The sequence below is a fragment of the Dermacentor andersoni genome, chromosome 3, assembly GCF_023375885.2.
Source record: "Dermacentor andersoni chromosome 3, qqDerAnde1_hic_scaffold, whole genome shotgun sequence".
NCBI classification, from domain to species: domain Eukaryota; kingdom Metazoa; phylum Arthropoda; class Arachnida; order Ixodida; family Ixodidae; genus Dermacentor; species Dermacentor andersoni.
Window position 1 is genome coordinate 173,392,729 of NC_092816.1, and position 70,587 is coordinate 173,463,315.

General features: G+C 46.3%; 1 protein-coding gene across 1 annotated transcript; it reads right to left on the reverse strand.

Annotated features, from left to right (window-relative positions):
- Positions 1-23,218: 23,218 nt before the first annotated feature.
- LOC126524450 (uncharacterized) lies at positions 23,219-60,445 on the reverse strand. The gene is made up of 5 exons (XM_050172761.3): positions 60,021-60,445; positions 56,349-56,637; positions 54,523-54,666; positions 38,946-40,388; positions 23,219-23,901 (listed from the first exon to the last, which is right to left on the reverse strand). The coding sequence occupies exons 1-5, from the start codon at positions 60,138-60,140 to the stop codon at positions 23,699-23,701; spliced, it is 2,199 nt and encodes a 732-aa protein (XP_050028718.1). The 5' UTR covers positions 60,141-60,445; the 3' UTR covers positions 23,219-23,698.
- Between the last annotated feature and the right edge of the window lie 10,142 nt (positions 60,446-70,587).

Sequence of the window (70,587 nt, forward strand, 5' to 3'; positions counted from 1 at the left end):
CTTGACTGCTGTACTGCGGCCACTCATTGATGACTTAAAGGAAATGTATGATGAAGGGTTCAGGTAGAATGTGGGGGGGGGGGGCGTGAAACAGGGCCAAGTGCTTGTATTCAGCTTCTGTGGCGACAATCTCTCAATGAATCGTCTTGGGGCTTTTCATGTTGATTCTCAAGCGGCCGAATTTGTCGATTCTGCATGGTCTCGGCAAAACAGTTAGCAGACTTGACAAGTGAAGTAATGTGCACTGCCAGTCAGTGAAGTACCAGTGAAGTAATGTGCACACTGCCAGTCGACACCAGTCGCATCTTCAAGCAGTTTCTGTAAACAGCCTTGTTAACAGACGTATTTATGGAGTAAATGAGGTATCAGCCCTGCTTCAACTCCCGTATTTTGATGTAACTCGCCAGCTACCACCAGACATCATGCGCGACATTTTGGAAGGTGGATCAGAATGTGCTGTGCCAGGTACTTCGATCAGTTTTGTCTAATGGCTTTGTCTCTAAGCAAGACCTTGAGGAAATATCCTCATTCCAGTATGGTCCTAGAAATTCGAAAAACAAGCCAGTGCAGATAAACATCTCGTTTATCACCTGCAATGCCACAGTGAAGGGCACAGCATCGAACAAGTGGTGCTTGCTAAGATTTCTTCCTTTAATTCTAGGTGGCTAAATTCCTGAGAACAATGATGACGGGGAAATACTTCTAAAGTATCGGGAAGTGATGGACATAGTATTTTCTCCACATATACTTCCCAGTCAGCTCGCATACTTGGATGTGCTTGTACAGACATTGTCATTGTCATTGTCACCTTGAACAGTCATTGTCACCTTGAACACATGAGCTGTGGTCTGAAGAGTAAAGTTAAGTGTGTGAAATCAACACAGTGCGTGGGCTTTAGTCTCTGAATCAATAGGTGCGTAAGCCAAAGTTGAACCAGTCAGAGTTAGAATCAGTGAGCCCAAGAGTCTGAGGGGCATTGCGCCCAGTGATTTTCTACCTCCGAGTAAGGTCAGCGTCTTTCAGCAATGGTAAGTTTTGGTGTGAGTAAACCTGATATTGAAAATATATTTTGTGACTAAGCATGGCTGTGCTTCGTTCATTTTGCCAAACAATGACTTTTTTTCCAGCCTTAATCAAGTATAAGACAAAATGCATGCACAACATTTGTCTATTTGATTCATGCGGCAAATAAGTTACTTCAATGGTTTTGTTTAGCCAAGACGAAAGCAATAGGCTGCACCCTTCCAAGGTTAAAGCACCAAATAACAAAACACAGGCTTTCGTATCACTGCACTTCAGGATTAGCCAATAATGAGAAGGTACAGTAAAAGAGTAAAGTACAAACACAGGTGAGCGCGTTAGACATACATAGGCATATATAATACAAATTTCACTACACGATAACAAAGCGAAACAATGCAACATAACTAAAAGTACACTACACAATACTGCAGCTTCAACGCTTATTATACTGGCATATACAAGGATATAATGTCATCAGTATCGCAAAACAGTACAGAACAATGCAGTCACACGATATTATAGACATTTAAATTATGCATGTTCATTAGGCATTTCAAAAAAGTGTAGTTCAGGTACATATGGATAAGAAAAAATTGTGACAAGGTACAAACTAATGCACAAACTAGTTCAACGGTGAATAAATGCTGTGGTACCATTACAATTTGCTCACCAGGTCTCCCATTTAGGAACAATGTTGCCATCGCCATAAACGTCGAGGAGATGGTACTGAAACTTATCTGCAGGAGTGTGCATCGTAAGCTCATTAGAGCTTTTGACACAGTAGCAAAACCTGTGTCGATCAAAGCCCTCTATTATTAAATCTCTCGCTAAAACATGAAGGCTTCCTTTTGCAACAAAGAGCTTAAATTTCGTGGAACTTAGGGGCATCACCACCTTTCTCTACGAGTACGGCTCCACCACTGTAGCTGCAATCGTCAATTACAGTCAACCACAAAGGTTTACACATTACAAGATCGCGTAAAAAATTGCATTCCTGAGCAGCCTTTAAAAGTAAAAGTAGCCAGTCAAATCACTCCAGGTTTCTGCCCCATATGTTTGCGCCGCTAGAATGCACTAATTGTACACCTTTCTTTTTAATGATAATGGTAAGCTTCCAGTAAGGATCTGAGAGTGTCTGCCGTATGCGCTACAGCCCAATTTTATTCCGTAAGTTTCCTTCTCATGATCAGGGTCCTCTGTGAGTAATTGTCCTAGGTATAAATGTATTCCTTTGCATACACTCAGCCCCAACCCAATTTTATTCTTCTGTAAATTTTCTTCTCATGCTCAGGGGCCTCTGTGAGTAATTTCGCATACAGTCAGCCTCTAGAGTATGCAAAGGAATGTCTACCTAGGACAATTACTTACAGGGGACCCTGATCACGAGAAGGAACATTACAGAAGAATAAAATTGGGTTGGAGTGCATACAACAGACACACTCAGATCCTTACTGGAAGCTTACCATTATATCACTAAAGAGAAAGGTGGACAATCAGTGCATTCTAACGGTGTTAACACATGGGGCAGAAACGTGGAGGCTGAAAAAGAAGCTAGAAAACAAGTTAACGACCGTACGAAGAATGATAGGCGCAACGTTACGAGACAAGAAGAGAGTGGTGTGGATTAGAGAGCAGCCGGCTTAGCTGATATTCTAATCAACATTAAGAGAAAGTAATGGAGCTGGGCAGGTTATATAATGCGTAGATTAGATAACCGGCGGACCATTAGAGGCGCCAAGAGAAGGAAAATGGAGTCGAGAATGGCAGAAGACAATGGGGGGGGGGGAGGGCTGATGAAATTAAGAAATTCCCAGGTGCAAGCTGGAATCGGTTGGCGTAGCACAGGGTAATTGGAGTTTGGAGGGAGAGGCCTTCGTCCTACTAGGATGAAGATGATGATGGTGATGATGATGCTGAAACTAGACATCACTTTGTTCCTCGCATATACTAGCGGCAGCTGGAAACGCAAACACTAGGCTCTGTTGTGAGGATGCCGATATATTGCAGGCTTCTCACGATGTGAGGATGCCGATATATTGCAGGCTTCTCACGACGACATGACTGCTGGTCACCTTGGTTTCCAGAAAACCTATGACCGCATCAAAGGTCGCTTCTACTGGCCTGGCTTGTCCGACAGCGTAGCGAGGTCTGTTACTTCCTGCGGCCTATATCTGCGTCGAAAGCTCCCTACATGAGCTCCAAGCGGACAACTGCAACCGGTTCCGTGTCCGTCGCAACCACTTGAAGTCGTTGGCATTGACCTGTATGGTCATCTTCCTGTGACTCTCACCGGTAAACGATGGATTGTAGCAGCCGTTGACTACTTGACACGCTACGCCGAAATAGCTTGTATGAGTTCTGCCTCAGCGTCTGAAGTTGCTGCATTCATACTTCAAGCCTTAATGATGCGCCACGGTGCTCCTCGCGTCCTCCTGAGTGACGGTGGAAAAGCATTCCTCTCGCAACTAGTAGACGAGTACTCAAAGCCTCCGGAACCACTCACAAGACTACCTCCAGTTACCATCCGCAAACCACTGGCCTAACAGAGTGATTTCATCGCACGCTGTCAGACATGCTAGCTATGTACATCGAACCAGATCACAGAAACTGGGACGCAATTTTGCCATTCGTGATTTTGCGTACAATACCGCCGTTCAACGCACGACCGGTTACTCGCCATTTTACCTCGTCTATGGTCGTTCGCCCTCTTCTTACCTTGACGTCTCTTTCTTCGCGCCAACTGTCGATCGATGTCCATCCTCCTGGGACGAATATGTGTACCGCATTCTGCGTTGTCGCCAGCTCGCCCGCATCAACACCGAAGCACGGCAACAGGACCGCAAGCAGCATTACGACGACTCTCACCGCGCCGTGTGCTTCCGCCCTGGCGAAGAAGTGCTACTCCGCACTCGCTCGTGTGTGTGTCTGCACTCGCGCGTTTGCTTTGGGCGTGGTCGGTTCACCGCATCTCCGACGCGTAATAAACGTCGTGATAACTGCTGCATCACAAGTGGTGGAGTGTGCTTTTCGGTCCTCCGTCCTCTCACTCCCCGCTCAACCTCCTGGAGTTTCGATAAGGTCGCCGATTGTGCCAGCTGTCCGTCAGCATGCCGCAGGACGAGCCAACGGGCACTTCTACCTGAACCATCTCGGCCTCGGCTACCCCAGTCTCTCCATATTGGATTGTCAGTGGGCATCAGCGTGATCCCCATCTGTTTGCTGGACTTCGCGGTGAAGACGTCGAGGATTGGCTGGACGACTACGACCGAGTGAGTTCGGCTAACCGTTGGGACGATGCGTCCAAGCTACGTCACGTCGCCTTTCATCTCACAGGACTAGCGAAGACTCGGTTTTTCAACCATGAGGTTGATTTCACGAACTGGAGTGCTTTCAAACAGCAGCTCCGTCAAATCTTCGGCACACCGGCTGTTCGTTCCGCCCTCGCAAAATAGACGCTCGACACTCGCAAGCAACAAATCGGGAAATCTTATACGTCGTACATCGAGGGTGTGCTTGCTCTTTGTCGACGCGTGAATGCGGCCATGACCGAATCAGGCAGGGTTCGCCATATCCTCAAAGGCATCGGAGCTGTCGCTTTCAATGTCTTAGCCATCAAGAACCTCGCTACCGTCGCTGATATTGTCGCTACTTGCTAGCGCCCCGACGAATTCGAATCAGTACGGTTGCAGCCAGACACCACTGCAACCACTACGATCGACGACCCCACGTTACGAGCAATGATCCGCGCAATAATTCGTGAAGAGCTACAGTATCTTGGCTTCGCCGCAGGGCCTACGCCTTCTCATGCATCGGATGCCAATCTGCGAGACGTTGTCAAGGAGGAATTGGCGTCCATGGCTGGTGCAGCATACACGGACCCTGTAACCCCTCGGGCCACACCAACGTACGCACAAGTAGCCGCAGTTATTCCAGTCATCTTTCCACCGATGCCTCAAAAACGAACGCCGGCCCACATGGCTTCCATGACTACCAGCGCACTTACCCAAACCAGCTATCCGCAGTGGCGTCCTCTTCGTCCCATCTGCTACTACTGCGGCTATCGTGGCCACATAGCACGTTTTTGCCACAAGCGCCAGCAAGACGAGCGTCACGGATATGACGCATACGAATGGGATGACTTTTCGCCCGGAGCTACATTCCAACGTCTAAGGAGCCTGCATGACCAACGCCGTCCTTATGCTCCACCGCGCGGCCGCTCTCCATCACCTACTGTAGCATCCGAGACGGTTCCGACGTATCGTCCTGCTAGACGCCACTCGCCGTCACCCCTTCGCCGCTCTACATCCCTACTTCAACCTGCTTCTCAATTCGCCGAGCGTCGTCCGGAAAACTGAATTATGCAGCTTTTGGAGAAAAAGCTGCACTGAACGACAGGACAGAAATTCCTCCATCACTTCCGTGCAATATGATATTCGTTGTAGTAGAAGGTGCACAAGTCGAAGCTTTGATAGACACTGGTGCTAGTGTTTCAGTTATGCACCGTGCATTGTGTTCGCGACTCCGGAAAGTTACAACCCCCTACGATGGGCCTACGTTACTCGCTGCTCAAGGGGCCGCCATTCGACCTATCGCAATGTGCACTGCTCGTATTTCCATCGACGGACTTCTGCATTACGTGCAATTTGCAGTGTTAAGTTCCTGTGCCAAGCAGCCCATATTGGGATGGGATTTTCTTTCTACGGCCTCCGCCTCCATCTGCTGCAGGCAACGCGTTCTCCACATGACCGACACAACCAATTCACTTCATGCAGATGACGCACCACTTCACTTGCTTGCTGCAGAAGATACCGCGCTACCACCTCACCATCACCATCAAAGCATTGTTACTATCACGTCTGATGTCATTGACTGCGGCGACGTGCTCGTATTCCCATCTGCACGCTGTCTCGCAAGAGGGATAGCCTTTCCATCAGGGCTGGTTCGGTTTGATAATGGCTCTGCACTACAAACCCGACATCCGAAAAGATTCTCATCCCTAAAGGCACTACATTGGCGTGCGCCACTGAATCGGAGTCTCTCTCTGTTGTTTCCTTTAAAGCAGCTTCCTCTGAAGTTCGTTGTACTGGACAGGTCGCATCTCCTTCAGCTCTTGCAGCTGCCATCAGTTCCGACCTGACACCTTCGCAGTCACAACAGTTGCTTGCTTTGCTCCAAAAACATGAAGTGTAGGCACTTATAATCTATACTTTTTCATCTGTACACGATCATCATGATGTGCGGCTCTTATGGCGTTCTTCTTCACCATCGCTTGTGGGGCTCGCCGGTATGTGATCCGTGCTTTGGTCGTGGTCGGTTCACCACATCTCCGAGGCGTAATAAACGTCCTGATAAATGCTGCATCACAATACTAAGTTTTTTTCTCAGATTCAGTGATCCATACAATTTTGTGGGCAACTGTGCATGTCACAAACACTGCAACCACTTATGTCAAAGAAAATATCTTGTTGGAGCAAAACCATGTTACATGGAGCTGTAGGTGTTGCATGGTGTGTTCTCGCAAACAGACATAGCCTGGCAGGTGTCTTCTAGCTTTGAGTAGCCTTAAAGTCTACATAGGTTGCAGTACACAGGCTATAATTACTACCATTATGCGAAGAGTTAACAAAAACACCTATAGGAGCAAATGGCGTGTCACTCACAAAGTCGGCACTGCATGAAGCACTTCACGTGCCCAGCAATTTGTATTTTTAATTACAGGTTAAGCAATGGAAAGAAAATGAGGCACACATCCTGTCGTGATTTATGCAGCTAAAAGGCATTTAGCAAATCCACACATCAGGCAGTCCAGCACAGCTAGGCAGTATGGAAAGTAGCAAAGCCTCGCTCTGGTACTCATTGATAAAGTTTATTACAATCATGCATAGCCTTCTCTTGTCTGAAATCGATGTTTCTGTCAAACTTGAGTTTAACAATGAAGACATTTTACTTTTATAAAACACACTTTTTCACTTGCTACATTGGGCTCTTTATTTATGCCAAATTTCTATATTTGCAGCTTTCATATGTGAAATCTGTAGTGAGAATTTTCGTTACTGAATTAACACACTTGAGCAAGCACATCTCTTTGTTATGAGTTGTACATGTCCGATTTGGCCAGTCTCCTGCTGAAGCATTGTGCACTGCTATGCCGGAGTGTGTGAGATCAAATCGTAGCCACGGTGGCCAGATTTAGGTGGGGGTGAAATACAACAATGGACATGTACCGGGCATTGGGTGCACGTTAAAGAATGACAGGTAGTCAATATAATCCAACATCCCCCACTACAATGTGCCTCGTAACCATATGGTGGTTTTGGAATGTAAGATCCCACAATAGTACAACAAAGTTTGCATTGTCAATATTCCAGTTGTGCACTGCTGTTGGTAAATACTGGTGTTCTACAGAGATCAGCTGATCAGCTGCTTAGGTAAATTATGAATGTACTTGAGCTGAAAAGGCTGGGAAATTTTGTGACAATATGCCCTCTATTATGCTAGAAGGATGTGTGCTTCCTGTCTGTATCCGTTATGTATGCGCTGCAGGCTTGTTTTCCTTCGTACTTGTGCTGATGTGCATCTTCTGTGTATTCTTTCTAACTGGCCTTTATTCTGTGTGATCAAACTATAAATGCACAGTTGTTAGTGTACATGGTGATCGTTTGTCGCTCGCTATTCTGGTCACTCATATATTTTGGCCTAATTTCTTGCAATAATGAACCAAATATAGCCCAACAATATGTTTTTGACCTTAGGTGGGTGCTTCACTCACAGCTGTCCTACATGATTTCATGCAACATACCTTAGCGGTATACCTAAGCAGTATTGCAGTATACCTAAGCTTTCTTCGCCTTTATTTCTGTATACTGAGGGAATAAAACCTAGTGCACTGCCTCTGTCACTTTTTCACCAACACCTTTCCAATAGCTGTATTAGTAAGGCTTCTGTCTTTCCTTTTTTTTTTGCAATTTTAAAGAACTTTCACAAAAAAAATTTATTGATGCTCTGGCATCTGCTGTTGTCAGTTTTTTAGTACGTGCAATATGTTGTTTCTGCTCTATTCAGCAGAATACTTGATTATCAGTAGGCTTGAATGCAGTTGGTAAAGAAATGAGTAATGAATGAATTTATTAAAAATGACTTTCAAAGAGTAATATAGATAAATTGCCTATATACATTACAGTGAGAAATACAAGCGCCACCAGAAGACGAAGAGGAAGGAGATGGCTGTTGTTGGTGGTGCTCGCCCCGCTCGGCCGTTGTCTCTTTCTGTGCATTCATATAAAACGCCGAGCTCATTTAACCTTAAACGCGTACTATCAATATATATAAATTGAAGTTTGTGAGTCTTGGAGAAACATTTAGCTGATAATGAATGTCTGCAAAAATTAGCCGGCTGTTGTATTGCTTGGATAACTTTTTTTTACATTTTTAATGAGACTCACACAAAATACAAGTATTTATGAACTTTAGTTTACTTCAAATGAACTGCTATAGCAAATCAGGACAGCAATACTTGTAACAAATTATTTGCTGTAGCAAATAATTTGCCACCTGACTAACTGATTGCAATATTTCATTAGCAAGGGGCGACTTAAGCTCCGTCCACACAGCCTGCATTTCAAATGTGTGTGAGTGCACAAAAAACTGCCCATGCCTCACACAGGGGAAGTTTTCTACACGCATGTGGAAGGCATGTAGAAGTCACTCCTAATTCTAAAGAGACACAAGTAGCCACTCCCAGTAATGTAAATGTATTCCCTCTCATCTAGCTGAATCAATGTTTCTTTAAACTTAAAAAAGATGTTTTGTTGCGTGAAACCAAATTTTTATCATAAGGGAGTTGTTATCTTGGGGTTACATTTTTTAAAGAATAGAATTATGTTTCTAATATAAACAGATTGACAGCGCACTTAAAAGAAGAGGACAAAGAAAGTGACAGGCTGTGTGCTTTCTTTGTCATGTTCTTTTAAGTGCGCTCTTAATCTTTTTAATATCATATACCAACTAGCCCAAACCAACATTGTGTCCCTGAAGTCCATCTTAGCTGGATAGGTACTATTATAGATGGCCATTCAACAGTCCTCTAGACTGGAGTGGTGGTTGCTACAGACACTCCACTCCCCAATATTAGGTCCTTCTCCTCTCTTTACTTTTTGCATTTACAGAGTGCTTCTAGTACCCTTCACTGAGAAAAAAAAGTGAAGGTAGTTGAAAGGCTGGCACCTCATTCTATTATTCAAGGTGTCACTACCTTTTAGAATTTCATGTCGCAGTGTTGAGCAGCACAATTGAAAATGTGGGCACTGAGCCCCATTATTCATGCCTTATTCATTATGCATTATTCATGCCATTATTCATGCATTATTCATGCCTGAAGACAGAGTAGGAGAGACAATCTTACAAGTGCAGGGAGGTTACGAATGACAAGGTGTGACCTTATGATGCTGAGATGTAACTCCATCGCAACTGCAACTCCATCGCAGGTGACGCTGCAGAATCCCAAGATCCCAGAAAGTTTCCATGGCGACGCTTTTGAAGATGTCCAAGATTGGCTGGACCTATTTGAGGCTGTCGCCAGTTATAATGACTGGGGCTCCCAGCAAAAGTTGTCTAATGTCTATTTTGCGCTTCAAGACAGTGCGCATACGTGGTTTGTGAACCGGGAGAGAAATTTGACCACGTGGGATGCCTTCCGCACCCAGCTGCTAGACACATTCGCTAGTAGCGACAGAAGAGACAACGCGCAGCGCCTTCAAGAATCCCGTATTCAAAAACCGAACGAGAGCATTGCCATGTTTGCAGAAGAATGGCCCGCCTTTCCGCAGAGCAGACCCTGAGATGGCCGAAGAAAAGAAGTTGCGCTATCTCTTGCGCGGAGTGAAGGAGGAACTGTTTGCCGGGCTCGTGAGGAACCCACCGACGACAGTGGCCGAATTTACCAAGGCGGCTACCGCTATAGAACGGGCACTACAACAACGGTACCGCCAAATGACCGCAAGGGCTCGCCTGTGAATGCTTCAATTCTACCTGAGAGCTGCAGCATGTCTCTGCTTGAAGTGATCCAAGAGATTGTGCGAGAGGAGGTCCGGCAGCTCGGGATCTCTCCCATGGTACCAGCGGCGGCTTCTGTCGCTGATATCGTTCGGGAGGAAGTTCGAGAGGCCTTTTCGTCGCCCGACTGGCAGGCGGTGCCGCGACGATTGACCTACGCGGAAGCTGTCTGCCGTCCACCTCCTGCCACTTCGATGCTGCTGACACCGTCGACCACTACGACGCAGCCATCACCGCCACCCCCGACGCCCTATTTTCGACAGTCACAGACGCCGCCAACTATGCCGTATCGCCGCCAGTCGATCGCTGCGCCTCGTTTCTACAGTGAATCCTCTGCCGGCTATATACCCGCTTCGAAAGACCGATTTGTGGCGCATCGCTGACTGCCGGCCGCTATGCTTTCATTGCGGTGAAGCAGGACATGTTTACCGCGCGTGCCACTACCGCGTGGCTGGGTATCCAAGATTTCCCAACTGCAATTACCCTTTTTCTGATGCTGCACGTAGCTACGACGGAAATTCTACAAACTTTCGGCCAGAAGGCTCAACGACGCCTCGATCGCGTTGCCGTTCTCCGGCTCGTCACACCCCACCGACCCGTCGCGATTTTTCTGACGCCTCTAAGGGCAGGTCCCCTAGCCCGCGCCGGGTAAACTAGACGCAGCGACCTCCGGGGGTGAGGTTGCAAACCGGCTAGATATCCAAGAGCCCCCATCTCCGATGATCGACGACTCTACAACTCCAACGACTCCAACCACACCCCCTGTAACCGCCGCCGTCAGTGCCGATCTTGTCGTTTGCATTGACGGCCACCAAGTGGCAGCTCTCGTCGATACTGGTTCGCATTTTCCGATAATAAGTAAAAAGCTGGCCGATAGGCTGAGAAAAGTCAAGACGCCATGGACCGGGCCCGGCATCAGAACTGCCGGCGGCCAGTTGATGACGCCGATTGGAAAATGCACAGCCAGGATAGTAATCGCCGGTGCAACCTTTGTCGCCACCCTCGTCATTCTCTTTGAGTGTTGTAAGGAACTTATATTGGAAATGGATTTCTTGAGAGAGGACGATGCAGTGATTAATGTCCGTGACCTCGTCGTCACATTTTCTACGAGCTCAGACGACGTCGACCCCGCGGAACACCAGCGACCCCGCTTACGTATCGCCGACGACGACGTCCCGCTTCCGCCGCGAAGCTGTTCCCTCGTACCTGTAATCTGCGGCAACTTGAACACCGGGACTGGTGTCGCTGAACACATCGAGGCACTGGTACTGAGTCAAGGGGTTTCCATCGCCAGGGCCGTAATTAACGTACACGACGGACATGCTGAACTCCTGCTGACGAATTTTACCAGGGAACGTCGACACATTGTTAGACACGGCTGTTGCTTACTTTGACGAATTTACTTCAATACAGGACTAGGTGATATAGGTGTTTTGCTAACCTTCCGCGGTGGGCGCAGTACGTCTATAACCGCAGCGTCCTGCGCTCTACACGGTTATACGGGACTGGCGGCCACGCATTTTTACTCAACTTCCCAAATAACAATACGAGTCGGTTGAGGCACTTGGTAGAGCAGGTAACAAGGGATCCAAAAAAACTGTGATTTTTCCGCAAAATGTATATTTCTCTATAATTCTTCCAGAGCTAATTCAAAAAACGCTACTATAGTCGGATACAACTCAAGTCTGCAGTCATGCCCCACACACGCCCTCATAACCACCAGCCACTGTTCCTCCGCGAGGCTGCAAATAATTCGCACTTCAAACTTTTCTTGTTACCCAAATCAGGCGGTAGCCACAACAATAAAATTATTAGCGCGTAAATTTATACATTTTTCTCTCGCCTATTATAGTGGAATGGCGAATGCCTAATTCTTTAGTCAACTGAAATAAAATGTTTGCTTCGCTGCAACTATGCAGTATATTCATAGTGAAATATTTAGCGCGCACAACTGACAAGGACAGAGTGAAGGGGGACACACGAGCGCTTCACTCTGTCCCTGTCAATTGTGCGCGCTAAATATTTTACTATGAATTCGTACCAACTAACCCAACTATCAGTTCTGCTGCTAAGCAGTATATTGTCAAGTTGCGCTTCAGTTGGCAGTGAAGTTTCATGAGTAAGACAAGCTCTGGTGAAATGAACTCTACCGCAGACTTTTGAAGATTTAAATAATTAATTATGCAGCTATACGTGCCGAGACCATTAAGCATGCCGTAGTGGTGTACTCCGGACCATCTGGGGTTCTTTAACGTGCACCTAAATTTAAGTACATGGGTGTTTTCGCATTTCGCCCCAATCGAAAATGCGGCCGCTGTGGCCGGGATTCGATCCCGCGACCTCGTGCTTCGCAGCCCAACATCATAGCCGCTAAGCAACCATGGCAGGTAGATTTTTGAAGAGTGAAATGCTCAGACTCCATACACTTTGTCCATGCCTGTTGCACACCTCATTCTTTCCGTCGATGAAAAGACTCTTCAAGAACAGCAGACGCTCCGGAGGTATACAGTACGACGCCATTTTGAAAAGACCGCATGACGACAATTTTGTTTGCTTCTGTGATTGGCTGTCGAAGTAACACAACCCCGCGTGAGCCTGGCGCCTTGGTTGTCAACTGCTGTCTCTAAGTTGTATACTACCATAGAAATCTTGATTTTACACTTTCGCTTTTTTAATTGTTCTTGGCAGTGTCCTTCCTGCGCTTCTTTCCTGCACGAGTCCATTTGATGCGGTTCCTTGTTTGCCAAGTAAAGGAGAGGTGCATCTCACAGACGTACCTGTAAGATACACCTTATTTCATTCCTCTTTTGCGAGTTTAGGCGTCTTTATGGCGAATGGCGGTCGTTATCAACATTTGTACTTGTAAAGTACCCCCCCCCCCCCATTTGCACAGAAAAGTTACCTTGAATTGCCCCCCCCCCCCCCCCCCGCCGAAAAAAAAAAAAATCCCGGGTACGTGCCTGCGTCTGGCCCTGGAAAATCAGAACCGCTTGTACTGCGCAGAAGAAGAAGAGGTCGGCCACCGCCTTAAGCGCCCGACTCTGACACTGAACTTAGTGGCACCATCATCCCATCGCTTGAAAATATGCGCGTGCTGGGGCTAGTTCTCCAGAATGACGGAGCGGAATCGGCCACCCTACAGAAGTTTCAAAGTACTGTCACGCAAGTAACCCGCCTGGTGAAACGAGTGGCGAGCAAACGACACGGGCTCAAAGAAGAAAACGCCGTAAACCTAACACAAGCCCTAGCTACCAGCCGGTCATCTGCGCCACTCCAATTGAAGATCGCAGAAAAGAAGTTTAACATTTCCATCCGCCAAGCGCATGATGATGATGATGATGTCTGGTGTTTTGTGGCGCAAGGGCCAGGTTTGGCCAAAGAGCGCCATGACAAGTGGTAATGTTAATGTATTATGGAAGATGTGACTTGACTGTAAAGTGGCCTAAAAATGGTCGCAGTAAAGTGCGTAAAATCTACGTGCTATAAAATTATGGCGATGACTAATGACGAATACTATGAACACTAGACTGCATTGGGAAAAATGATGCAATGTACAAAATATGTGAGATGCTAAAATTTTCTAAGAGCACTACTGCCTCGCCAGAGCCCTTGAACCCACGGGACGAGAGGCATGCGCTTGCGAAACAACCATCACAGCGCTATCCTCTATAGAGAGGAGGCGCTACGAACGTATGGACTAATTACATGTAATACAACATCTTTCAGGAAACCTAAGACTGCGCTGCTATCAAAGAGCTGTTCTGCACCGAGTAACATAACAGGATGAAGGGGGATGTGCTGCCGGTATGCTATGGGAAAATGTTTCTTTCTGTCATATTCGGCTTCCCGACACTCCAGGAGGACGTGGAGGACGGTCAGCCTCTCCCCGCATCTACCACAGGTTGGAGGCTCATTTCCAGTGAGTAAAAAGTTATCCGTGCCAAAAGTGTGTCCTATTCTTAGACGACAGAATAGGACATCTGTCCGGCGTGATTTTGTTACAGGAGGCCAGAAACCTAATTGTGGCTTTATTACATGCAGCTTATTATTTGTTTCCAGGTCCCGCAAGCGTTGCCAGTAGTTTCGCAGTTTCCTTCTTAAGAAAGGTTTCAGGTCTGTGACAGGGGCTGCAGCGGTAGAATTAACAGTGTGTGATGCAATTGATATGGCCCTCTGGTCCGCTAGAACGTTACCGTGGATGCCCCTATGGCCAGGCACCCAGCATATAATCACATGCTGGTTAGATACATATGCTTTACATAAGACGGAATAGAGTTCAATTATTATAGGATTTTTGTGCTTACAGAACGACATCAAAGATTTCACAACGCTTAGGGAGTCCGTATATATAACTGATTTTTTGAGTTTTGATTTCCTTATATGCTTCACGGTCGACAATATTGCGTAGGCCACAGCCGTGAGGATACTAGTTTCCGGATGCAGTAAATCGGATTCCGAGAAGGATGGACCGACGGCTGCATAGGACACCCCGTCGTGTGACTTCGATGCGTCTGTGTAAAACTCCGTGCAGGAGTGTTTGTATTGAAGTTCCCGGAAATGCATCTGGATTTCAATCTCTGGAGCGTGTTTTGTAACCTGCATGAAAGATATATCGCATTTTATCATCAGCCACTCCCAAGGAGGTAGCAGCTTAGCTGGAGGCATTAGGTGGAGCTCGAGGAGTGGGACATGCATTTCATCGCTAAGCCCCCTCACACACAGCGAGAAAGGCTGTCTTACGGAGGGACGATTGAGAAAAAGTGTAGCATATGTCATGTCATTAACGGTATTAAAACACGGATGTTGAGGATTTGAGTGGACTTTCAGAAAATATGCTTGGCTGATGTATGTTCTCTGCAGATGAATTGACCACTCATTCGATTCTACATATAAGCTTTGTATGGGACTCGTTCTGAAAGCGCCAGTGGCCAGTCGGATTCCTAGATGGTGCACTGGGTCTAGCATCTTTAGTGCGCTCGGGGCGGCAGAGTGATAAATCACGGCACCATAGTCTAATCGCGATCGAATGAGGCTTTTATAGAGATTCACTAAACACTTCCTGTCACTACCCCATGTAGTCTGGGATATAAGTTTCATTATGTTCATCGTGATTAGACATTTTTCTTTAAGATGTTTAATGTGGGGGACGAAAGTGAGTCTGTAGTCAAGTATGACACCTAGAAATTTGTGTTCTTTGTTTACAGGTATCTGTTGTCCACGCAGTTCTATGCAAGGATCTGGGATAAGTCCTCTCTTTCTTGTAAAAAGAACACAAGAGCTTTTGTTAGGATCGATCCTAAATCCATTCCTGTCTGCCCACATTGACACTTTGTTCAGGCTATGCTGTACCTGTCTCTCGCAGACTGCGAGGTTACAAGATTTGAAAGCTATTTGAATGCCGTCCACGTAGACAGAGTAAAAGATGGCGGGTGGTAATGAAGCACGAAGCGTGTTCATCTTCATGATAAAGAGCGTGCAGCTGAGCACGCCTCCTTGGGGTACACCCGTTTCTTGCGTAAAAGAACGTGAGAGTGCATTGCCGACTTTTACCCGGAAGGTACGATTTGACAGATAGTCTTCTTTATGTTAAGCATATTACCGTGGATGCCTATTTCTGACAGGCCTCTTAAGATTCCGTAACGCCACGTTGTGTCATACGCCTTTTCCATATCGAGAAATATCGATAGGAAAAACTGTTTATGTATAAATGCGTCTCGGATATTTGCTTCTACACGTACAAGACGGTCAGTTGTGGAGCGCCCTTCTCGGAAGCCACACTGATAAGGATCAAGCATGTTGTTCTGTTCAAGGAAATGAATGAGTCGCCGATTAATCATTTTTTCAAATACCTTACAAAGGCAACTTGTCAGGGCTATCGGGCGGTAACTTGCCACTGAGGGAGGATCTTTGCCTTGTTTCAAAACCGGGATCACAATGGCTTCTTTCCATGCAACCGGGAGGTATCCTGTAGCCCAAATTGTGTTGAAAATTGTGACTAGTGTAACTTGGGTGTCTTTATGTAAGTTTTCGATCATTTCATACATGATTCTGTCAGATCCCGGTGCAGAGCTCTTGCATGCGCTCAAGGCAGCTCTCCACTCGGCAATACTAAAAGGACAGTTGTATGGTTCATTCTGTTGACATTTTCTCATTAGTGGCTTGCATTCTTCTATTTGTTTATATTTCAGAAAGGATTGCGAGTAATGGTTGGCACTTGACACGCTCTCAAAGTGCTCCCCAAGTGAGTGCGCCTGATCTTGTAGGGTATCGCCTTCTGTGTTTACCAAAGGGAGTGCATATGCTTGTCGCCCTCTTATCCTATTGACCCTGTTCCAGGCTTTGGCCTCATCTCTGAACGAGTTAATACTCGATAGAAAATATTGCCAACTTTCTCATCTAGCCTGTCGGCGGGTTCGCCTGCCTTGGGATTTTACTTTTTCAAAGTTGCTAAGATTCTCCGCAGTGGGAGAAGCGCGTAGCAACCCCCACGCCCTGTTCTGTTTTTCACGAGCGATCCTACAATCGTCGTTCCACCACGGGACACGCCGTTTGCAGGCCAAGCCTTTTGCTTATGATATGCATTTAGATGCGACATTTATTATGAATGCTGTAAAGAACTCGACTGCAGCATCAATTCCTAACGAAGACAGGTCAGCCCATGAGATACTAGCAAGAGATCGAAATTTCTCCCAATCAGCTGTCTCTATCTTCCACCTAGGAGCGTGTGGTGGATATTCGTTTTCTTTCAGTGATCTTAGCAGTATAGGGAAGTGGTCGCTGCCGTAAGGGTTGTCGGTAACTTCCCATTCAAGTTCAGGCAGTACGGACGAGGAGACTATGCTAAGATCAATGGAAGAATAGCTTCTGTTTGCAAGAGAGTAATATGTGTGTTCCTTCTTATTCAACAGACACGCACCAGAAGAAATAAGGAACTGTTCGACAAGACGTCCTCGCGCATCTATACGAGGGTCGCCCCACAGGTAGTTATGTGCATTGAAATCGCCAAGAACAACATAGGGTTCTGGCAATTCATCTATAAAGGACTGAAATTCATGTTTGCTTAGTTCATAATGCGGGGGTATATAAAGTGAGCAAATAGTGATCAGTTTGTTTAGCAGAATACCTCGAACCGCCACTGCCTCAAGGGCCGTTCGTAGCTGTAAACGTTGATAGGCTATGCTTTTTTGAATTACAATTGCAACACCGCCCGATGATGCGATAGCATCATCGCGATCTTTGCGAAAAGTAACGTGCTGTCGAAGAAAATTTGTGTGTTTTGGTTCTAAGTGTGTTTCCTGTAAGCACAGAACTTTTGGACTGTGTTTATGGATGCGTTCATGCACATCATCAAGATTCCTGAGAAGACCTCTGACATTCCATTGGATGATTTGTGTATTCATATTTAAAGAAAATTGGTGCTGTGTTTACGGAAACGGAAAGGATGCCTTAGATTACAGAGCCCTTTCGAGGCCCTGTAACAGGGGTTCTGCCCTTTTTTGAAGCGTTCGAGCGAGTCTCGGCGCTCCTTAGGCGTTTGGTGCGCCTTGAGGACAGGTGTAGTGTCCATTGCCTCCTGTGAGACGCCGGACAAGCGCTCTTGCGAGCGAGAGGTTTTCCGAGAGAGTCCTGCCCCGGAAGGCAAGAACCCTGCGCCCACCAGCCCGGAGGTCGATGGGGCTCCCTGAGGGATTTGGCTGCGCTGGCCGTTGCCAGCGCTGGAAGGGGCCTCGGAGGTTGGGGCAGCCTCGGCTGCGCCCACCTTCGGGGTTGATGGCCCCGTCTGCCGGGTTGGCGGAGCAGCGCTAGCTGCAACCGCCGCGGGGGCAGTTGGCGTAGCTGCCGACTCGCTGCTTGTGGGTTGGACAGCCGCCGGAGGCCGTTGTGACGCTGCCCCCTGACGCGCCACATCGGCAAAGGTTTTCTTGGGCAGGTACGATACCCGCCTGCGTGCCTCCTTGAAACTTATATTTTCCTTTACTTTAACTGTTACAATTTCCTTTTCTTTTTTCCAGGATGGGCACGACCGCGAGTACGCGGCGTGCTCCCCATCACAGTTTACACAGTGGAGAGCATTCTCACAAGCTTCAGATGTGTGTTCGTGGGCACTGCATTTTGCACATGTTTGGCGGCCTCGGCAGCTCTGCGAGCTGTGACCGAAGCGCTGGCATTTGAAACATCGGAGTGGATTTGGCACGTATGGCCTAACACGGAGTTTGATGCACCCGGCCTCAATTGACTTGGGCAAGATACTTGATCCCAAAGTAATTATTAGGTGCTTCGTCTGAATCTCTTTACCATCCCGCCTCATCCTAATTCTTTTGACATTAATCACATTTTGCTCACTGAAGCCCTCCAGGAGTTCCGCTTCAGTCAGCTCAAGCAAACCATCATCTGACACAACACCACGGGTGGTGTTCATTGTAAGGTGCGGGGTTACTGTTATGGGGATTTCCCCAAATGACACTAGTTGCGGTAGTTTCTCATATTGTTTTACATCGCGGAGCTCCAAGAGGAGGTGGCCGCTTGCCATCCTCGATACTTTGTAACCTGGGCCAAAAACATCAGTCAGGGACTTTGAAACAAGGAAAGGTGATAGGGTTCGCACTGCTTTGCTTGAATTTTCAGAATGAATAACATGAAAGCGGGGAAAATTTTGTATTTGGTGTCCGAAAAACTGGAATAAATCTTCGGGGCGCCCTCGTTTCTGAGGGCGATCAGGAAGTTTGCGGAAAGAAGTTTCCATAAAAATGTATAAAAATTCGGCAACAGCGCCGACCGCCCACCACGGAGGCCAACGAGGGGACGCGGCAGACCTTGCATGCAAGTCTGCACGACGCCAGTCGTACGCCGCCACTATAACCAAATATGGTGTACCCAAGGTTGGATAACCACACAGGGTTAACCCTTGCCGCCAAGGAGAACGGAAGTAAATAGAAGAAAGAAGGAGACAGGAAAGGTGGAAAGTAAGGGAAAGACGAAGGCTGTAGAGAGAGAGAGACAGGAAAAGGCGACTGTCGATTTCCTCCAGGTGGGTCAGTCTGGAGGTGCCGTCTATGTGAAGCCAAGGCCGAAGAGGTGTGTTGCCTCCGCCGGGGGGCCTTAAAGGTCCAAACACCCAGCTTCGGCTCAACCCCCAGGATCCCCTTTTCCCCAGACACGGCTAAGCCGCGCACGGCTACACGCGGGAGGGTCCAACCCTCGTGTCCTCGGGTACGTGGTGTCGCAACACACCAAACGCCTGCTTGCGCAGACGCCCCTGCGGGGCGCCAAGCGCATTAAAATGTGTTGGGGCTCCCGGCAAAATCAACAGAGGAGCTGCTCCAACTGGGAGTTCACAACACCTGGGAGGAGTTAGTGGAAGCTCACAGAGTCAACAAAATCGAGCCACTCAAACTAGCGGGACGTGGTAGAACTGCTCTGCGCAGACTTCGATGCAGAGAAGAACTCGAGCGATGCAATGAACACAAACGCACACCTCTCCAACTAAGAGAGAATATTACAGCTGCTAATATACTTCGCCACATACATACTGGCAGACGGGAGGAAAGAATCAAAGCACTCAAGGTGTACGAGAAAGATGCCACAACAAGATGCCTCGACGCTGCTCAATACCCGAGCAAGATTACACACGCGGTGAGCGTCACAGACCGAACAAGAAAGAGCTTAATGCAGCAACATTCATTCATTCTTGGCAGAAGATATTGCGCTCGCCACAGCAATCTGTCAGATACAAATTCCAGTTTTTACCGACTCACATGGGGCATGCAGAAATCGCCAGAAAGGCCGTATCTTCACACTGGCTTTCCAAGCTATAAAACTCACCAGGGTGCGTGGACACGATTCCCTTGCGGGGAATATAGCGGCTGATGCTGCATCCAGAGGTCACACCAACCAGGCATCCCCGAGAGCGGATCTTAGCCCAGTGCCCATGATAAAACGATGCAGAGATGTGCTAGAACATTACAGATTCATCATCATCATCATCATCATCATCAGCCTGGTTACGCCCACTGCAGGGCAAAGGCCTCTCCCATACTTCTCCGACTGCCCCGGTCATGTACTAATTGTGGCCATGTTGACCCTCCAAACTTCCTAATCTCATCGGCCCACCTAACTTTCTGTCGCCCCCTGCTACGCTTCCCTTCCCTCGGAATCCAGTCCGTAACCCTTAATGACCATCGGTTATCTTCCCTCCTCATTACATGTCCTGCCCATGCCCATTTCTTTTTCTTGATTTCAACTAAGATGTCATTAACGCGCGTTTGTTCCCTCACCCAATCTGCTCTTTTCTTATCCCTTAATGTCACACCTATCATTCTTCTTTCCATAGCTCGTTGCGTCGTCCTCAATTTAAGTAAAACCCTTTTCGTAAGCCTCCAGGTTTCTGCCCCGTACGTGAGTACTGGTAACACACAGCTGTTATATACTTTTCTCTTGAGGGATAATGGCAACCTGCTGTTCATGATCTGCGAATGCCTGCCAAACGCACCCCAGCCCATTCTTATTCTTCTGATTATTTCACTCTCATGATCCGGATCAGCAGTCACTACCTGTCCTAAGTAGATGTATTCCCTTACCACTTCCAGTGCATCACTACCTATCGTAAACTGCTGTTCCCTCCCGAGACTGTTAAACATTACTTTAGTTTTCTGCAGATTAATTTTTAGTCCCACCGTTCTGCTCTGCCTCTCCAGGTCAGTGAGCTGCATTGCAGTTGGTCCCCTGAGTTACTAAGCAAGGCAATATCATCAGCGAAGCGCAAGTTACTAAGGTATTCTCCATTTACTCTTATCCCCAATTCTTCCCAATCCAGGTCTCTGAATACCTCCTGTAAGCATGCTGTGAATAGCATTGGAGAGATCGTATCTCCCTGCCTGACGCCTTTCTTTATAGGGATTTTGTTGCTTTCTTTATGGAGGACTACAGTGACTGTGGAGCCGCTATAGATATCTTTCAGTATATTTACGTATGGCTCGTCTACCCCCTGATTCCGCAATGCCTCCATGACTGCTGAGGTTTCGACTGAATCAACGCTTTCTCATAATCAATGAAAGCTATATATAATGGTTGGTTATATTCCGCACATTTCTCTCCGCAGGAGAGGGTGGAATGTCTTGTTCTGAAACTTAATAAGAGGTACACAATGAAGGTTGTGCAGGTCTACGCCCCTACATCCAGTCATGATGACCAGGAAGTCGAAAGCTTCTATGAAGACGTGGAATCGGCGATGGGTAGAGTGAAAACAAAATTACAGATTACACAGAAGGAAATACACACCAACTTCTCCCACGCTAATGAGGGATGAAGCCGTGTAACTAAGAAGATTCTAAACAAATTCGTTCCCACACGTCACATTAATGCATAAGAGACATCCCAAACTATACGAATACATTTGTCAGCTCCTCGGAATGCCCAACACGCTATATCATATGGTTTCGGGGTACAATGGTGTCCCGGAGGTGCCATGAGATACAGCACCGTCTAAAGTGCAGTGGGAGGACCTGCTGACCAGCGCTGACCCGGGCGACCAGCGACGACGAATGGACTGAACGAGGCGTACAGCCGAGGGCCATGGCATCCCCGACTAAGGCCACCCACCTGAGGGCGACATACACAAGATCGCCGGCTCTATTTTCTTAAATAAAGTCAATCATCATTTTAAATTCCGGCAATTTTACATCTGGTAGGTTCGAATTAAGATAATGATGCGAAATGACATCATTGATGCCGTGTCCTAACAGACAGCTCAGTTTGCGTTTGTTCATCTAAATACACTGGTCGCTTTTAGTCGATTAGCGTGCAAGAACTGAACGTGTTTGCGTGCGTGCCCAAGCAGTGCTCTTTCAATATATGCGGTGTGGTTTCATTTTCTTTTCCGTCTTTTTTTTACGATTTGCACTGACGATACCGCATACCGCTTACGATACCGCATGCGAAAGATCAAGAACGTTGTATTTCCCTGTATTTCCTTTGCTAGCTGGTTGGGACACCTTTATAGTCTACATTGCTTTTGTTCTGTTGTATGCAGTATTCATTTGCTCAGTGCACTATGGTGTTGTGAATAGTGTTCCTCTTCGTGAAAAATATCTGCACGCCGTCAACGTGAAAACTGAACGCTGTTTCAATGACTTACATTAAAAAAACAAGGTTCAAGTGAATAATCTGTCCATGCGTCTATGAAAGGCGCAGTGTCTTCGCGCAATACTGCGCTCTACGAATAGTGTTTCAAATTTAAAGCTACTGTTTGTGTTTTGTCACACCTCCTGGCACCGCTAGGTAGCATGGTGCAATAAAATGTCCCTAGGGCGTAATAACCGTGTTCTACTACTGCTTCCTGTTATTTTCTCAAATAGGGTGTGTTAGTAACTTTGCACAGTTGCTGCAGCATGTGCTAGCCCCTGATGAAATACGTGCATAAATGGCCAGTGTTTAATTAAAGAATCTGTAAATTCACGTTTCAATGCGCTGATTACGTTGAGGGTATTTCTGCCACGAGAGCTGTGGCTTCAATATATGCGTGGTTCGTCATACTGCTGCACGCATTTTGCGGGGGCTTCTGGGATGAGCGAGCAACATTTTACCGAAGCGTGCATTGCACAATTGTTAACTTCGCTGTATAATTAAGAATTCCATAGGACTCGTGTTGGTCTCATTTATTTCAATGTGCTGGATGAAAGTAGGACACTCCAACCGGATATCCTAACTGTCTGTAGTAGCACGGCATAGTGCCTATGTCACGAACCCAAGGATGTCATCCCCATTGACAATATTTATTTGGCACACAGCCGCACACACACAAAAAAAAGTAATAAATAAAAAAGCATTCCTCACTCTAAGAACAGTTTACACCCTTTGGCTTGCCCCTTCTGCCACACAACAATAATCGTCATCTGCCTTGATGCGTTTCCTTTCTTTAACGCTGCGAGCCCGGAACTTTCCCGGAACGAACGGCACGCGCGTTATCAGAAGGGGCAGTCCAAAGGGTGTAAAGTGTTCTATGCTGATAACGCGCGTGCCGTTCGTTACTGCAAAGTTCCGGGCTCGCAGCCTTAAAGAAAGGAAACGCATCAAGGCAGATGACGATTATCGTTGTGTGGCAGAAGGGGCAAGCCAAAGGGTGTAAACTGTTCTTAGAGTGTTGCACTAGCTGGAATGTTCCGCCTGTTAAGTGGTCAGCGATTATCAGCCTGACTTCCTTCGGCCAGATGGAGCGAGTGAAAAAAAAACTCACTTGACCAGTGATTGGCATCCTGTGCTAAAAAACTCAGCAGCCTGTGCTCCTGACGAAAGGTAAGTAAGGTAAGTGGAGGGGGGGGGGGGGGGGGTGTATGAGCTGACTCGTTTATTTGGGCTACACATATACGTTTTCGTTATTATGAAAAGCGCTCTTATTATAATTTGCTATATTAGAAGAATAGATTCTGTCCTCAACACATGGTGAGGGAGGGCGGAGCTGTTTCCCGCCTCATTTCGATGGTGCCGGTGGGGACGTGTCCTCGCACTGCTGCTCGCCTACTCCCATTTCGGAGAACCTGAGTGCCGTGCTCGAATGCGCTTGTATTTTACAAGGCACTATGCTCCGTGCACTCATCGTCGTTATTCATGTGCAATCATGGTTCACTCGTTACGAATGGTGGTCTGCAGACGGAGCGGAGGCAACATCAGTGACGATGTCGTCCGAGTCCATGGCTTTGCTGGTGGCTGGTAACGATGTCCTCCGTCGATCCAGGACCCAGAGTGGAGCAGTGAGCAGGAAAGAGCATAGCACCATCGATCCCATCGTTCGGAAAAGGCCGTCGTATGATCCGTACCTATCGCGGAAGAAACCTGAGTGCGAGGAAAGAAAACGACGCAGTGAGAACATGTAAGCCACACTGCATACAATTGGCAAACGCAAGTGCGTTGCCCCTGGCGGCACGTTCGAAAGAAATGTTCTGCATTTCCTTTACTTCTTTTTTGCCAGACTTCTTCAATATTGATGTCATTAACATACAGTGTGAAAGTAAAGCTTCATTTTTCGTGACTGCTACTTCCGTTTGTGAAAGTTATCATTTGGTCCTCCAAAACACATCGACACTATATCTCGCTCTGAGATTTGCAGCTCGTGTACTGCGATAATACGAGGAACCTGAAAGCTGTCAAATTACTGACATTTCTGCAGTTCTATAAAGTTAAGGCAACGGTGTCAAAAGGTGCTGGAAAACAATCTCGCAAGTAAAGCTGTACACAATCTGCAGCAATCCCTTGGAACAACCGACGTTCTTCTTCCGGCAAACGTTACAAACCACTGTTAGTGAGCATTCATCATGCAAGAAAGAGGTGAGGCGTGCAGACAGGACACAACAGTAGAGAAGTGGATAACACGAACGCCGACTATCAACTGAAGGGAGCACTGAGGCGAAAAAAAAAAGAAAGGACACACAAAACTCGTCTGCGCAAGCTCAGGAATGGTATCACCACTTGTCAGTCGGGTACATGTGTCGGTCTACGTGAGAAATAACAGTTACGGCACTTAATCTCTTCCTTATGTGAAGTTATCGAAGGCTGACTCACGCACGCAATTCTACCGTTATAGATATGCCATGCCTATACCATAAGACGCGTATCTTCATTCTTATGCCTGTACAATATCGCGCATTCATCTAACTCTGGCGTGCAGTTACAATCTTGGCAATATACGGAAAGATTAGAAGGCGACTCACCGGTTAACGACCCTTTATGTTCCATTAACCTCTGATTGATACACTGTCCTGTTTGCCCTACGTAGAACTCTCCACAGCTAAGGGGAATTTTATAAACCACACCCATACGACAGTCGGAAAAACTGTTGCTCTTATTGTGCTTCACTGGACGAATGTCCTTTCTTTTTTTGCCTTTCACCTGCTCCTTTTTCCTTTGTACGGCAGCGCATATCTTACCTAGCTTATTGGGAGCAGTGAAAGCAACATTAACATCATATCTACTTGCAACTTTTTTAAGCCTGCGCGATACTGAATGAATGTACGGAATAGCTACTGCTCTTTTTTTGCTATTACTGCTTTCTGTAATCACGTCCGTCCCTCTTCGAAACCGACTTATTTAAGCGCTCAGCCACAGTGGCCACTGCTACACTAGAATAACCTGCTCCTAATAGGCGCCGGACCTGCGCATTAAAACTGGCGCTCATTTTGTGCATGCAGGATCTGGTGAGAGCAGACTTAAGGCACGACATGGCAATTACGTTTTTTATTACTTTGGAATGCTTGGATTTAAAGTTCAGCAACGGCTTCGAAGATCTTGGGGAGTACTGCCAACAAACGTGTTTTGTTCGAAGATCAAGGAAATGTCAAGAAACTGAATTGCCCGTCGCTGAGGAAATTGCTTGGTAAACTTTAATCCTCCTCCATAAAGTTTAAATTGCTCACTTACTGAGGCAGCAGCGGAATCGAATTCTTCCCTATTGCAGAAAATCAGGTAATCATCAACGTAACGAAATATCTTGATAACGCTATCACCTAAGGCTTTCTCTAAGCAGCTGTCAACCTTACTCAGGTAAACATTGCGAAGAATAGGGGCAACCTTCGAGCAAATACAAAGGCCTGATTTCTGCAGAAAAACGCCATCTCTCCACCCAATCAGAGTCCACTACAAATACATTTAAAGAATTTCTCATCTCATGTACCCGACTGACACCTGGTGATACCATTCCTGAGCTTGCGCAGGTGAGTTTTGTGTCTTCTTTTTTTTTTTCGCCTCAGTGTTCCCTTCAGTTGATAGTCGGCGTTCGTGTTGTCCAGTTCTCTACTCTTGTGTCCTGTCTGCGCGCCTCACCTCTTTTTTTGCATAATGAATCCTTACCAAGTAGCTCAGCTTTCTGTCGTTCTAGTGAGCATTCTCGTTTTTCATCTATTTACAATAACATGAAAAGTGCCTTTCCAATTATTACACGCTTACACATCGTACGCAGTGGCGTAGCCAGAAATTTCATCGGGGGGGGGGGGGACAAAATTAATATGTTACACATCAATGTAAAAAATTTAGTATTATGGAAACACGGCTTTTGCAGAACCGTTGCACACAACGTAACCAATCCACGTAAGATACAAATTGACATACCAAATTTGTCCGTTTGACTGTTATAATAGATGCCTTTTACAGAACCGCGATATCTGTTCTTGATGCAGAGCTGTTAGTCTGGAAACGTCATGCTCCTATTTTTTTTCGAACTTTCAAATTTTTCTAAATATTTCAAACAAAATTCAGGCCCTAAATCGAAATTCCGCTTCCAACAGACACTACAATTTAACTTTCTCTCTGAAATGCAACAAATTTCATTAAGACTGATCCAGAGGTTATATCAGAAAAGCGTTTCTGCGTTTTACATGTATTTGAATAGGCCGCGTCGAAGTGGGGCCCGAGCTGAAGATTCCTCAAACAATATGTCGAGGGATCAAATTGATGAATAATAATTGCATTGCCATTGCCAAAGATGCTGCAAACAAATTCTTGAAGGCTACGCACCGTAAAAGCAAGTAAAATATATCGTTCTTCATAAAAGAATATACTCGTATGTACCAAAAATTGTGTCCAAAATAACTGATATCAAAGCTTCCATGTTTTTTGTCTATTTCATAAGTATTGAAAATATCACACGAACTTTAGAACTATATCAGTTCGAAACCAGCAAAGCAGTGCATGCCGCTGATATGAAAAATGTAAAGGCCATGAAATGAACAAGTTGAGGACAAATAAGTAATGAAACTTTGTCATTCAAGAACCGTGTTTACATTCATGTACGTATGCGACGGCCAGTGGAAAATATCAATGACGCTGGCATTTGTTCCAATGTATTATGCAGGAGCAGCTGTCACCGGTCGTGTATCGTGACTAATTGTCCCGAAATCATAGTCGCAACAGAGATCACGTATAAAAAGCAGGAGTTCAGCAAAATATACGAGGGCGAGTTAAATGAAAGTGAGCCAATGCGAATATATGACAAACTGGGTACTTTATTTAAGAGTAGCCTCCATGAGAATTTAGACATTTGCCCCATTGACTAAGGAGTCGTGTGATTCCGGTCTCATAAAATTCCTTGGGTCGCTGCTTCAAAAAGTCTGCAACTGGCTCTTTCACGTCATCGTCCGACACGAATGTGGTTCCCTTGAGCTGCTTTTTTTCTTTCGGTTGCCCCAAAATGTGGATGTCGCAAGGCGACAGCTCCGGGCTGTGTGGCGGATGTTGCAGCATTTCCCACTTGAACGTTGCCAGTTTTGTATTAAATACATCAGCGATGTGGGGACAGGTATTGTCGTGGAACAAGATGACCCCATTCGTCAATTTTGCACATCGTTTCTTCTTGATTGCAACACGCAGCCGTTCCGGCGCTTCACAGTATCGGAAACAATTAATAGTCTCTCAAGAATTAGCAAAATTAGACTGAACATGTTTTATCCGGAGACGTATACAGAGCCTTGTTGCCAACATTGTGGTGCTTGAGCCACGCTCGAACACATGCTCTGGTCTTGCGAAAGAATTGAAGACTCGGCAATCAAGGATGCGTCCAGGTGGGAGGCTGTACTTCGCAGCCCGGACCTGGATGAACAAATCTGGGCTGTCCAGCAGGCTCACGACGTGGCTGTGAGGCTCAGCCTTCCGGTCCCGACGAGGGAGCGGCCCGCTTAGTGGTTAATTATCACTACTTGCAGGACCAAATAAAGTTTTCCTTCCTTCCTATCCGTAATGGTCCCTGACGATCGAAAAAAAAGTCAACAACGCCTTTCCGGCGGAAATGACGGCCTTTGCTTTCTTTGGGCATGGTGAATTCGAATGTTTCTACTGTAAGCTTTGCCGTCGTGTTTCAGGCTCGTAATAGTTGCGCCATGGTTCGTCCCCGATCACAATTGCAGACAAGAAGTCGTCACCCTCATTGTGACACCGGATCAGATCAGTCAAGGCAGCGCCGAACTTCGTCTTCTGGCGGTGGTTCAAAATCTTGGGCATCCATTGTGCACACAAAAGGCGATGACAGAGACGTTCATGAATTATGGCGGGAAACGAATCGTGACTGATGTTCAGACGTTCTGCCAGTTCATCCGTGCTGATATTCCGTTCTTGTCTCATCACCACATCAACTTTTGCAATTTTCTTAAGGGTGATTTCACGATGGCTTTAGTCCCGTCTTGGATCGTCTTGGCAACTTTCACGTCCTCCTTTGAACCGTTTGCTCCAAGGCTTCACAGTGGCCAATGAAATGCAATGTTCAACGTTCACGGCAGCCATACCGCGACTAATTTCTTTTTACGAAATACCTTCAGCAGTCAAAAATTTCACGGCACCACACTGTTCAACTTTTGGAGTTTCGAATATGTCACGCAACCATGTTCAACCGAATGTATGAGAGCATTACAGAACCTTTATCCTCACACCTACGTGTCACTTTTGTAAATGAGACATCCCTCTATTCTACGCTTATGCCTCGCAGATAATGAACCGAACCATTATTGCGTAGGGTGGGTAGGCTCACTTTCATTTCACTCGCCCTGGTACATTAGAAATGCGAAGATACAATGGGATATTGAAATGCAAAAATAGAGCTTGATAAAAGGCAAAAAAGTGTACGTGTACATAAAATGTCCCAACAAGATATTTAAATATGCGTATAAGACTCCAATAAATGTACGTATCTAAGAAAAAGTCACGGTGTATAATGCGTCAAACGAAGCAAATAAACATGTTGCGAAATCACAGATTCACAGTATCCTAGACACCGCCCCATCCCATCCACCACAATTCACCGCCACAATTCAATGCCTACTTTGCGCACCTAATGTGACTACCGAAGGAATATAGAAAAAAACGTGCGACGCATGGTCCACAGAGAACCAACCATATGCATACTGCTCAGCATCCTACGCCGGCGTGCGAAGACTTTCCTGAGAGGTTGCCCTCAAGCGAACGCGGTGCAATCCGTCGAGTCCCCACAGTGATGGCGGCGTGCGACCATTGTCTTTCTTTTTCTCGTCTGCTAGCCAGAAAGCGTCTAAAACTCTCCCAGGCGAAATCCACTCGGCCAGGCCAAACCGAACACGCAACCGAAGTGCCCCGCGCGGTGGTCAGGGCAACACGAGAAAAACGTATGCGCTCTGGCTGGCTCTGGCAGCCCGCGGGTAGGGTATTAAGACCAAAAAAATTGAAGACGCTCAATGTGTCTTCGCGAATAAAAGTCAAAGTAGGAAAAATAAATAAGAACGTAGTTACCTTAGCTGGCTTTAGTGTCTTAACATGGATGTTTGGCGTAGGTGAAAAAATAATTTGATATTTTTTAATGTGACATGACGGCACAAATGAACCACCACAACGTTTCGTCTCATCGGACCTCGCTGCGTGTTTTATCAAGTTGTCTAATAGTGTGTTGATTTGGCTTGTCCCGTTGTATGTTCCAATGCAAGACTTTAGAAAAGTAAATGCACCTTTGGCGTCAAATGTTTATAACAGCATTACACCCACAAAGTTCCGCAATTGAAAATCTAAAGCGCTACTTTGGAAATGTCAGTGCACCTTTCACATCAAAAGTTTATAAGATTTACACCCATAATGTTTCGGAATTCATATCCATGCGCTCTGTAGATTCCGCGGCATCTGCGAGATGCCGCGGTGAGCCCGTTTGTCATCAAAACGCCATTGAAACTTTGTGCTCGGATGGGGCTGTTTGCGTTATGTGACTCCCGGTGCTTGCGCGTTGCCACGAAATCCAGCCCGAGTTTGCGATTTTCGCGGTGAAATGTCTTTTCGAGCATGAAAAAGACATTCTAGACAAAATCCAGAATGATTTCCAGCGCCGGGGTTGCTTTGGTCGGCGGTGCATTGACAGCACGAAAAAATTTCGGGGGGGGGGGGGTGCTGCAGCCCCATAAGCCCCCCACCCCCCCTGGTTACGCCCCTGATGGTAAGGGGCATATTACGGAATAAAAGTACCACTAAAAGGCGTTTTTCAAATTAATACAAAGAATTACATATTGGCCCAATTAAATTCAGTTTGGGCTGGGTGACTAGGCAAAAAGGAATTGTGAAAGGCATAAGGATACCGTCGAGTTCGCGTTCCTGGTCCCATTGCACGTCTAGGGGTCACGTGACGCCAGTTCCGTTGATTAAATTCAAAATTTTGCATATCATCTGCATTCGACAATTGCACCAGTCATAACACAACCAAGTATATTGCCTAACAATGGGCAAAGAAAAAAATTAAGACAGCTGTGAAATAGCCCGTTTGATCCTGAATTGGCCTCAAACCCCTCCCTGAGTATGGGTACCTCTTATGGTATCGCGGCTCACAGATAAGCTAACAGCGTCACATTAAAGAACAATAACAATGGAAAGACACCCTACCGTCAGGTGTCGTTTTAGATGAGGGCGTTTATACAAAGCGGGAGCCATCGGATGGAAACCTGGGCCTTTAATTTTGCGCTCGCGCGACACAGGCCGACATACGGAATTCCGCTAGCATGAGCGCTCTAATGCTAACATTAAAAGCTAAAGGGGCGGCTTTTATCCCTTATGAAGCCTGACTGCGTAACGTCGTGCTCCCTGAGGGATTATTTCTTTGGTTCATGCTTCCAGTGGATTTGCGGCATCTTTCTGTCTCGCATGTGTCGCCGTACCGTGCCAGCAGGCGGCCGAGAGGAGAAGACCCGTGCGAGTTTCCACCAACGCCACGAGAGGGCACTGTCACTTTAAGCGAAGGTTAGTTGCCTGCAAAACCGCCAACAAGTGTTGCCCTGCCCGCATCTCGCAGCACCTCGACCACGTGCTCGACCACAGGGTTCGCGGCAACGGCGGCGAATCGAGCGTTTGACACGCTCTGCGTTCTCACTCATGCCGGCGATGAGCCTTTGGAAGAGCGGAGAAAGCGACACAAGACGAGGGAGAATCGGGAACGCCCACTTGTCGACAACAACATTGAAGAGTGTTTCAGAGGATCACGAGGGTTGCAATGTGGGCTTGTTGGTAATGCATTTTCAAGGGGAATATGGTAGCGCGATTCAAAGACGGGACAAGAGAAGACACAAAGGGACACACACAGCGCTATGTGTGTCCCTTTGTGTCTTCTCTTGTCCCGTCTTTGAATCGCGCTACCATACTCCCCTTGAAGTTTCAGAGGAGCTTCGCTCCGTGTTTCTCCGCAGAGCCAAAGCGGAGCAGCGGGGCAACTTTCATTATTTAGCTATGCATTCGGCATAGCGGATTCAGACCGTTCCTATTTGCAGCGCCCTCTGGTCGGAATATGCGCAGTAAACCAAAAACAGAACCAGTTTTGTCAATTGCACTAAGTAAAAAAATATGCAGAACCTATTCGCTTATAAAATATGTGGACGTGGTGTTGTAACGCGTTTACGGTGCATTCTACCAAATGGAAAATAAAGCATCGACTTGGTGATAGCCAACGAGGGCCTTCCAGTTCCAATGCAGTCGGTGGTGGCTGAGGGAGAGAGGCGGAAATTGTTATGTATGTGTCCACACCTAGTGGTCTTCTCCATTACAACTGCGGCTGAAGTTCTGATTGGCTGGTGGGGCCTATATTCTTCTCAAGCGTACCCCAGCCCAGACCGATCAGAGCTTCCAGCAGACGAAATGGACATGTTAACTAGGTGGACGCTTGTAGAGTACCACTGGTGCCAATGCGCTGGTGACATTTTTGTTCTAGCGGGGCTATTTGGTTGCAGTGATTCGCACCCGCACGTAAAGCGAAGCCAATGAGATGTGCGATAGATGACCATTTTCTTATGTCCAAGTGGAAGTAGCCGCAAACAGAAAGTATGCTTTGCGTCGAAGTGTTCGAATGCAATGCGCGCATCAAATTCCGCAATGTTTCTTCCCGCGCTGCGGGGTGTTCTAATGATTAGGATCACATCTTCTCGCACCAGAGATAGGTCTTCGTTTATGCGAAAGTGAGCCGAGGCCCGCGCTGCGTAGTAGACAACGAAGCTGCACTGAAAGTAGCCTAAGCCATGGCAGCACTCAAAGCAGCCATCTTGCATCGAGATCGCCAGTATAACACAGCGGTGACGCTCCGCTTAGGCAACTTGTAAGCGGACCGCGTTTACCGCTCCGCTAGCCAGCTTGCGACTAAGCGGAGGCTGCATGTCCTCCCGCTCAGCGGCTGAGCGGAACGGAGCGTAAAATTGAACTTAAACACTCTAAAAATGTGAACGCTCCCTACCATCCGAGCGTGCGAAACTCAATAAGTAAAGGGCAAGTGAACTGTTAAAAAAAAAAGAATACAGGTAGGTCTCATAAGAAAACATTTAATAAAACTGACAACGACACTTCTTGAAAGCAATATTTGACAGTTTCGCATGAAGGGAGAAGCATTGAAAGTGACACCAAGGTTTAGCGTTGTGCTCAAGCTTCTTATACGCTGCTTTTTGAACATGCAGGGGCGGCATGTTTTTGCGGAGCGGAAACAGCGCCCTGTCAGGCATCTCACTATGGTGGCATGGTGAGGAACCCCGTCACCGGCGTTGCAGGTGTGGCACCCTAGTGTCGCACGGGATGAAACCGAGAGAAATACTTTAGCGTTTTTAGCTGAAATAATGCTGCCTGTTCCGCTCAGTTCCCTGTACGCACCGCAGCCTAGTATGCACGTAGCTACGCTGCAAGAACGCTAGTGTTCCGGGCGCACAACGCTCACGCAAATAGCGGAAGCCAGAACGGGAGCCGCGTCTCCGCTGCACTGCCACTTCAGCGAAGCATGAGGGTGCGTCTACTTGGGTTCGTTGTTTTTGCAGGCAAACGCAGTGAACTTCTCTGGCCTGTCTGGACGCCTAACCATTCACGGGTGAGCCACGCTTGCACCGCCGATGTCGATACAGCACAGCGGCGGCGACGCCAAGATGCCTCGAGTGTCCAAATATTCCATATCGTAATTATGAATGCAGCCATAAGCATGTGTGACAACTCGGAGCTGTTTCACAATCATTGTGAAACAGCTCCGAAGTAACATCGAAGCCTTGCAGAACCGTGCTGCGCGATTTATATTTTCAGATTATTCACGTTACACCAGCGTCACCTCGTTAAAGAATAAAGCTGACTTGGACAACTTAGCACTTCGCCGTAAGATTTCTCGCCTAACAATTTTCCATAAGCTTTATCACCATCCATCACTTCACGATGATTTCTTTCAGTCACCAACAGTTATTTTTCCACGCCGTGACCATCCATACAAAGTCAAACGCATTAACTGCCAGTCATCCCATTATGCATATTCGTTCTTACCACGCACAATAACTGAATGGAACGCCTTACCATCAGTCATTGCCACGGAACCAGACTTGACTAAGTTTCAACATTTAATTCGCTCACGACTTGTCGACTAATCGTATCATTATTCTTTTTTGGGACTCTTACAGTGTTTTCGATGTTTGTTGGTGTTTTTCATTGCAGTTGCCTTGTGTTCTCCTAATATGTACTAATGTTTTCTCTGTAATAATTGTGACCTAATTATCTTGTATATTACCTATGTTTCACTGTATTATTACTTCTGTTACACTCTCTTGTTTTTAGTATGTACTAACTATGACCAGTGCTTGTGATTGCCCCCCCCCCCCCATGTAATACCCTCGTAATGAGGGCCTTTGGGGGTATTTTGAATAAATAAATAAATAAATTCGCAAAGCGGCAGATTCATACCGTGTGGGTTCTCTTATGCCATGTATAGCACTCCTGTGACAACTCACCACTACTTCGGCAGTTAACAGGATCACTCTCTTATATTTATTCCAATTACACTATCGCATACTTCGTAGGAATACCGTAGGAATACTATGTAGGAATAAGTCTTTTCCAGAGCGCCCGCGCTCACTTGACAGCCGGCTTGAGGAAGTCACTGCACTACACCCACTTAACTTCTTTATTAGCTATGAAAGGGAGGCATCGAATGGGCCGGTTATTCTCATAACTTAGCTAAAAAACAGAACGAAAAAAGTAAACAGAAGAAAACAATATCGAAACAAACGCCCTGATGAAAACAATAGTATTCACCAAAACCTTACGCATTAAGACACGTCCTCTGCACAACAAACAAGAAACGATGGGAGCCGCATTTCTTTGTGCACGTGGCAGCAAGGTGGTCAGGCTGATATTGTTCGGCATTGCACTTATCAGCCTATCCCCTCCACAATTCAAGGTTGTTCCAACGATAGCCGTTCGAGCAGCACGCAGTGCGTTCCGCAAGTGCGCCGATAAATATCGGGGAACGGCAACGATGACCTATTGCCATACTTCTGGAAAGGGCAGTAGGCCATGAAATATTGCACAACTTGCGTGCTCTTTGTTATCGTATGCTTGTTCGTTACACATTTTGTAGCACCTTTTATTTGATGAAACAGCAATGACGCAAAGAGAAAGGCTTATCCGGATAGCCACTTCAGACTTTGCACCACTGGTTAGGTACAAAGACTATAACCTTCTCACCAATGCCCATTTCGTGCGCAAAAACAGTGACGATGTTGCGAGGTCTCAGCACCAACCATTCCCGAGGGGAAAAAAATCGGACGTATCTTGGCAACACGTATCGAATAAATTCTGTCAGAGTTTATAAACAACCGTTACTGGAAGAACGGGAAAAAGCATTTAAACATCGAATACGTTTGCGAGTTGCTAATTTCAAAGAGTTGACCAACCGTCCAAGCATAACTTGTGCATATTAAGCGGCAATGAAAATGACTCTTATATCTACACTAAACAAGAAGTAGCTACTTTGATGTCACCTGACGTGGTTACTAAGTTGCTTTGGTGTTACGTTACTAAGCACGAGGTAGCGTCATCGAGTCCAAGCCAAAGCGGCCACCTGGGGCCGAAACGATGGGGCCGAAACGCGAAAACGCCCTTGTACGTAGCTTTCGGTGCACGGTAGAGAACCCCAGGTGGTCAAATTTAATCCGGAGTCCCCCACTACGACGTACCTCATAACCAGATCGTAGTATTGGCACGTAAAACTTCATAATTTAATTTAAGGTAATTAAATTAGACGCCACGCTAACAATGTAAACTTCACTTTTGCTGCAACGATTTATTTATTTATTTATTTATTTATTTATTTATTTATATAGTTATTTATTTATTTATACATACGGCACCCTCAACGAGGCTATTGCAGGAGCGTGATGAACAACAAATATCCAAACGCTTATGAATAAGTTCGCGCGAACTGCTTAAGTGGTAGTGAACGAATATTGCCCGGTAAGGAATTCGAGACTTCAATTATTGATGGAAAAAAACTGTTTTTAAAGGAATCAGTGTGCGCAAAATAAGTTGAGATATTTAAAGCATGGTGACTCCTCGTACATGAGGGTTTGGAAAAATTCAAATAGTTATCTAGAGAAGAGAGGCGAGGAGAATTGATTAACGTGCGAAGTAATTTTAGGCATTCAAGGTTGTGACGCTTTGCAAGAGGAGTGAGACCAACTAGGGGAAGAGATGAGAGTTACACGGTGAAAATTCCTTGTCATAACTCCTACAACCAAAATGCACTACCTTTTTTTACGCTAATTCTAGTTTTTTGACGTCACAGTGTTTGCACAGATTCCATACAACGCAGCCATATTCGAGGATGGGGCGAATGTGGATTTTATATCTAAGAAGTTCAGTTTCTTGAGGAGCAAGGCGCAGTGTACGATGTTGATAACCTAGTCTTTTAAGGGCCTTGTCACAGGTGACATCAATGTTTTTCGACCATGACAAATCATGAGCTAGCAGGGTACCTAAATATTTGAATTTTGAAATATTTGAAATATCTGACCCTATTTAAAGTAATATTGTTAAAGGCATAGGCTAAGAAGGAAGGCCATGAGCGTCGTGTAAAAGACATGGAGACGGTTTTGGTACATAAATACCCAAGAAAGTGGAAGGGGAAACGGCACCGTGGAAGTTCAAAAATTAAAAATTTTGGGGTTTTACGTGCCAAAACCACGTTCTGATTATGAGGCACGCCGTAGTGGAGGACTCCGGAAATTTTGACCACCTGGGGTTCTTTAACGTGCACGTAAATCTAAGTACACGGGTCTTTTCGCATTTCGCCCCCATCGAAATGCAGCCGCCGTGGCCGGGATTCGATCCCACGACCTCGTGCTCAGCAGCCCAACACCATAGCCACTGAGCAACCACGGCGGTTTCGTGGAAGCTCAATTGGTAGAGCGTCGCACGCGAAATACGCAGGTTGTGGGGTCGTCCCCACCTGCGGCAAGTTTTCTTTTTTTTCATCCACTTTCATTTCCATTAATTTATCGTTGCTTCATTTCATTAATTAAGCGGAAGTGATTTCCCCTATGTTTTCCTTGGTGTCAGTGTTTGTTGGCTTCTTGTAATATGGCTATATATATATATACCAAGTCATGTCTGCCTTCCGCATAATTCTTAGTGAATGTACATAGATTCGATATAGTTTCTATTTATTTGCACGAGAATCGTTCGTAACGCATGGAAATATTCCAGTGCATACAGAGCGTTTAAGTAAAGTAGACAATAAAAATATATTGTGGCCAGTTGGTGTACTTTTAGCGCTACTTTTAGCAAATCTGCTGTCTTTTCTTGTTCTAGTGTCGCAACTTATTCAGACAGCAATAGCCTTTCGAACATTGCAATGAAATCATAAGCAGTCACCTTTCTCATAACATAGGTATGTATCATATATGTGCCACACAATGTTTCCCATAAAGGCGCTATAGATTAAGAATGTGCGTTGCCGAATTTATTGGTGTAATTACTATTATTTTGTTAATTCAGTCACTTTATTCAAATCATCTCTTCAAAAACACGTCTCCAGTCAGAGCTTATGATGGTTTTGACTGTTAGTTATCAGACTACAGCTACCCTGTCGAATCGTACGCGGTACTAAGAATGTTTGGTTCTGTATGTTCACGGCAAGGCTATTTCCCCACGCGTCCCCTGCAACTAGCTTTCCTTGTTGGAACTAAACATATTATTTGGAAGAAACTTGAGGACCGTTACGAGGTTTGACTTTCTTTCAGAAGAAGGCGTTGTACTGCGTAAATGGTGACTGTTCTTGCAAAGATATTAGGTGCCACGATAGACATATTTTCACTTACGAGTCACCAGATTTTCACAAGCCGGAAAAACGATGCTCCAAGGTGCTTTAGAGAACCTACTTTAGTCCTGGCGCAAACAGAGACATTAGTAAGCTGTCCATTTATCATTGCTAAGGACATAATTTCAGAGTAAATAATAAGGACAACAAATTTTTCTTTCACTGTTTAGCCTAGGATCAACGTGCCAGAATTAGCACTAGAATAAAAAAATCAACTGATCGACATGCTTTAAGCTATCGGTTCTTTTAAGTATGCGGCTGCGACGTGATAGGAACATTGATTAGTCAGCAGTTACTTAGCCACCAACACTTAATTAAATGGGTGATAAGTGCGGGTATATTATGTTAGGATGACGGGAGCGATGACAAAAACGCATAGCAAAAAAGTCATTTCCTTTTAGTTGCACTTTCAACTTTTTTCACAATCATTTAACCTTTTCTAGACCACGCGTAAGCAAATTTGAAGCCTTGAGACAATACCCAATGTTTAGTTATATTATAACAGCACTTTATCACACGTACCGTTGTTCAAAAACGCGTGGTATTAAGCACTGGTACACTCTTTCTTACTGATAAAGCATATTCACCAAGCCATAGCAAGAACTAATGTTCATTATCTCTGCTACAAAAAAAGAAAGCGCATGCGAAGACTGCTAGAGTGAGAACAATAACGCTAGAAAAAACAGATAAGTTCTTTTTGTGTGCTTCAATTTTATGGACAGCTGTTCTTGTACTATGCATTTATTCCAGATTGCGTCATTTCAAGTTTGCTTACCTGACAACATTTACCTTTTCTACTAGCAGTTATTTTTCTCAAAACACACGAGGCTCAGTCCACAGAACTAAACAGTGGAGGTATTATTAGTGACACACACGGTCTATCTACAGCTGAGCTTCTTCAACTCTGATAAACTGAAAACGAAGTTTGCTCGCGGATCTTGACACCAAACTTTGGAGCTTAAATTGCGCGTTTCATGATAAACCGTGCGCGTTCCGGAGCAAAATGGTAAAATGTGAACACATTCAGAGAGGTAGAAAATTTGTATTTGATTTTTTTTTTTTTTTTGCGTAGTTTAAGCACACAGCAGCTGCTACACTAATAGATGAATAGAGGAATCGCACACCCAGCTAAAGCTCTCTCGGTGTAACAGAAGCCAATGTCAAATGCCGCTTACGGTGCACTGCAAGCACCGAAATTGACAGCGAAATCCGGAAATACGTCGTGGTCACTATACGTTTTGTTTTCTCGTGTTCATTTCGCTGCGAAGCTCGAGACATTTTCTGCAAGCATTGTCTGGTTTATCCTGCTTTTATCATGCGATTGAAAGAATTGAGGGCCCAATGCAATGGTGACGCCCTTGCTGTGCCATTCGGCGCCAGAGAGTACAGAGCAAGACGTCTCATGCGGTTTCAGACTGTTTCAAAGGCAATATAATGATGACGCGCACTTTCCGATGCCACGCAGTCAATGCCAAAACATTAGTCCCTGTCGGTGGGAGGAGAGTCTTAGCGACAACGATTTGAAATTGAAATTTCGAGTTCGAATGTGTACTGAGAACTCAGTTTCCTGTGTATAGGATTACCATATTGGCCCCTCAAGTCTCAGTTCCCAAGGTAAACTAAGGATTTTTAAAGGACCGATTACTGGAAGTAGTACTGGCGCGCCGCGCTTCCACTGAATATTTTACCGCAAAAACAATTGTTGAAGCGAAAGTTTGCTGATAATGCGTTGTAAGCACACGTACGTGAACCATGCGTTTCATGACAGTAATTATTTTTTTTTTATACTCACCTATGACCACTGGCCTAAAGAAGGCTCCGACACCAGTCAATCCAGCCACAAAGCCGTATGCGATGGGTAAGTTGCGAAGGCCAACTTCTACGGCAATGGCTTCGGAGACAGCCACCAGTATGTAGCCGACGGGTAATCCCAGGGTAATCATGCACGTCCAGAATGGGACTAGGTTCTGCGCGTAGGGCATCGAGTGCGCTATGACAGCCATCGCCAGGTACGACAGGCACATCAGGCTAAGCGGTGACACGAGCTTATAGTCCGTGAGCAAGGGAACGAATAGCCGGCCAATGGTGTCTGTCACCGAAAAGAAGGTGAGCACGAACACGGCACTCACACTGTCAATACCGACGTCGACAGCATAGTCAACTGCGACCGCAAGGAATGTGTCCAGGAAGAAGACGTAAGAGAAATAGCTCAACATGTGGCAGTAGAAACGTGGTAGTCGCAAGACTTCTTTGGCGCTAATGAGAGCCGAATCCGATGAGCGGTCTTGCTCTGCATGGATGAGTATGCGGATAGGCTCGTCCGTCTTGCAGGGCAGTTCTATCTGGCATCGAGATGCCAGGCTTGTGACCGTGCTACGCCTTGAAGCGACGGCGCGACCGGCACCACCATATTCTCCCACAAAACTCGGCTCGCTTCCAACCCTAGACCTCTCTTCTGTGATCGGCGCGCTTTCGAGGAATGCTGCGTTTTCCTCGCACGCAGTTGGAGCTGTGTTTATAGTAGTCAAGTGTTCTACCGCCTCTTGAAGAAGGGCGATTTTTCTAAGGTCGAGATCGCCGATGGTAGAACCCTTTCGTGTTAGGCTTATAAGTGTTCCTCGCCTCGAAGACAAGGTTTTCTCCTCTTCAAGCAAGGAGCCAGCAACGCTCAAAAGCGTCCCTCTCCTCGACCACGCCATGTTCATTTCATCTTCAGTAGTTGTGTCATGAAGGGCATTTTCGACCGTGGGGTTTCTGTTAGTCAAACCTTCCGGCTGACTACATAAGGTAAGTCTCTTCTGAGTTATTGCCTCCTCGTCCGGTACCGCCACAAGTATCCCTCTGCGGTTCAACACCGTAGTGTGACGGGCAACTACAGTGGACGGCTTTCCATCTTCGGCGTGGAGATTCTTGAGAGAACATGTTGTGATCTGTTCAGCGCTAAATTTCTGCGCACCCTTTTTAACTGCCTCGCTTGTATCAATCACCGATTCCTGCCACGGTGGTTTCCGAAAAAGGAAGCCTAGCACGGGAATGTTGAGTAACAGGGCTCCTGTAATAGCCAGAGTTCCATGCAAGCCATATTCTGACAGGAGCAGGTCGAAAATACTTGGAAAGACGAAGGACGCTGCCGTTGCACCAGTCAAGTTGATGCCCAAAGCTACACCACGCCGTTTGTCGAAGTACTCGTTGATGGCGACGATGACGCAGCCGTAGAGTATTCCATGACCGGAACCTATAAAGGAGATATATGGAAAATACATACTTGTGACAACTGGTACCTATAGATTGCGACAGGAAACATAGTCCTGTCGATTGGTAGTATGGCTACGTCAACCAACACATTCCACATGATTATCAGGAAGACATCTTTCTCAGACACTAAAGATGTGGACTTCTTGGTGACTCATGATTAGGTGCACAGTACAAGAACAGGCGACGGACATGAGCATTACTGTGAGCCTCTGATCACTTACGCGTGAAGTTGCTGCCCTGCACGTCCAGTCAGGCACGAACTTTGCACGGGATGAAGCAAGTCAGGCCCTCATTTTTTTATGTTGTCATTGTACTTCTTTTGGATTGTGTATCTGTTTCAAGGTAGGAATGAATGTGCACCACTTTGTCAAATGCGAGACTAATTTGGAACAGCTGACAATCACTTCAATGAAGAGTTAATAAACATATGTTAGATATTTAATTACTTGATGTCGACCAGCATTTGACTCCGCGGCGGGTCACAGCCCAATGCTTGCGTCGAGGGTTACGCACATTCGACGTCAGGAGATCGGAATAAAATCGAAAAGGTGTTGGTTTGCATTGTGCGATCCTAGGCACTTCTAATAAAGATAAAGATGGTTAAAAAACATAAAAACGTTCGTGCGACTGAATAGGACTTGATACAAGTCTACACTTCCTTCACATTGCTTTCTGAAATATCGCAGTGCCGTTTCCAGTACAATTAGCAATTCTACTTCTTGGCAAGTGAACATTTAGAACTGGCTTAAAAAGGCAACCAGCGAGCGTCCCCCTCTCCCTATTCGAAGCTTGGCCCTATTCACAGAACCCACGAGCCATGACACAGGGTGTCCTGTGACATTCAGCCTAACAACAGTGTCCGCGTGGACGAAAAATAAATTGCGTAGCCCACAAGGCGGTACTCAGTCATTCGGGCGCACCCTTATTTTTAAATATATGAATACCCACAAGTGAATGCCCACAACTGAATACCCACAAAGTACATCTACATTACCATTTCCTGCGGCAGCAGAATAGGGCTTCGGAGCACTGTTCGCCCGTTTCTTTCATCCCAACGTCCTCTCTCAGTACGCAAGCAAAAAATAGTCATAATGTGCATTTTTACGAACGAAAGCTGATGCCAAATAAGCCCTTTCTGCTATCACAATTCCACTCGCACTCGACGTCCGTTTGGCAGGGATGAATCCAAAGGCCTCTCATTATTAGTATTCATCATCATCATCATCGTCATCCTATCTTTATGTCCACTGCCAGGAAGAAGGCTTGTTCCTACGATCTCCGATTACCCTTGGCTACCTGATTACATCTTGCGCCTGCAAATGTCCTAATTTAATCACCGCACCTAATTTTCCGCCGTCATCGACCGCACTTTTCTCCCCTCTGTACCCATTCTGTAACTCTAATGGTCCGCCAGTTATCTATCCTACGCATCACGTGGCCGGCCCAGTTCAATTTTTTTCTCTTAATCTCAGCTAAAATATTGGCTATCCCTGCTTGCTATTTGATCTCACACCACTCTGTTACTCTTCCTTAACATTATGCCTAACTTTTCTCCTTATATCGCACTTCGCGCAGTCATTAATTTGTCCTCGAGCTTCTTTGTTAACCTCCAAATTGCTTCCCCTTACGTTAGCGCCGGTGGAATGCAATGATTGTACACTTTTCAAAGGCAGTGGTAAGCTGCCAGTAATGATCTGGTAATGCCTGCCGTATGCCCTCCAACCCAATTTGGTTCTACTCTAAATTTCCTTCTCATGATTAGGGTCCCCTGTGAGTAATTGTACTAGATAAACGTACTGCTTTACAGACTCTAGAGGCTGACTGGCCATATCGAATTCTTGTTTCCTCGCTAGGCTATCGCACATTATCTTTGTCCATAGGCGCGTAGTTTTTAATCTGCCGGGGTTGGGGAGGGACTGGGGCCCAATTCGCAGGCTCTCTTTTTCAGTCGTACTATCCCTCCCGCGCATGCTTCTTGGCAAGAGGTATACACAAGCCGAGAGGTTAATATATGTAAACATCATTTTTATGTGTTTCTAAAGCTTAGCGAATATGCTAAAAAGAATGACCACATTCGTCTTAATATACCTAATAAATAAATGAAAAAGGAACGGAAAAACACGTTAGCTCTTGGTAGGAATTCATAACGCCCTTATTCAAGCTGAGTGAAAACACTGGCCAACACGGAAATTTCCTCAGCAAGCTAACAATTCAAGTATAAAAAGCTTATTATAAGCCCTTCGTTTGAAAGAACCACTGTACAATGCAAAGATTTCCACAATAACCTAACAATTCAAAAAGTTCAACGAGATTTTAAACTGTTCGTGTCTAAGAAACACGGGGTGGTCCAAAGTCCGAAATAAGCTAACAATATAAAATCCAAAGAAAGATCATAAAATGTTTTTTGCTCTTTTGCTCTGCAATGTACGTACCTGTGCCTAATGTAAGGCTATTACTTCATTAGACAGTTTTAGTTACACGTACGTATAGGCTTCACGTACGCAAACGTGAAAAGCCTACGTACCTTACGTGGACGCCACCTGAAACGCTTTTAGCTACACGTACGTGACGCACGCCAAGAGGGACCCCGTAGCTGCATATATAGGGAAATGTGAACACGGCGGTAGCCAATTCAATCCCGTCGCCGTGTTTCGATGCAAGCCGTCTGCGCGCGCGCGGCTCGCTATCGCTTGTTCGTTATCTCGCGGAACTCCCGCGCGAAGCTATCTACGTACGCAAGAAACGCACGCAAAGAATTAGACAGTTTTAGTTACACGTACGTAGAGGCTTTGCGTACGTAGAGCTTCTACGTGTCAGCTGTGCGCATGCGTACAACGTAGCGGGCGCGCGCGCGTCTCACGGACGTACGTGAGATTCAATTCTTTGCGTGCGTTTCTTGCGCACGTAGACAGCTTCGCGCGGGAGTTCCGCGAGATCACGAACAAGCGATAGCGGGCCGCGCGCGCGCAGACGGCTTGCATCGAAACACGGCGACAGGATTGAATTGGCTACCGCCGTGTTCACATTTCCCGATAGATGTAGCGCTACCGGGTCCCTCTTGGCGTGCGTAGCGTACGTGTAGCTAAAAGCGTGTCAGATGGCGTGCACGTAAGGCACGTAGGCTTTTCACGTTTGCGTACGTGAAGCCTCTACGTGCGTGTAACTAAAACTGTCTATTGAATCTCACGTACGTCCGTGAGACGCGCGCGCGCCCGCTACGCTCTACACATGCGCACTGCTGACACGTAGAAGCTCTACATACGCAAAGCCTCTACGTACGTGTAACTAAAACTGTCTATTGTTAACCACTCCTGTCCTGGCTGCCATAAGGAAGCTATCAGCTGGCAATAATAAACAAATCTTCGCCTTTCACAAATGGAAACGAAGTACCAAACTTGATACAAAACAAAAAGGCACGAACAATACTCATAGGGCAGAGGTTGTAATAACGAAGCGCCAAAATGCAGATTTTATGGGTAGGGATAAATAGAGTCAGGGGCTGTGACAGGTTGAATAAAGCTGGCGCATTATACTATGGTGAAGTTCACTGTCCTTTTATACAAAGGCTACCGCAGAACCGAGAATGTCTTCTACGAACAGTTGATCTCTGAATTAACTCCTCCACGCGAGAGAGAGAGAGAGAGAGAGAGAGAGAGGGCAAACATCTTTATTCGGCATAAGGATGGCTTCATCTGTCGGAGTGGTTCCCTCTTCACGGGAATGCATCGCCATCTTGGCCGCGATGTTCCTGAGTTTTATTTTGCGGGCGAACTCTTTGTGCCCATGGAGAACTGCTATGAGATTTAACCGTGTTTGTGCCATTATTGGCATCAGCTGCATTTTGACGCTAAGAAGGCATGAATACGATCTCTCAGATTTGCATGACGTAACTAGAATGGTCAAAGCAATTTGGCAAGCTTAGCCACTTCGGGCAAAAGATCTCGCAGCTCCTCACAGACGAAAGCATCTCTACAACGTCCTGAAACGTTTTCAAGGTTGTATTACGCTGCCTTGCTATATCTATGAGCGAACTACGATTAACGTTGAGCCATTTAGGTTCAATATCTTGCCCGTAAAACGTCAGAAGGTGTGTGCTGTTTCCATTTCCAATTATAAATTCCTCAATCTGTGTCATTTGCTGCCACATTTCTGGCGGACACCTTTCGTCCAGCGAGGAATCTACAGTGTCCAATACCTCGCACAACCGCTGGCGTTACATGTGCTCGGCCGAAGGAAATACGTGAGGTACAGATCCCTCGTCATACCATCATGCAGTCTTCCTTTGCCTTCGCGCACGAGCTTCTTTTTCTTTAACATTCAAATCCAATTAACGCGCCTCTGTGTGTGTCCCGTTCCGAAATCGGCAATATCCTTCGTTCCCAAGTCAGCTAGGAGTCTGCCTGACTGTCTTGACCATTTCTTCTGCTTGAAGAAATCTCAGCGCTCCTTTCTGCAATGCAGTACTTACTGTTTCTAATCGCGAAAACATGAATGTCAGGAGCTTGAGGATGAAGTATGTGTCAAGTTTTGGCAGTGCTTTCAAACATTCACGGGATTTGGGTACGGCCTCGTTTTGTTTTTCTGATGATAGGCCATGAAGAAACGAGATCAGGTGGCTATCGTTGTCGTACCAACACGTCCAAAACACTAGTTTATAGTTCTGAACAAGTGACTTTAGAGAAGTGGCCCTTGGCGCCTACCTTGTGGGACAAAACTTCCAGAAGTTTACGCTCTGCTCATTCTGAAATGCCTGGACCGTATCCAGACTCTTTTGCGGAGCACGTAACAAAGTTGATAATTTCTGATATCATGCCCAAAAGATCGCGACACATTTCCACTTCCTGACCCAGTCCTGCAGCACCAGGCTAAGTATGTGCGCAAGACAGTGTACGTACAGTATTCGCGTCTCCTCCTTGTGTAGCAGGGCTTACAGCCCACCATGCTGCACTCTCATATTTGCAGCGCCTTCATAGCATTGCCCACAGCATTTGTAAATGTAAGATTTAAACGGCACAGGACATCCTTTAGAAGGGTAGAACGATTGGCCGCTCTGGTGTCCCCAATGCTATAAAATCCACAGAACAGCTGATGTGTTTAAAGTTCTTTTGGAAAATACGAAATCTGATCGACACTTGCTCCTTGGCCCATATATCCGCTGTCTCATCCATGATCAAGGCATAGGGCTCCGCTTCAAGAACCTCATTTGCTAGTGACCAGAGAGCATCATGAGCCAAAATGTTTAACATTTTGTTTAAAATGTCCTAGGAAAGCCACTTGTTGACCTGCGGTGCTTGCTAGGTGGCTTTGGCGTTTCGCTGCTAACCACGAGGTGACAGGATCAAATCCCGGCGAGGACGGCCGCATTTCCAAGGGGCGAAATGCAAGAACACCCTTGTACTTTTATTTAATCGAACGTTAAGGAACCTCAGATGGTCAAAATTACTCCCGAGTTCCCCACTACGGCGTGCCTCATAACCATATCGTGGTTCTGGCACGTAAAACCATATATTCTCAAGAGACACTTGTCCTTGGTTCGAGAAAGCCATGATTGCAGTTGTGGAATGTCATTGGCGCGAAGTTCCAGACGTTGTCTTAGGTTCCTTTCTGCATTATCATGATCACGCACTGCCAATCCCTGGCCTGTTAGGCACTGCAATGAAGATTATGTCGCTATCAGCGTTTTCTTGAGTCTTCCACTTCTTTTTGCTTCCCAGTTGCACAAGCATTTGCTGCATTCACCCCCCCTTTCCACAGCGTCGGTTCCTCTCATGGCCACACGGTGCAGATTCGAGGCCTGATGATTTTAAATATTATAATAGCTTCATAAGAGCTAGAAAACCCCTTTTTCACAAACGTCGCGCGAGATTCCTTATCCCTGGAAGTTATCTGTGACGAAAATGTCCACCTCACAAGCAGCGCGACAAGTCTCGCAAAATACCTTGCCCACTGACGCGTCATACAGAAGCCATTTGTACGCATGTTTCCAAGCTGGTCGGTAATGTCCCTTTTGCGGTTTAGAGCTCGGGACTGGATCCTCGACAACAATTTGTATGTCTGCGGAGGCACTGGTGACAGCCTGTTCCGCTAAAGCAGACATCGGTAGGTTCCGAAGCGGACGCCAAAGGTCCCATATCGGGTGGATCACGTGTACGTTCGTCATCATTTTTGTGAAGTCTGTTCTTCATGAGATATCCGTCCATCGTTTTTCACGGTTTCCTGCAATACAATACCAGGAAGGTAACACCACCAAGGAATTGAGTGCCAAGAGCTTTATGAGAAAATAATTTAATGCCCTTTCACTCTGTGAAGAAGGATAACAAGCGAAACTTTATTGGGAGGACTATATGACAACTACATTGATTTAAATGCTTATTGTTATATTGATTGTCTAAAGACGCATACGTTTAACTTCGTGGTTGTTATCGTCTTTATTTTCTCTCATTCGTTACCATAGTCACCATAGCTTCGTAGCCGCTGTGGTACACCGTGGTCGGTTGTATTGCTATGCCAGATACGTTCTTACAAAAGGTTAAATCTGTAGCGACCGTCCGTCCCATCGTTCTTCACTCTTCTCGGGAAGCCGGTGTCCCTTGCCTTGGGGGTGATTACCTCCTGCTCTTTCTTGGAATCGAGGCAGCTCCACGGACTAACTAAAACACCATCACAGCCACTCGGCAAAGCTGCTTTTACTTTTGAATAAAGGCCACTGGCTCTCCGTTCTCAAGCTGTGAAAACGTGTATTTCTTGCTGCCATTAAATCGAGCTGCAAACAAGTGGTGTATAAAGACATATACGTTTTTTTTTTTCAAACACTAGCCATGAAAGACGCTGCTCCCACTCCTGCTGAAAGAGACGACGCCACGATTGCGTTCCTTGTCATCGCCGCAAGGCTTCAACTTCTCAGCGTTTGGCCCAAGAATCCCCCAGTTCGGTATATGCAAGTAGAGACCCGTTTTTAACTCCTGTGCATCACTTCACGGACAGCAAAATACCTGCACGTCATCGCCACGCTACCCTCCGACATCGGCGATGCCATAGACGACTTCCTGGCGTGTACGCCTTCGGCTACAGCATATGACAACTTGAAACGCACAGACTTGCAGCGATTCGAGCCATCGCAACGGAGTAGGCTCCAGCAGCTCTTCTTCGACCGTCACAACTGCTGCACCTGTTGCGTCAGTTACATGGTGATGACTCCGCAAACGAGAGCCAGCTTCCAATTTTGCGCGAGCTGTTCTTGGAAAGCCTCCCACAGTCCGCACGCAGGGTACTACCGGGTTCCGACGATATGAGTCTCGATCAGATAGCTGCACTCGCTCTCCGCATCTGCGACGGCTTGTCTTCGGCACGGCTACCTATCGGCGCTGCGAGAGTCTAAGAGCCAGGAGGCTGACTCTGGCGCCAGGAGGAAACAGTTGACCGCCTTACCAGTGCACTTGAGAAGCTGACGACAGGCGGCAACGCTGATTACCAACTTCTCCACAACCATTCAGCTTCACAGTTTCACAGTGAGCCTTGAGGCTTGCTGCGGCAGTTGTGCTGGTACCACCGTCGTTTTCGCTAGCAAGCAAGTCACTGCACTCAGCCCTGTTCATGAACGGGAAACGCACCGGCCAGTCGCTAACAGTGGCATGCGAAATCGGCCCTTGAGTAAGATTCTTCGTAGTCGACAGGATCATGAGCACCCGCCTCCTCGTCGACACCGGAGCCGAATTGTCTATCGTTCCCGCCACGGCAGCAGATCGCCAACGCCGCAAGTCCACACCCACGCTCATTGCCATCGCGTCGTCTGGGCTCCGGACGATGACACTAGTCAACGAACTCCGGCGCTTGTACAGATGGCTGTTTGTGATCGCCGATGTTATCTTTGCCATACTGTGAGCGGACTTACTCAGACATTTTAACCTAGATATGAATGTTCGGGATCAGCACTTAAAGGATAACGTGACATCCCTCGATGTCCTTGGCCTGCAGTCCAACTTCACCACATCTTGAATCCGTAGATTTCGCCCGGCCTCAATGTACGACAAGAAGGAAAGGTAGCATGAAAGGGAGCCCTGAAACAATACGCTGCCCGCGAAACACAAGGTGACACATCATGTCAGCACCACCAGCCCATCTGTCGTCACGCAGACACGGAGGCTTGCTGGACGGAGGTTGGAAGTCTCCCTCAGCGTTATTCGTCCTTCCTCCAACAATTGATCTTCACCTCTCCATCTGGTTCCAAAGCAGGAGAGTGGGGACTGGCAGCTTTTTGTTGATTACCGAGCTTTCAATACCTTCACTACCTACTCCAGATCAATATCCCCTTCCCCACATACACGACTTCGGCGCTCGTCTTGCAGGGACGAACATATACAGCAAGATCCATTCGATGACCGCGGACCGCCAAATTCGTGTAGAACCCACCGACACTCTAAAGGCAGCAATCACTACTCCATTTGGCCTATTTGAGTTTGTCCGTATGCCTTACGGTTCGAGGAATGAGGCGCAAACTGTTCAAAAGTTCACGGAAGAGGTTAAGCGCGGACTCCAGTTCATTTTCGTCTACCTTGACGACATTCTAGTTGCAAGTCGCACAGAGGCAGTGCACAAACAGCGCTTTCACCTTCTATTTGAGCAACCGGATGACACATGGCCTGGTCCTAAACCCCCAGAAATGCATTTTTTGGAGTTGAAGCCATGGTTTTCGTCGGCAGTCACATTTCAGCCCAAGGCATTATGCCACCGGAATCAATGGTGCAGGCAATCTAGGACTACCCTTCTCCAACCTCCTTACGAAAGTTTCGCGAGTTTCTGGGGCTCATAAATTTTCACAGGCGCTTCATATCATCCTGCGTGCAAGTTTTCCAGCCGCTTACCGACCTGCTGCTTCGTGACTCAAAGAAACCGCCTACCTTCCACTGGTCCTCGGAGCCCGAACACTCCTTCCAGGAGGACAAAATTCGGTTGGCGACTGCAGTGTTGCTGACTCATCTGTTGCCCGACGCGCCAACTCGCCTTGTGGTAGAAGCATCGAACACGGCAGTGGGTGCAGTACTGCAACAGCACGATGGCATAGACTGGCGGCTGCTGAACTTCTCAAAGCACCTGAAAGCTACAGAGGCTCACTACAGCCCCTTAGGAAGAGATTTTGGCCATCTATTGCGCGGTCAAGCATTTACGTTTCTTTTTTTCTTGAAGGCTCTAGCTTTTACATTCTGACTGAGCACAAGCCGGTAACTTTCGTTTCCAAGAACAACACTTCCTCGTACTCAGAACAGGAGCTTCTAGAATTTTCCTTTATTTACGAATTTTCTACAGACACCCGCCACATATCTGGGACCAAAAATCAGGCAGCTGACACACTGTCGCGCGTCGGTGCTGTGCGCGCTAGTTATTGGGATTTTCAAGCTCAAGCCGCCGACCATCAAAACGACCCCAAGTTTCGTCATTTGCGGGAACAAGGCTCGTCGCTCCAGCTTGCACAGGTGCCGCTTCCCTACACAACAATACTGGTCACGTGCGACACATCATAGGCAGCTCCTCGCCCGTTCGTGCCCCATCAGTTTCGGCAGCCAATATTCGGTCTGCACGGGCTAAGCCGCCCCTGCATCAGAACAACGCAGAGGCTTAACCCGGGCCGATTTGTCTGGCCAGGGATCAACAAAGATATTTGAAGGTAGGCAAGAAGCTGCCAAGCCTGCCACGCCATGAAAGTGATCCGGCACATACGTTCAGCGGTGCAGCCATTTCAACCACCAGAGAGCCGTTTCGATCACGTGCATTTAGACTTGGTGGAGCCACTTCCGCCCTGCCAAGCATTCAAGTACCTCCCGAAGTGTGTCTACGAGTACTCAAGGTGACCTGAGGCGACCCCTCTACAAGACATCACGGCCGAAAGAGTGGTGGAATGATTTGTTGCTGCGCGGGTGTCGCGGTACGTTTGTCCTTTGCGTATAACTACTGAACGAGAACGGCAATTCTAAAGCTCGTGTTTTTCTACCCTGACGAGATTGCTCGGCACGCGCCTTCTTAACGCCACGGCTTAACACCCACAGAGAAACAGCATGGTCCATTGTCTTGGCTGACAACTGAAGGCGTCGTTGACCTCCACGGTCAAAAGACAATACTGGTTGGAAAGGCTACCACTAATACTACTGTGGCTGCAAACCACAATCAAGGATGACCTCAGAGTCAGCGCATCCGAGATGCTCTATGTGTCATCAATCCGCGTTCCAGGCCAGTTTTTCGACATCCATCAAGGCACTCCACTAGCGGGCGCACACACTTTGAGAGGCTACATCCTGACTCGGCCAGCTTCGAGTTACAGCCCTACCTATCACCCGCAGGCAGCATGTGTTTAGTTTCGCGACAATGGACACAACCACGCATGTCTTCCTGAAACGCGACTCTATCAAGCTCCCCTTGACTCCTTCCTATGAAGCCTCCTTTCGTGTGCTTTCGTGTTCAGACAAGACTTTGAAGGTTGACGTTCACGGCAAAGAAGAGACAGTGTCGTGAGACCGCACGAGACAAGCCTATCTTGAACATTAGCTCTTCATTCCCTTCTCCGTCCATCCCTAAACCTCCGGCATTCTAGGTGGAGGGGGCGTGTGTTGTAACGACTGTCCGTCCCTTCTTTCTTCACGCTTCTCGGAAAGCCGGTGTCTCTCGCCTTGGGAGTCATTACCCCCTGCTCTTTCTTGTAATTGAAGCCGCTCCCCGGACTAAGACGCCACTACAGCATCTCGGAAAACCTACTTTTGCTTTTCAATAAAGTCCAGTTGACCCTCCGTTCTCAAGCTGTCGAAAGGTGTATTCCTTCTGTCCACTAAACCGAGCTCCCAACAAATCTATAAACGGCCGGTCACGTGTGGTCGGCACATTGACGTCCATGTAGCACTCAATTACCGTTTCAGCAGGAAGGATACAATCCGATTGCCGTAATCGCGGGAAAGGCTGGGAGAGGGCGCTTGTCCAAGTGCACACGCCCTTTCCCAACCCTCCCCGCGACGAACGAGCTAGCCAGATAACAATCGACAATTCGTCCGCTCCCCCTCCTCCTTGTCCCTCACTCTCCACTTGCCCGCCCTAAGAAAGGTACATTCAGAGCGACCACCGCGACTGATAATATCACGCGGAAGCGGCCGACTGATCACTCGGGCGCATAGTTTTTTGTAAACCTCTCGGAAAGTTTTTTTTTTTCAGATCCTAGACATAGACAGCTTCGTTGTAAAATTAAATTGGGGGCCAATCCACTCTGTTAAGATGGAATGCTAGCGAAGCTGTCTTTGTGCTCCCAAATTCGGCCCCAGTCCACGGCGTGAAGTGGTAGTACAGCAAGAACGAACGAGTGCACGAAACAAAATACGATTAACCGGGGTACAGTCCAAAGGGATTAACGAAAGAAAACACGTTTATTTGTAATTTGCGACTGAGCATACTTCTTAGTGAATTATCTTAATGAAACATGGAAGGACTAAAGTTTTGTCCCAGCAGACAAACGTGGGGCTGTCCGTCTCCATCCCGTAGTAGCCCATGTATTGAAGGCAGACGGGAATTCCACAACTTTACGACTTCACCTAATTATGGGAACTAAATAAAACTCGTCGTAATGATAGAGTCGTCTTAGCGGCTAATTGTCGTATAATTTTGTGGGGATAGTTTTAATGAAAAAGAGTTACAGCCGTGTTCTGCAGAGCATTCACGATAATGCTGGCTTTGCCGCAAGGTCTTTCTGTGCCAGCCCAGATATCCCTCCCGCCTTTCCAAAGCGCACATGCGGCTCATTCATAACAGGGCTAGAGGTAAACAGCTTGGATGTAGAAATAACACAAAAAGGCCAATTGTTTGTGCGCGCTAAGAGTGTTGCAGCCTTTACACGCAAAGAACAAAAAGGTCGAATAAAGTTCAAGGTTCTTCATTCTTCACTTCGGCACCTACCTCAAGGTGCACACTGATTTGGCGTGGAACATGCAGCAAACAGACTTGCGGACGATCGACGGACGACACACGGAGAAACAGAACTTGATTTATATGACTTCAAAAAATAGAACAGTAACATACAAACAGAAGTAACATAAGCTTCACACACAGCTACCAAAGCTGAGTTGTAGCTCATAGAGACCGCGGGAAAAACTCGCCGGAATGTACCGATGATAAGCTGTCCGAATACTCTTCGCAGACCGCTAGGTCCAAGGGCTAGGTCCCCCTTTCTTATGTGGTGCCTGTGGTTTATGTGTGTGTGGCCACTTCCAGTAAGGCACAAGACCAACTCGCAGAAGCGTTCCCAATGTATGGCCCTCCGCCTTTCGCTCAAGGTCGGTATAATGCTGCGGAGTTTGTTATGAATCTCTGAGTCCGATTCATTTTTCTATAAACATTTTATTTATATTCACAAGGATGACGTGTAGTCTCCACTGGGCTTGCTCTTAAAGGTAGGTTCATAGTTGGTGTTTTGAGTAGTCTTGATTTGGGTGTTCGGGAAAGGTTCGACGTCATAGAAGGGAATGTGCACGATACGAACACCTGCATTTAATTAGTGGCCGTTCATATGATTCCGCACAGTCTTGGAACAGTAGACGATCGCATAGCTGCCGTTGCCAATGGGAATCTCTGATGATGAACTGCATCAAACATGGTGTTGTCATCCTTCTCCTTTGTTGATGCGAGATAAATCTATATAGCCGCGGTAATTTAAGGCTGTACCGTTCTTTCAATATTTAGGCAACGGTAGTTCTTCTATCAATTTGTCCAAAAACATGCAAAAGAATACACGATGACCCTTGATCCCATCGCTAATCTCCGGGGGGGGGGGGGGCGCAAGAAGCCCTCAAACCGTACCCCCCCCCCCCCGTAGTTAGTGCCTATGTCTTTGTCTTCTGTCTTCTGCATGACCATCTTTAAGTCCACTCTTACACTTTCTCTGTTAAGGTCCTCAATCAATCGTTGTATCTGCAAACCGAAGGCTGCTGAGATATTCGCCATTGATCCTCATTCCTAAGCCTCCCCGCTCTAATGGCACTAATATTCTAAGCATGGATTGAATACCATGGGGGAGATTGGGTCTCCTTGCCTCACCCGTTCTTGATTGGTAACTTTCTACTTTTCTTCTGGTCAACCAAGGTAGCTGCAGTATATTTGTAGATATTTCCCAAGATATTCACTTATGTCTATTGTACTCCTTGATTAGGTAATGTGTCTATGACTGCTGGTATCCGCATTGAATCAAATTCATTTTCATAATCTATGAAAGTCACATAGAGAGGTTGATTGTGCTGCACAATTTCTTGATTACCTGATTGATGACATGAATTTGATCCATTGTAGAATATCACTTTTCTCAAGCCATCCTGTTCTCTAGGTTGCTTAAGTGAAGTGCTGCCTTGATTCTTTTGCAAACTAACTTGGTGAATATTTTATGTGATGCTGAGAGCAGGCTAATGAGCCAATGTTGACATTCTTCGAGCTGTGTGGTACACTTGATGCCCTGAGAAATTGCGTATAAATGGCCGCAAACATTCCAGCCATAATATATCCTCCATCTTTGATTAAATCTACAGTTATTCGATCTCGTCATGCTGACTGTTTCTGAGTCATGCCTTGCAAGGCTCTCCTAACTTCATCGCTACTTAATGAAGGAGCCACTGTATTCTGTTCATCACCACGTCTGATGAAGGCAGCTAGTTACTGTGGGTGCTGTATAGGTCAGTATAGAATTCTGTTGCTTTTACTCTATCATTGAAATTGTTGATGACACTACCTTGCTTATATTTCACTGTATAGATCTCGCCTTGTCCTATGCCGAGTTTTCTTCTCACTGATTACATGCTCCGGCCATTTTTCACTGCTTGCTCTCTCTTTCCCACGTTGTAATTTCGAACATCGTTTACTTTATTTTTGTTGATCTGTTCTCGCAGTTCAGCGAATTCTTTCTGAGTAGGACACTTTCATCATTTGTCGTTTCTTTATTAGGTCCCTTGTTAGTGGGGATAGCTTACCTACTGGCTGTCTTCATGATTTACCTCCCACTTCAGTATAACTTATAAGGATCAGTATATAGTATAACGTCAAAGGCTCCTTAATAAAGCGATAAGTATTCTTTTCACAAGCTCGAATGGAAACGTTCTCACCAGCAAGAACTCCCAGGGAACCGACGAGGAAAGGTATGCCGGTAGCAAAGTAGGAAATCATGCAGCCCGTGGCCATCACGAAGCCGCCCAGCACGGCCGCCGCCCGCACGCCAAACCAGTGGATTAGTGGCCCCGCAATGAGACCTGCGATACAAGGGACAGCCTTGAAAGCACACCACAATCGCCCAAATTACTGCGTCTAGCTTCTCTGCTCTGCCACGCGATTTCTTCCACCGCTGAAGCTCCTTATCGCACAGCAGCACGCAGCAGTGAGGAGTACAGAGGCAGGTTAACAAATATGTGCTCCTAACTAGCCTCTGTCCTCGTCTTTTGCGCAAGGTATAATAATGAGCACTTACCCATTTTGCCAAAGTTTCCTCTGTAACGCTTAGACCCTTGCGCTAGAAAGCAATTACCTGACCGGGTGTCTAAATATTTGATTCGAAGAATCATCGGATGCCGTAATAAGCTCTTGAGGGCGGCACACAATATGCAACAGTGGTGGAGCATGGAAGCACCAGGAAAGCAGCTCTGTGACGTCGGTTTAATACGTGGATGTAAGGTCAGCCGATGCACCGATCCCTTTCGCCTTACTAAAGGAGTACAGCGCAGAAACACATGAAGGACGAATAGCATTAAGAGATGCAAGCGCACTTGTTATTCGTCCTTCATTTCTGCGCTGCAATCACTTCGATAAGGTATACCAACTAGTCGGTTTTTATAAGTTATCATTTTTCCAGCACTGTCCTGTGCATCACAGGTTGGCAGCAAGGGCTACAGTTCATTCATATTCATGAACCAGAAAATAGCGCAGAGTTCATCGGTATTAATTCCTGTGCGGCTTTACTTTGGAACAATCAGGTTGGGGAACAGGTATCGGAATGTTTTGTAAGGCTATCAGATATTTATTTCTTGACTCACATGGCTCCTCTTCTTTAAAAAAATGTATTTGTTATCTCATTTTGATATCTATTACATTTCAGTTGGCTGGCAGTAAAATATTTGAGAATGAACTATCTGTTCAAGTATACGTCTTTCCTCAGCACATCAGTTTTCCTATATTGTGAACCTCTTGAAAAAAGTTTGTACAAATAACTCTTGGCGGAATCCATGGCAGGTGTATGCCACTTGCGCTAAAACAGAATACAAGTGCAGACCACTTATTTTGCGTGAAGCATACAAACAACACGGAAACACACAAAGTGGTTGCTGAAATTGACCAACCTTGCAATTAGCTGAAGTACACGACAAAGCTTATTTTAACTATTTATTTCTCTTTTTCCCAGCAGTTCTGACAGCCTTCCATCTTTGTCAGCGCCACGATTGCGAAGAGCGGAGATGCTATGCCTGTACGAGTGCTATCTAATTGTAACAAAAAAAGTTATTAGAGCAATACGAATCACTGAGGCGTCTTGTACGCAAGTTTAGCTGCCATATATTTATGAAGGCTCCGCACGGCATCATTGGACACCAGCTAACACAGCTTTAGCGATATCAATAGCGCCAGCGCCTCTTTGCGGCTTTCTATTAGAAACGTAGGACTTAAGCGTCGCTCCATGTCGGGGGAACACAAACACCCTGCCACCTTCACTCACACTCAACAACAGTATCACCCAACGCTCCACTCCCCCGCCCCCCGCCACACACACGGGCGTGTGTTACACATAACAGTTTCTTGCAACTATAGAGCACAATGACCTCTAAGAAAATATTTAATCCTGTAGGCAAGGGGAGGTAACTGAAGAACACAAAGAGAGATAGAGGGGTGTTAATCAGAGACAATCTCCGCTTGGCGGCCCTATAATGCGTCCAAAGCTCCGTCTCACCGGATAGGTTGGTGAATCCGCTGTACATGCTCAACGGAAGAGAAGCATAGCCGCGTGTTGCCTCATACGTGGTCATGATTGAGGTGAAGAAGAGACCGCCGCAGCGGAAGAAGGAGGAGAACAGCAGGTTCACCAGGAAGCAGAGCGCAGCGATGAACCAGCTTAGGCCACCGTCGGGGCCGGCAGAGGGCGCGGCATGCGCAGAACTTCCGGCATCCGCTGCCTCCTCCTTTTTCTCCGCCGACTCATCGCTCTTGGCTACGCTCTTCAAGGGCTCGTCCCAAGGTTCCTGTGACCAATGAAAGCGACGACTCACAAACTCTCACCTTAGGTTAGGCGTTGAAAATGAAAGCTTGGGTAGGCACGCCGAGCCACGGAAGAGACCAATAAGAACAACTGGGCGGTGCGCTTGAATCAAGGTTCTGACCCGCCATAGATGGCATGCATGTGACATCACGTGCACCGGCTTGTTCGTGCGGCGGCCATTCACCTGCGACGGCCGGTACTGGAACCGCAGTGGTAAAAAGGCAGTGGTGGTACGACACGAGCTTCCCAGCCTTTCGATCACAATGCCACCATCTACGAGTAAGCAGTGTTTTCGGGCGCTATACTACTCGCAGCTAATCGCACCAACGCGTTGCCGCTACGACGGAAAGAACGGGGCACAGCTACAACGTTGATTCAGTACAAGTGGATACTTGGAGCGTCTTTCTGGGGATAAGTCACGGCGGCATCGTTACCTAAGGTGCATTATTCGCGAACATTGTCAGCCTGAATGCCCACAGATCCCTACGGTCCCGTAAGTGTACGTTTACCTGAATAGAAAGACGTATTTCGCATTAAGCCGGAGTTCACTGTATACAGGCCTGGAATAAGCAGATTCAATTGAACTCAAGCACCGGCGTTTTCGGTGTTAGATGGCTAAGAAGTGTAGCATCACGCAATACTGGACGGCATCCTCCAAGTATTTCCTCCTCAACAAGTTTACAGGTTGAATGCGACGGTCATCGCTCTGATTCGGGCTGTTGATTCGCCGAACCATCAGAAGCATCGAATGCCATGTGTCACGAAAATGAAAAAAATAAAAGCGATCAGATGACATCAGCGACAATTACCGCTTAGTCGACACAAATGACCGACTGCCAACACCACCATTTTCTCACGAACATCTCTGTGGGATACGCACACAGCCATGCTTCTACGCTACAGTATTTCCTGCTCTGGCACCTCAAGTCCGTTTACAGACGCCTCAACTAGAATTGTATTTGTTGCATGCAATAACCCTCACAAATTATCTGGTACCATGGTTGCGCGATACCGCCGCGGCCAGAGCGTCTACCTCTCAAGTGCCGCGTGCCCAAGGGTCATTTGTTCGAATCCCAGTATAGTCGGTACACTTCTGTTCGTCTTCACATTGCTGCGTCAGTTTCCGAGCAAGTAAATGCACGTTGGATACTGCGCAAATCTTGCTGACGCATAAGGAAAGCTAATGTACATAATCGTTTTTCAAGTTGGGTTATTACTGAATGCGTTGTGAGCGCGAGAAACGCATTTTAAAGACACAGCCTTCTTAGGCACAAAGCAATCTAATACTGATATTTTTTCCCTCCTTACCTTTTCAGTGCCTTAACGCGTTTCTAAGCAAACCTTATGGAAGTTGAATCCAACCTTTATCTAACCATATCGCCTCGAAAAGGGAGCATCCCTTAAAATAGCCCAGTAGGTGCCCACTATTTCTCTGGCGCGAAAAGCCCAATCACTGCACATCTAATAGAGTTCATCGCCATTATCGTCGAGTCGACTTTCTGCTTACGTCACCTAACGGCGCGCAGCGAGCCCGTTCCGGTTCCGCGCTCCACGCTGTACCAGCGCGCTGGCTTTTCGCCGCTGGGTGGAGTTCTAAGAGGGCGCTGAAACATTGCAGTTTCGGTTGCAGGTGCTCTGATATTCGAAGTTCGTCGTGCCACGGTTCCGCGGGCGGTCGCGTTCTTCCACATCCAAAAATTTATGTATGGCATTTACGGTGACTCTGCCGAAAGTAAAATTTCGAAAGTAAATTGCTTTATTTTGTTACTGCGCGACCAATTCCCCTCGTATCACCCGTCAACCGACGGTTCCCAGTACTCACACCACATCTCTATTAGAATCGTGCTTTCCGAAATTTCTTTTTTCAAATATTCATTAAACTTTTCTTGCAAGCACCCGGTATAAATAAACACTGCATGACATTAAAGCTGCGCAATCGCGGTGCATAAATATAAACATTGCACAAAATTTAACTCCTTATAGGATGCCAATAAAGGCAATTGTAGGCATCGCTTTTAGTATTACGCCATTTATTTGCCCATTCATGAAAGCTTCGCTTCGCATTGATTGCAGCCTGTGCGTTGGATCTCCACTGTTTTTATTCCTCACCGTCATGGCGATGCATTGATATTTAGTCGGTGACAACCTAAGAATGCAGTACGAGCTCAGCCTTGTACGCTGTTCACTTTCCCTTCCGAAAGAGAGCCGAGCTAGCTGGAGTTCGCTCACAGCTTAATGACGTTGCTCCGCTAATGCAAACGCTAGGCCGATTGGAAGATGAAGCCTCGTTGTTCAAAGCCACAAAGTTACGTTAGAAAAAAACATTTGCTCAAATGTTCAGGTTTCATCCGAAAACGAGGGCCACAAAGCAGATCTTCACGGAGAAATGACGAGTTTTAAACGCGGGAAACCGCTTGACGTCACGGAAGTAAGCAACCCTAGTTGAATGGCGCATCTATGCAAATTGTGTTTCAGTGTCACAGCATACAGATAACCTTTTGTTCTTAGGTTGTCACCGCTATATAGGAAATTGAACAGTTGTCATCTAAGTACTAACTGCGTCCCATGCCACGAAGCTTTGAATAATGGCGACGCCAAAATTCACTTTACACATTTCCATGAAGTAACTTTTAAAAAGAAAAGGTTGTGAAATTTTCCGCGGCTGAGAGATAAAGTGATTCATTGGCCTGATTTCTGCCTGTTTCGCGCAAATAACTGTGATAGCTTTGAATCACGGAATTGACCGTAAGGATATACGAGTACGGCGACAAGAATTTCTTTCCGTAATACGCTCGATACAAATTCATAAAGGCAGAACGTGTCTGAACCTTTACCAGGAAGAAGCGGATAAAACTTGTCGCGTTTAACTGTGCCAATTTACTTGTCAATCTCTAGGAGCTCTTCGCCAGTGGTCAACTGCCTCTGCTGAAAAAAGAACTGTTGTTAAACAAGTATGTTTTTGTGAATAGAGATTTTGTTTGTTAGATTCTTTCTAAGCGAGAATCTCGCTTTTGTTGTGTGCCTGCATTGTCAAAGAGTATGATGTGTCTGGATTCCAAAACAAAAGAGACATGTTCGGATATTAAAGCTCATACTGAAACCAAACGCCGTATGAGGGAAATACGCAGCATGTTGCCATTCTTACAAAAACTGCCGTACATAAACGAAAACATGTCTCTCTTCCATCACAGCTCCTTTGGCGACGCCTTTTGCAGAAATATTTTATGTAGAAGTGGGATTAGTTTCCTAATAATAATTTTCCAGTCTACCAGGAATCTTTTCAGCTACAGAGCGGCCATCCTGATTAAAGAATGTGCTTGGAGAAAGCCAACGCCAAAAGGAATGCCGAGCGTGCGAGACGCTTACCGGAGTCCAACTTTTCGTCCGCATTCTTGAAGGTTCCTGCGTCAGCCGGCCCGTGTGTTTCTGCACTGTACAGAGTAGAGGCGATCGCAGTTTGACTGACAAGCTGCCTTGCTGCCTCATTCCATGCTCTCCGCATCGTGCAGTTGTATCCCTCTCCCGACCCTCCTTCTGATGGGAAGCTCCCTCTGTCCAACACGTAAGCGTAAGCAGATACTGGGCATCTCCCGTTTCATCGGCGCGACTCTCATCTCTTCGCCTCTTTCGGTAGCGCCCGAACCAAGTGTGGGCACGATTATTTGCCTTCAGATATGCAGCAACAGAGACTCGTGCTTCTTCGCCAAGCGATGATGTTCCACTTGCCGTTCGAAACGACACAACGGAGTCGTCTTATCGAGGCCGTACGGCACGAAAGCTCTGGCGATTTGAGCACGCGTGGCTTGGTATCCGCAGTGCGGATTCAACCGGTTCGGAAGCAAATGCGCGACTCTGTAACAACAATATGACGAAATATTCTGGGCCGCTCCCGTTATCAGTGATATCCTCTCTACTGTAGTGTTCTTTGAAAAACACGCAACCCCCTCATTGTGAGTACTTCACGCCCGTGCTGGGATCACTCGAGAGTCTCGTAATCTTTCGTCTATTAAGAATCGTCCCTTGTACGTATGCTGAGCGCTGTCGCTTTCAGATAAAAAACTGCCAGTCGTTAGCGGGGCAACAATTATAAAGCCTTTTATCATTATGTAGGCAAAGATAAAAAAATAAGAAAAATATTCACAGAAGCTAACACGTTCCGCTGGAGGGCACTCACGCACGTGCTACAAGGACTGGCTCGTCCATACTGATTGATGAACTGCCCTGCTTGCTTGTCACCCCATTTAGTGTGCAAATGCCGCGCGAACGACATAAACGTACACGCAGACAAACACACACACATATATATGTACAGCTTTATGTTGAAATACAAGTGGGAAGTTATGGGCGGGGATCGGCCTTTATCAATCATATATGCTGAGAGTCACAGCTATCATGCACTAAGTTCTTTTAATAAGGCAAAGTCTGCTATAGATGCTTAGAGGGCCACGGGCTAGAATAACTAAAACGGGAGCCATGGAGTGGCACCTATGTAAGCCAGCGACTTTCTCCTCTTTGCCTACACTGGCTGGCGGCGCTTATTTGACCATCTCTTTCTACATTCTGCCCAACCGAAGAAGCAGTGAGCATCGCTAGGTAATGCAGTTCCTATCGTAAACTGCTGTTCTTATCGGAGACTGTTAAACATTACCTTAGTTTGCTGCAGATTTATTTTCAGACCCACCCTTCTGCTTTGTCCTCTCCAGGTCAATGAGCATGCATTGCAATTGGTCCCCTGAGTTACTAGGCAGGGCAATATCATCAGCGAATGTCAAGTTACTAAGGTATGCTCCATTAATTCTTATCCCCAATTCGCCCCAATCCAGGTGTCTGAATACCTCCTGTAAACACGCTGTGAATAGCATTTGAGAGATCGTATCTCCCTGCCGGACGCCTTTCTTTATTGGGAGTTTGTTTATTTCTTTATGGAGGACTACAGTGGCTGTGGAGCCGCTATAGATATCTTTCAGTATTTTTACATACGGCTCGTCTACACCCTGATTCCGTAATGCCTCCATGACTGCTGAGGTTTCGACTGAATCAAACGCTTTCTCGTAACCAATGAAAGCTATATATAAGGGTTGGTTATATTCCGTACATTTCTCTATCACCTGATTGATAGTGTGAATATGGTTTATTGTTGAGTAGCCTTTACGGAATCCTGCCTGGTCCTTTGATTGACATAAGTCTAAGGTGCTTTTTATTCTATTTGCGATTACATTAGTAAATACTTTGTAGGCAACGGACAGTAAGCTGATCGGTCTATAATTTTTCAAGTCTTTGGCGTCCCCTTTCTTATGGATGAGGATTATGTTAACGTTCTTCCAATATTCCGGTACGCTCGAGGTCATGAGGCGTAGCGTTTGCAGGGTGGCCAGTTTTTCTAGAACAATCTGCCCACCATACTTGAACAAATCTGCTGTTACCTGATCCTCCCCCGCTGGCTCCGCCCTTTGCATAGCTCCCAAGGCTTTTTTTACGTATTCCGGCGTTCCTTGTGGAATTTCAAATTCCTCTAGACTATTCTCTCTTCCGTTATCGTCTTGGGTGCCACTGATACTGCATAAATCTCTATGGAATTCCTCAACCACTTGAACTATCTCATCCATATTAGTAATGATATTTCCGGCTTTGTCTCTTAAAGCACACATCTGATTCTTGCCAATTCCTCGTTTCTTCTTCACTGCTGTTATGCTTCCTCCGTTCCTGAGAGCATGTTCAATTCTATCCATATTATAAGTTCTTATGTCAGCTGTCTTACGCTTTTTGATTGACTTCGAAAGTTCTGCCAGTTTTATTCTGGCTGTAGGGTTAGAGGGTTTCATACATTGGCGTTTCTTGATCAGACCTTTCGTCTCCTGCGATAGCTTACTGGTGTCCTGTCTCACGGAGTTACCACCGACTTCTATTGCACACTCCTTAATCATGCCCATAAGATTGTCGTTCATTGCTTCAACACTAAGGTCCTCTTCCTGAGTTAAAGCCGAATACCTGTTCTGTATCTTGATCCAGAATTCCTCTATTTTCCCTCTACCGCTAACTCATTGATAGGCTTCTTATATACCAATTTCTTCCGTTCCCTCCTCAAGTCTAGGTTAATTCGAGTTCTTACCATCCTGTGGTCACTGCAGCGCACCTTGCTGAGCGCGTCCACATCTTGTATGATGTCAGGGTTAGCGCAGAGTATAAGGTCTATTTCATTTCTAGTCTCGTCATTCGGGCTCCTCCACGTCCACTTTCGTCTATCCTGCTTGCGGAAGAAGGTATTCATTATCCGCATATTATTCTGTTCTGCAAACTCTACTAATAACTCTCCCCTGCTATTCCTAGAGCCTATGCCATATTCCCCCACTGGCTTGTCTCCAGCCTGCTTCATGCCTACCCTGGCATTGAAGTCGCCCATCACTATAGTGAATTTTGTTCTGACTTCATCCATCGCCGATTCCACGTCGTAGCTTCCACGTAGTAACTTCGTAGTAAGGCTTGTTCTGAAGGCGCCTATGGCCAGAGGTATGCGCAGGTGGTGGACGGCATACAGTATATTTAGCGCGGTCGGTGCGCCAGGTGTGATATAGCACGGCACCATAGTCCAAACGTGATCGAACAAGGCTCTCGTAGAGGTTCAGTTGGCACTTCCTATTTTATTCCCATGTTGTATGAGATAGAATTTGCAATAAGTTATCTGTTTTAAAGCGCTTTGTCTTCAGATATCTGACGCGTGGGATGAACTTCAATTTTGCATCAAGCAAGAAGCCTAAAAAGGTGTGCTCCTTGTGCACGGGTATTCGTTGCCCACACAGTACGATACTGGGATCTGGAACCAGCCCTCTCTTTCTTGAAATAAGTGTAAAGGAACTTTTCTGGTGGTTAAGCTTGCACCCGTTTTCTGTCCATCTGGACACTTTGTGTAGACCATGCTGTACCTGTCCCTCACAAACTGCAAGTTTACAGGATGTGAAGGCTGATTGCACATCGTCTACATATAATAGATAGTTGTTGGAGGTAGCAGTGCACGCAGCGAGGTCATCTTAGCAATAAAGAGCGTGCAGCTGAGTGCGCCTCACTGAGGCACAGCAGTATCATGTGTACATTTGTACATGGACGGGACAAGATACTGCCCATTATGACTTGGTAAGTACGGTTGGACAGGAAACTTTCTATAGTGTTCAGCATATTTCCTCGTATGCCCATCTCAAACAGGTCTCGGAATATCCCGTAGCGCGATGTCGTGTCGTACGCCTCTGCCATATTTACCATATGTAGAAAATAAAGAAGTACAGCTTGTGTACAAATGGATCACGGATGTTTGCTTCAATGCGCACGAGATAGTCGATTGTAGGTAGGCCTTCCCTACTGCCACGTAGAAATGGCTCAAGCATATTGAGTGACTGTAGGCAATATAGAAGACGGCGATTGATCATTTATTTATTTACAAACTTATTTCGAATACTTTGCTGGCCCGAAGGCAGCACGGAAAGGAGTGCCGAGTACAAAAACAGAAGACTACGTAATTATACAAGAATAGGTTTACAAAAATGGCCGGAAATACAGTAGTCTTCAAGCTGTCAACGTCAGAATTGGCAGCGATGGAGGGAGGAAGGTCATTCCAGTTGCCACTGGTCCTGGGAATAAAATATTCATGACACATTTTTGTTCTAAAAAATGGAACACCAACTTTAAGCATGCGATCGGAGGGGGATGAGGTGTACGGTCTGGCCATCAGATGATCCTTTAATAATGGGGTTTTGGATAAACATTTTGTGGCAAAGACACAATCTGAAACGTTTACGGCGCATTGAAAGGTCCGATGTGGTAAGCGTGTTTTTCATGGAAGTAATGCTGGCCTAACAAGAATACTTAGATAAGATGAAACGTGCTCTGCGATTTTGGACGGACTATAGTGTGTTGGTGTGACTTGTCAAGGATCCCACACTGTGGATGTATGTTCTACCTTTGGCCACACTAATCTTTTGGGGAGGGTTAGCTTTATCGGCAGAGACGCAGCATTGAAATTTTCACGCAAGTAACCAAGAACCCAGTGAGCGTTATTAGTGATGTGCTCGATATTCGTATGTCATCATAAGTTAGCGTGAACTATGAGCACCTTGCTATTTGTACGAGTTCTCAGATGCAGGGCAAGTGTCGTGAAGTACGTATGCACGTTGTGAGTGTTGTTTGTGCGACGCGACACATGCATTTATTTTACATTTTGACGTTTGTTTGACGTTTTGACTTTGTTTTACATTGATTGACGTTTAGTCGCATGAACCAGGTATCACACAAATGGGATATGCTTGTGAGATAGTCTTGAAGCTTATCAGACTCAGTGTGGCTAATTATTTTGTGATGAATGATGCAGTCGTCTGCAAAAAGCCTGCTGGCTGATTGGGAAATGCATTTCAAAAGGTCGTTAGTGTAAATCAGGAAGAAGAGAGGTCCCCGTACCGATCCCTGGGGTACACCCGATGTTACGGATGTGTGAGAGGATGAACAGTCATTAGCAGAAACGCACTGGGTTCGATTAGATCGAAAGCTTTTATTCCAGTTTCGACCATTAGGTTCAATGTTAAGCATACTAAGTTTAAGAATGAGGAGATCCTGTGAAACAGTGTCGAAAGCTTTCGCAAAGTCCAAGAACGCGCAGTCTACATAGAATCCCATGTCAGTACGGGCAAATAGGTCGTTAGTAAAACATATCAGTTGAGTTTCACACGAAAATGTTTTCTTCAAACCGGGTTGTTTAGCAGAAAAGAAGAAATTAGACTAAAGGAAATCGATCAGATGAATATGTATAATATGCTCCAGTATTTTACGTGGTATACTTGTGAGTGATTCAGGACGGTAGTTATCGGGGAATGAGTGTTACCTGATTTAGGGGACCAGAACAATTTTGCCAACCATCCGATCGCTTGGAAGTACCGATGAACCTAGGGACTTGGAAGAGAGCATTGAAAATATGATGGACGAATATGGTTCAGTAATTTTTAGCATTTTAGAATTGATTGAATCTTCACCTGATGGAAATATTTTCAGGTTTCTGATCAACTTTTGTATGCCGACCCAATCTATAGTAATGGAATTCAGTGGAAAGTAAGATCAATTAGTTACAGACGGTAGAGTAGTCGAAGCACTTATGTGGAAAACGGAAGCAAATATATAATTCAAAACGGAACCGCACTAGTTTGGAGGGATCGTGACATTGTCAGAACGGGCCAGTTGGATTACTCTGCTTTCTTTGCCACCAAGAACATCCTAGAATTTACGTGGATAAGATTGCAGAATTGATGGGAGGGTGTGATAGAAAAGAATTCTTCTTTGCAAATATAATAGCGACAACGTACTCAGCGTGAATGCGATGATATGCTGCCCAGGGTTCGGAACAGTTGGTTGCTTTGGCGGCATGAAAAATGCACTTTTTTTATTCTGTCGGTGGCGTAGAATTCCAATAAACCATGGTGAGGCATCATTGGAAACAATCTTTTCTTTAGGCACATAACGATCTATGAGTCTTAGCAGTTTATTCTTGTACAATGATCAGACCTCTTCAACTGTACGTTCCGAAAAGTTTAGTGTCTGGTCAGTAATGAATTATTCAAGTTCAATTGTAACGAATGTGGTATCGGCGTCATTGTAATCACATATTGTTTTACCGACTTTCTTGGAGCAAACTTTCTTCTTGAGCGTCAGGTAGAGGAGCAAGTTGCCACTGATTCATTTAAGAAAATGCGATGTAGAAGTAGACGCAGCACACGTGTCAGGAGACAACCATGAGCCGACAACAACAAGCTGCACAAAAAAGCAGAAAGGAGATCTTAGGAGCGACCACATGGTAGCTGCTCTCCGGTGCTCCGAGTACATGCACTCCCGAACACACAACAATGAACAATCCTTACCATGCTTTAAAACTGGGATAGGAATAGCCTCATTCCTTTCAGACGGAAGAAACCCAGTAGCCCACATAGTATTGAAAAGCGTGAGTAGTGCGATTTTATTGTCGAAGTGAAGGTGCTGGATCATATTGTACATGGTTCTACCGGACCTGGTGCTGAGCTCTAACATGCGGTCAAGGAAGCTTTAAGTTCGGCAATGCTAGGAGGACGGTTATAAGGATCATTTGGGCTACATTACCGGTTAAGTGGCTTAAGCTCTGTTATTCCTTTATATTTCAGAAAGTTCCCTGAGTAGTAGGTGGAGCTACACACGCGCAAGAAGTATTCACCAAGAGTGTCGGCCTGGTCTTCCAATTTGCTCCCTTCTTCATCCAGTAGGGGCAAACGATAAAGTTGCTACCCCTCCAGCCTCTTTAATGCGTTCTATACTTTTGCCTCACATGTGGACAAATTAATGCCGGAGAGGAACATGTCCCAGCTTGCCCTCCTAGCTTGCCGTCGCGTTCGCCTTCCGTGTGATTTAATCTTTGGGAATACGATCAGCCTTTCTGCACTCATTCTTCCTCCACGGAACTCGTCTTTTGGATGAACTACAGCTTGAATGTTGAAGGAATTTGCTCGCTACGTTGATAATAAAAGCAGTAAAATATGCTACTGTCGTACATACTAACATCAGTGATAAGTTGTGATAAGTAAGTCAATTCCTTAAAATGATTCCATTCGGCGGAGGCTTGTTTCCACCGAGGGACATGTGGAGGACACACGTGTTGATGTAATAAATTTAACATTACAGGGAAGTAGTCACTTCCATAAGAAGTTTTGGTTATTTTTTTCTCGCCAGTCAGGAAAATTGAGGCAGAGCCAATCCACAGGTCTATTGATAAATGTGAATTATGATGGAGAATACGATAGGTTGACTCCTGCTTATTGAAGTGGAACGCGCCGGAGTCTACAATGACATTTTCAATAAAACGACCTCTCGTGTCGCATCGCGAATCTCCCCACATCGTGCTGTGGGCATAAAAATCATCTGAGACTATGCAGGAGTCCGGAAAGTGATCAGTAAGGTGGTAAAAATCGCTTTTTCCGAGACGATAATTTTGGCGTATGTATATGGAACATACAGTGATCAATTCATTAAAAAGAACTGCCCGAACTGGCCCTGCCTCAAGGGGCGTCTGAAGGGCGACATGTTGACAAGCTACAGATCTGTCGATAACAACTGCTACCCGGCCATACGAGGCGTTCGCCTCTTCAGTCTTTACGATAGATGGTGTACTGAGAAAGAAAGTTTGCGTATGTTGAGTTTCTAATGGTCTCTTGAACACAAAGCAACTTTGGATTATGTTCCGTAGGAGTTCTATAACGTCATCTAGCTTACGAAGAAGTCCTCCAACATTTCATTGTAGTATTTGTGTCTCCATGATGACAAAAGTGTTTGTGATGTGTGTTTAAGAGACGATGACTGGCTCACGGGCCCTTTCCAGGTGCCGCGACGCAAGCTTTGTCTTTTTTAGAGCACTGTAGAGAATCCCGCCGCTTCTTAGGCGCTAGCTGCGGGGTCTGAATCGGTGTTATGCCCATCGCCTCTAGTGGGGCGCTGGAGGCGCGCTGTTGTGAGTGCTGCCTTTGACGTGAAGGCCTCGACACGTCGGACAAGCTCTTTAAGGCCACCAGCACGGAGGTGGATAGCCAGATGGTGAACGGTATCCAGTATATTTATTGCATATTTTAGCTGCAGCCGCCAAGGGGGCGGATGGCGTCCCTGGCGGCTCACCGCTTGCGAGTCGGACAGCCACCTGAAGCAGTTGTGTCGCTACCCCCTGACGAGTCACTTCGGTAAAGCTATTCTTGGGTAGGTATGATAGCCACCTGCGTGCTTCCTTGAACGATATGTTCACTTTTAGCTTCACTGTTGCTATTTCCTTTTATCTTTACCGGGTAGGGCACGACCGTGAGTACGCGGCATGCTCTCCATCAGTTTACACAGTGTAGATCATTCTTGCACGTTTTAGATGCATGTCCATGTGTACTGCATTAAGCACAGGTCATTCGACCTTGGAAGTTCTGGAACTATGGCCAAATCTGACATCTGAAACATCTCCGCGGTTGGGCACGTAAGGCCACACAAGGATCTTCATGTAGCCTGCTTCGATACTTCCAGAACATACACTTGAACCAAAGCCTAGCATAAGGCGGTTTGTTGTAATTTCTTCGCCATTCAGCCTCAACTCGATTCTCTTGACATCGATTAGGTTCTGGTCTCTCTAGCCCTCTAGAAGTTACGCCTCGGTGAGTTCCAGTAAGTTATCCTTCGAAATTACAGCAGGGCTAGTGTTAAGTGGGCGGTAATAGCTAATGGTATGTCTCCAAAGGCGACCAGATTCGGCAGCTTTTCGTGTTGCTTCTTATTGCGCAGTTCCAAGAGGCGGTCACCGGTGGGCAGTGTGGTAACTGTATTACCTGGACCAATGGCATTTGCGAGACATTTCGCCTGAAGGAATGGGGCGAACACTCTGGCTGTTTTTTTTTTTTGTTCCTCACTGTAGATTACATGATAGCAGGAGAAAATCTGTTTGGTCGCCAAAAATTTTGAAAACTTCTTCGGTGCGCCCCCTTATCTTGGGGCGATCAGGGCGTGGTGCAAAGTTGCTAGCCATGTGTGAGTGTGCGCTTTTCGACACTAACACCAGCCACCCACCATGCAGAGAGCTCAATAAGGGGACGTCGCAAAGCCTGTAAAACAAGCCCTATAAACGCCAGGTGTACGTTACTGCTATAATCCAATACGGTTTAAACTAGATTGGTTACGTCACACACGGTTAACCCTCGCCGCCAGAAAGCTCGAAAGAAAGATTAAGAGAAGACAGGAAGGACTGAAAAATACAGAGAAAGATGAAGATCGAAGTGGAGGATAATATAAGGCAACTGTCGATTTTCCCCAGGTATTTCAGTATGGAGACGCCGTATATGTGTAGCAGAGGCGAAAGAGGTGTGTTGCCTCCGCCGCGGGACCTTAAAGCCCAAACGCCCGTGATCGGCTCAACCTCGGGGATACCCCTTTCCCTAGACATGGCTAAGCCGCACACGGCTACACGCGGGAGGGTTCAACCCTTATGTACGTGGTGTCGCAACCCACCAAATGCCTGATGCAGCAGACGCCTCTGCGGGCGGTGTTTTTGTATCTGCAGAACTTTCTCTGATGCAATTTGATGTTCAATTTCGCATTCAACTTCAATGACGCAAACGGTAGTTGGTTCGACTGGCTACGTCTTTCAGATTGCGGCCAGTCTGGCCGAGCCACAAGCTGCGGTTCTCTCACAGCGACGTTGCACCTAATCCCCGTGGGACCAAGTCAGATCTGCTTTCCTCAATAGAACAATAACGCCACGTATCAGTCTCGGCACATCAGCCATCTCAGCCGCCCTGTTCCTGAAGGAAGGACTGAGTTTGTCATATTTCCCGTGAATCCAACTCAGCACAATTGTAGAGTCCGACCACATGACAATTTAGTAATGTACGGCATCCCGTGATTTTCTTAGGTGCTTCAGTAGTAGCGCTTTTACACCAGCACCCATGAGTTGCACCTTCGGCAGTGTCAAGGCTTTTGTAGGTGCAGCGCGAGATGAGTGCCGTAACAAAACAGCTATGAAGACCAACAGTTCTGAGGTACGTGCATGTTCCGTAATCTCTGGGACTCGCATCGACGAAGATATCGACTTGCGCTATTGTGATTTTTCCTTTCAGTTGACTCCTGACGCAGCTTTTAGCTGGCTCTTGACAAATTTGGGATCTTCCACTCTTTCTATGTTGTTTCAAGTTCATTCGGTAGTTCAGCAATCGATGCCATTTTGAAGGACCATAACCTTTGGAATAGCAGCTTGAAAGTTACAGAGAAGGGTGAGAGAATACCGAGGCGATCGAATAACCTGGAAGCTGTTCCTAACAATGTGCGCTTGGTGTCCACGTTGACCGAAGCTAAAAACTATGTGATTGACTTTGTAGTGCATCAGAAGTAGTCGCCTTTGGTGTCCGAGCGCATACCT

Bases quoted from the DNA above. Each gene is read 5' to 3' on its own strand.
- LOC126524450 (XM_050172761.3), bottom strand. From the start codon at position 60,140: ATGAGGCAGCAAGGCAGCTTGTCAGTCAAACTGCGATCGCCTCTACTC. The intron at 56,638-60,020 runs GTAAGCGTCTCG...CATTGGTCACAG, and splicing joins GGACGAAAAGTTGGACTCCG to GAACCTTGGGACGAGCCCTT. The intron at 40,389-54,522 runs GTGAGAACGTTT...TCTCCTTTATAG, and splicing joins TTCCCTGGGAGTTCTTGCTG to GTTCCGGTCATGGAATACTC.